This window comes from Pagrus major, chromosome 1 (genome assembly GCF_040436345.1).
Source record: "Pagrus major chromosome 1, Pma_NU_1.0".
Taxonomy (NCBI): Eukaryota; Metazoa; Chordata; class Actinopteri; order Spariformes; family Sparidae; genus Pagrus; species Pagrus major.
Window position 1 is genome coordinate 11,264,900 of NC_133215.1, and position 61,059 is coordinate 11,325,958.

General features: G+C 40.1%; 6 protein-coding genes across 8 annotated transcripts; 2 read left to right on the plus strand and 4 right to left on the minus strand.

The window, feature by feature from the left end:
* The first annotated feature begins 3,369 nt into the window (after nt 1–3,369).
* Nucleotides 3,370–7,430, plus strand: fgg (fibrinogen gamma chain). The gene is made up of 9 exons (XM_073464800.1): nt 3,370–3,730; nt 3,813–3,866; nt 3,958–4,144; nt 4,309–4,393; nt 5,495–5,625; nt 5,933–6,066; nt 6,224–6,408; nt 6,575–6,852; nt 7,038–7,430. The coding sequence occupies exons 1-9, from the start codon at nt 3,668–3,670 to the stop codon at nt 7,217–7,219; spliced, it is 1,299 nt and encodes a 432-aa protein (XP_073320901.1). The 5' UTR covers nt 3,370–3,667; the 3' UTR covers nt 7,220–7,430.
* Nucleotides 7,431–14,539: 7,109 nt separating this feature from the next.
* klhl2 (kelch-like family member 2) lies at nt 14,540–28,917 on the minus strand. 3 transcript variants are annotated; one of them, XM_073476859.1, is made up of 15 exons: nt 28,485–28,917; nt 23,902–24,021; nt 23,697–23,803; nt 23,471–23,592; nt 22,198–22,360; nt 21,919–22,028; nt 21,697–21,813; nt 19,800–19,949; nt 19,573–19,690; nt 18,046–18,243; nt 17,810–17,911; nt 17,490–17,618; nt 17,234–17,374; nt 16,989–17,132; nt 14,540–16,076 (listed from the first exon to the last, which is right to left on the minus strand). In XM_073476859.1, exons 1-15 carry the CDS (start codon nt 28,550–28,552, stop codon nt 16,048–16,050), a joined length of 1,818 nt encoding a protein of 605 aa, XP_073332960.1. In that variant the 5' UTR covers nt 28,553–28,917; the 3' UTR covers nt 14,540–16,047. The 3 variants fall into 3 exon arrangements, with proteins under 3 accessions (XP_073332960.1, XP_073332951.1, XP_073332967.1); XM_073476850.1 differs by having other exon boundaries at nt 15,948–16,076; nt 23,471–23,619; nt 28,485–28,646; XM_073476866.1 differs by lacking the exon at nt 28,485–28,917 and adding an exon at nt 28,272–28,332 and having other exon boundaries at nt 15,948–16,076; nt 23,471–23,619.
* A 2,151-nt stretch (nt 28,918–31,068) lies between these two features.
* med28 (mediator complex subunit 28) lies at nt 31,069–34,567 on the minus strand. The gene is made up of 4 exons (XM_073467330.1): nt 34,399–34,567; nt 32,071–32,137; nt 31,878–31,990; nt 31,069–31,587 (listed from the first exon to the last, which is right to left on the minus strand). The coding sequence occupies exons 1-4, from the start codon at nt 34,555–34,557 to the stop codon at nt 31,384–31,386; spliced, it is 543 nt and encodes a 180-aa protein (XP_073323431.1). The 5' UTR covers nt 34,558–34,567; the 3' UTR covers nt 31,069–31,383.
* A 1,028-nt stretch (nt 34,568–35,595) lies between these two features.
* On the minus strand, nt 35,596–40,472 carry lap3 (leucine aminopeptidase 3). Its single transcript, XM_073477370.1, has 13 exons — nt 40,275–40,472; nt 39,889–40,004; nt 39,470–39,524; nt 39,281–39,386; nt 39,033–39,192; nt 38,778–38,942; nt 38,468–38,626; nt 38,226–38,350; nt 38,030–38,118; nt 37,826–37,928; nt 36,671–36,750; nt 36,434–36,546; nt 35,596–36,116 (listed from the first exon to the last, which is right to left on the minus strand). The coding sequence occupies exons 1-13, from the start codon at nt 40,431–40,433 to the stop codon at nt 35,930–35,932; spliced, it is 1,617 nt and encodes a 538-aa protein (XP_073333471.1). The 5' UTR covers nt 40,434–40,472; the 3' UTR covers nt 35,596–35,929.
* A 1,294-nt stretch (nt 40,473–41,766) lies between these two features.
* On the minus strand, nt 41,767–43,903 carry clrn2 (clarin 2). The gene is made up of 3 exons (XM_073470560.1): nt 43,651–43,903; nt 42,419–42,598; nt 41,767–42,278 (listed from the first exon to the last, which is right to left on the minus strand). Exons 1-3 carry the CDS (start codon nt 43,901–43,903, stop codon nt 42,010–42,012), a joined length of 702 nt encoding a protein of 233 aa, XP_073326661.1. The 3' UTR covers nt 41,767–42,009.
* A 2,168-nt stretch (nt 43,904–46,071) lies between these two features.
* tapt1b (transmembrane anterior posterior transformation 1b) lies at nt 46,072–57,134 on the plus strand. Its single transcript, XM_073464836.1, has 14 exons — nt 46,072–46,285; nt 48,974–49,104; nt 49,202–49,320; nt 50,546–50,708; nt 50,810–50,945; nt 51,827–51,924; nt 52,017–52,086; nt 52,268–52,348; nt 52,447–52,556; nt 54,442–54,501; nt 54,855–54,923; nt 55,032–55,108; nt 55,224–55,396; nt 56,373–57,134. The coding sequence occupies exons 1-14, from the start codon at nt 46,108–46,110 to the stop codon at nt 56,621–56,623; spliced, it is 1,716 nt and encodes a 571-aa protein (XP_073320937.1). The 5' UTR covers nt 46,072–46,107; the 3' UTR covers nt 56,624–57,134.
* Nucleotides 57,135–61,059: the final 3,925 nt, after the last annotated feature.

Genomic DNA, 61,059 nt, shown 5'->3' on the forward strand with positions numbered 1-61,059 from the left:
CTTATTATTCTGCCATTTGGGGATGAAATCTTTTGACTGCGTGACCTTGAATCATCGATCATTAAAGCCAGGTGATGGAGCATCCACTCAAACAGATCGCCAGAATACATTCTGGCAATGTATGTTTCTGCAAACCACAGATATGTTGAAACCTTTCTTTATGTTTAATTTTCGATTTCCATGCTGTGACATCGCTGTGCTGATGGTTAGGATAAGGAAAACATCATCCTTTGGTTTACCTGACTGCTCTCACCCTCTTCAACAGAAGTTTCTATCCCTTCCTTCTGACACCCGCCTCAGATTCCCCTCGGTGAAGACAAACATATATTCATCCCCATTACCCTCCTCAATGCAGGGGAAAAGAGCTACCTTGCCCATGACAAGCATTTTGGCCTCCCTGTGGGATGATTGATGCTGATATTCATTATGTTGTTGCTGCTGGAAAAGTTTTCTTGATGTACTTTGGTTGTAAAGCTGCCGGTCATACTTTGTGCTTGTTTGTCCTTTTTATGTTCATACTGATTGTGATGAATTGCTGCTGTTGGACGGTTTAGTTGATGCATTTGAATGTTTTAATGTTGCACTTTATGCTGTAAAACCAACTGCCCTAAAGTTGAAGTTGAACTTACCTGGTTCTGTTGCCACAAACACAGCTGGAAATTGTTCTGAGGTCTCATCAAAAATATCAGGGGTTTGGGCTGCAAGTTGTCCCTAGTAAGAAATACTGAATGCTTCAGGTGTTTATTTATTAGTGTTATAATAATGATAACAATAACAATAACAACAACAAATATCTTGAGTTTGGTTTGGTTTGTTTTTTTAGGTTTCTTGAAATCACTCAAAAACAGGTAACTGCCTCAGTTTCCTGACAAGGTGATTGCTGTGTTTAGTTTTTTGTCAATACTCTTTTTTTTTTTTTTTTTGGACAATATTGTTTTTCAAGAAAAGAAAACTCTACTCGAAAGCGCTCAGCCTTCATGCAGATTAGCAATGATTAGCATTCCTAATAAGATTATCCCGAATAGATTACTTTAATTTTCTTCACATCATCGAAAAATGCTCAGGGTTTGACAAAGAAGGTTATAATTATTGGTTTATTGTCAGACATGATTGATGAGTCTTCAACAGTTGCACCGAGGAGATTTCTGTCCCTCTGCTCTCGTATATTGATCCAGTTTGTTTCAGGGTTCAAGCTCCAGTTCAGTCAACAGTAGCTCAGCTGCACATGTGCTTATTACAAATTAAAGCCTGTGAAAAACACACTTTGTTTTCATGCTGCAGCAGATTTTCCTGCAGAAGGAAAATGATTTAAACGCTTGTTTTTTGAAATATAAAATGTAAACTTTCATGAATAATAATTTTATAGAGCTGTGATATCTATTAGTTATCTACAGATAGCTCCGCCAGAGATTCACTTGTCTTCCTTATGCGCTTCAAATGACACATCTGCTGGGGTTAAATGTATCATTAATGCAGTGTACCAATTATGTATTAGTGTAGTTGTCAATCACAGTTAGCTTTTCGCACAGATCTCATAAAATCTCATTACAAACAGTTATATTTATCTTGATTCTTTGTGTCTTCTCTAAGCCAACATTTCTGTGCTCTGAATGCTTGTAAAGTCTTCAATTTGAAGTTGTGCTCACTGACTGTAAGGTGTGTTTGTTTGGTTTAATGTGGGTCCACTCCCCCTAGTGGTTCGACCCACCACTGCAACCAAGTTTCAGATAAGAGGTCAGCACCATCCACCAAACTACAGCATGAATAAGTGAAGTTTGAAAAAAAAAATGTATTTCATTCCTAGCTAAACTTTCACAAATTGTCCTGATTAATCCTGGTGCCAGAACTCATAATCATTTAGTTTCTTTCACTGAATAAACACCTTTGATGTTCGCATTATATTTTTGTGTGGAAGTTCATTTCTGCCTAGAAGAAGAAAACAAGAATGACTACTTAGGAATGATGATGGAAACAAAACAAAAAAACCTCACAATTGTGTGATGATAAGTCAGTTATGAGTCCATTTAAAGACTACACAGCCAACGGTCGCGTCAGTGATGTCGTCTCATTGAAAGGTCCCTTACACATAGTTGGTCCCATATATTAGCCTTATATATCACCTTTGTTAATACCTTTTCTGTGAAGAATTGGCACCCGTGATGGTGTTGTAGATGGGTGCAGAACTAGACCTTCTGGAGGAATAAACACCCAGAGGAAAGCTCAGAGATTACTTTTAGACTTTCACCTTTTTAAAAGTGGATATATCTTCACTCCCATTTATCAGCTCGGCGGATGCTGGAGGGGAAATGTACTTTGCTTTATGAACGTGACATTACAGAGAGAAGAGACATTACAGAGAGAAGAGGAGGAAAAAGAAGGGAGGGAATCACAGTCTCTGGTGAGTGCTGAGTTTAGTGATTGACCTGAATTAAAACAAACAGACACACACACCCTCTTTGCGTGCCGTTATGCTGCTTTGTAGCGCACTGATACCTTAAGTAAACTTGTTGATTTCTCTGGGTCTGAACACTGTTGGAAACATTTGGGATAATGTACGTACATGGCTCAAAAATATACGACAAAGGTCTAATCGTTTTTAGATATTTTAATGCAGAATTCTTAATATAATAAATCTTTAAATCGATTGTGTTCATGGTTAAAAAACATCAACGTTGACCGTTGGTCTCCTGCTTCCAGGTCTGACATCTTGTTCTGCAGAGTTTCACGCATGCAATTCTAATTTTGTATCGCGAAAAATATTTTGGAAACATTTAAAATCTCTGCACACCTGACGTGCAACAGGTGGAAGGTACAACTTGAAACAATGAGAAGAACTCACACACACTGTCTCGCTTGTGTTTTGGTCTCTCCAGCCTTAATCAGGTATGTGGCTCTAAATTATGAGTTATAAATGTGACTTTGTTGTGATTTTGATTCATCGCAAGTGTTTTCATCTCTACATTTTCTCAATTTTGTTTGTTTTCTTAGCGAAATGGTCTTCCGTATGTTCAAGATGCCATATTCAGATATTCTAACCGACACCTGCTCGCCAGTTCAGAGTGAGTGCTTTCTGCGGTTTCACAAACAATTTCTTCATCCAGACTTTGTTGGCACGGCTTTATTGACAACACACTCACGTTAATGTTTGACAGGGACGTTATAATGGCAGTGTGTTTTTTAAGGAATGACTCATGCTGTGATTTGTCTTTGATTTTTATCTTATGATGATTAAGAATTGTAAATAAACTGTGTTCCAGTCTTAGTTCTTCTTACTGGAAGAAGTTCAGGTGAAGGACAGTCCAAGTGCAGCTGAAAAAAATACGCCATGACGTGTTTGATAGAAAATGCAATACACAAAGCTGAATCATCACTCTTTTTAACTTGCTTTGTCATCATTACCCACACTGGGTCATACCCAATATACTCTTTATTTTAATGTCACATCTGGCTGTGTTCTGATAGCTTCCATAGAGCAGTTTCAGAGCCAGTCATATCTGAGAAATGACTGCTGTTGGACATCTGAGTCACAGCTTTGTCCTAACGCAGTGAGTGGGATGTTTGCATATGACCCTCTTATCAAACAGTGAACCGAGGACCTTGTTCAGATAAATATCCCGCAGAGTCGAGCAGCTCTTCATTCTCCGAGAAGACAAGTGGTCAACGCAACATGGCTCCATCACTTCTTGCCACCGCAGGGGGACTTCTCTTACTTTTCTCCGTCTCATCAGCAGTAAGTCACCGACTTTACATTTTTCCGTTCTTTCCTTGAGCGCAAAAGTCTAAAACCATTTTGTCTTTTTTTGTGTGTGTAGCAAATCAGAGGAGACAACCTTGGATTGGCATCGTGCAACCCAAATGACGGCTTTGTAAGTATACAAATAATAAGCTTTAATTGTAAATGTATATATCTGTGAGCGCACTTTGATCAATGCTTTTCTCTGTCCTGTGTGTGTTCAGGGAAAGTACTGTCCTACCACATGTGGAGTGGCTGATTACATGCTGAGGTATTTGCCACATGTGAACAGGGATTTGGACAATATGCTACATGACCTCGAAACAATCGCCAATTTGACCCAGGGGGCCGAAGACACTGTCGTCTACATGAAAGATTCTGTTACTTCAGCTCAAAAGAGCACCGGACCAGGTCAGTTCAGTGTCATCGAATGTTGTCCCAAGACCCGTCATTACGTAACCATGTTTGACTCCCCTGATTGTACTCTAGATACAAGATAATTGGGTCGCTTAAGGTTAATTAACAATGTCCCTCGATGAATTCCCCTGAATTTCTGATCATTTTTTTTATTTCAGACACATACTTCAAAAAGTCATCAAGTATCCTGGATGATGTTCTCCGATTTGAAAAGACCATCATCACTCAGGAGCAGCAAATATTGTAGGTGAAGCTCTGAAATCATAGTTTGTCTTAAAAATTGGTTTGAAAACATCAACAAGTGGAGGCAAACTTACTTAAGTACTGCATGTCAATACAATTTTTAGTTACCTAAGTATTTCTGTTATATGTTACTTTATACCTTTTTATAATCCAGTACAGCGTTTGTTACTAATTATATTTTCTAATCACAACATATGAATATCTTACAAATAATGATGCATCGTTAAAGATAGAACACAAAATGTGAAATATATCAAATTTGCTCCGTTTCTACAAGTTTTAACATTAAAGTCTTCATAACTATTAAAGCATAAGTGATAATAATCCAGTGATGGAATGTAACTAAGTACATTTACTCAAGTACATTGTTTACTATTTTACTTCATACTTCCGCTCCACTACATTTTGGAAATATTGTACTTTTTACTCGACTACATTTATTTTTTACTCGAGTACTATTTATATGAGGGATTTTCACTTTTAACCAACATAATATTTTAACAGGTTATATTTAGTTTTATAATTTTTAATATGACATATTAAACATAACTGAAATAAACCCTCTGCGACCTTTACTCATGATACTTTTTTTATACCAGTGCCAGTATTGCTTACACTGTAAAATCTAAATATTGACTTTACTTTTTTTTTAAAAAGTCAGGAAACCATAAAGTAGACTATAACGTGTTGTTGCACAAGCTTAAAAGTTTTAACAACTTCAAATTATTAGTCTGCTGAACTTGGTAAAGTAAAGTCACTTGGTCAGATTTTACAGTGTACCATCCGCCCACACCTTCAGGTCAATGCACACCAAGCCTCCTCACCCACACAGTCGGACAGACCACAGATCAAAGGGGCGTTTTGCCATCCACTCCTCTTTCCCTGTAAACACTGAAACCCAGACTCACTCCAGACATATACAAAAAACACTCAAATGTAATTATATGTCATATCTTTGGTTAATATTGTGTTTGTTTTCCGTTGTTTTATATCGTCTACCTATTTTGCAAAATGTTTGGGCCTCATTGATTTGTGGTTTTCTCTGTGTAACGAAAACCATTTTGCTCAGAACGCTGCTCATATTTGTTTCGATCGTTCCAGTGAACTCCAGAATGTAATCACATCCAACGAGAGGAGAATGGCCGAGCTGAAACAACTCTCCCTTCAGCTGCAGCAGAAATGCAGCGAGCCCTGCAAGGACTCAGTTGAGATCCAGCCCACCACAGGCACAGGTACACACAAAAAAAAATTCAATTCACTGACCTTCGGGCCATTCCCATTTCACAAGAAGTTTCTCAATCATGCCTCATCTGAACAACATTTGTCCTTGTTCAGTGTTTAGTTACAGACTAAAATCAATACAGTGCAGAGTAAACAATTTGTTGTGACCTCGTTATTTCTAAACTTTACGATTAAAAGAAATGTGGACATAACTACTTAAAACATACATTATTGTTGTCTTATTTATAACAAACAGACTTTAACATTTTAAGTTTTGTTGATTAATAATGTTAAACTTTTCTTCCCTTTTTTCATCAGACTGTCAGGACATTTCAAACAAAGGTGCCACCACCAGCGGTCTTTACTATGTTAAGCCAGCGACAGCCACAGAGCAATTCTTGGTCTATTGTGAGATCGACAACTTTGGACGCGGCTTCACAGTAATTCAGAGGGTATGCTTTGTTTTTATTGCTTCACAGTTAAGGATCATGGCTCCTTCGTGTCCTCATCTTGGGCTGATTTCAATACACAGAAAAAACAGCTTGTGGTTTACACAAAAACAAGGGAAGGTTTACATGAATAAAGTAAAATGAATCTTTATGTCCACAGAGACGCGATGGCAGCGTGGACTTCAACAAGGACTGGATCCAGTACAAGAATGGCTTCGGTTACCTCTCACCAGACGACACCACAGAGTTCTGGCTCGGCAACGAGAAGATGCATCAGCTGACTGCCACTGCGACCATCCCGACTATCCTCAGGATAGAGCTCGTCGACTGGGACGGCAACAAGAAGTACGTACACACACATGATAACAGATTATGTAAGAGGAGAGCAAAGGGAGCTCACGGACAAGGCAAACATGACCCCGATGATGACAGTTCCCTTTGAAGAAGAAAAAAAAATGACAGAGGTTACAAAAGACCAACATTAATTCTCTCTGTGGCCTCGTTTCTCCAGGTACGCCGACTACAACATGTTCAGAATCGGATCAGAGGCCGACATGTACCGACTGACGTACGGCTACTTCTTTGGCGGTGATGCTGGAGATGCTTTCGATGGCTTCGACTTTGGTGATGATCCCAGCGACAAGTTCTACACGTCTCACAACGGCATGCAGTTCAGTACCAGGGACAAGGACAACGACAAGTATGATGGCAACTGTGCTATGCAGGACGGCTCCGGCTGGTGGATGAACAGATGTCATGCTGCACATTTGAACGGCAAATACTACCAGGGTAAGAGCATGTGGTTAGAACTAGTGCCAAACCATCTAATTGGTGTTCACTTGCATGATTGGAGTGAAGGTCCAATAAGTATGTTTTTATTAACAAGTCAACAACAAGCAGCCAAAGACAAAACTGTTATCCTAGCAGGTATTATTTGATGTCCTTTCTAAACTGTCCTTGGTCTCTTCATTTAGGTGGCAGGTACACAGAAAAGGATGCAGGTGAATACGGCTACGACAACGGCATTATTTGGGTCACATGGCACAACCGCTGGTACTCCCTGAAAGAGACCACCATGAAGATCATTCCCCTCAGTCGCATCACAGCAGGCGGACAGCAATCTGGGACAAAGTTTGGTGGACTTGGCGATTCTTAAAGAGTAGACTACTATGCTTGTGGTCTGTTTGTGCTGCAGTAGAAGTGTTCATAATGTCCCACTTTGGAAAATTTTTGACTTTATGATGTGTCCTGGGTGTGTTGTGTGCATTTTTTGGCTGATCTGACCTCCCAGGACACTGATGTTCACATTTTCCTTGTCTTCTTCAGTGTGGTTTTGAGCACTAAATAAATGTATTTTCTTAACCAAGTATGGTTTGTGATCATTTCATTGGACAGTCTTAGTTTGGACCTTTAGTCAATGTGTTTTGTAAAATGATGTAGAAATGGGACAAAAGCACCTTGTAAAAGGAAATACCCTATGTGTCTTAAGTTGAAGTGATAAGACATACAGACCTGTGTGTAATGCAATGCAGCAGCTTTGAAATAATTCATCTTAAATATTTGTTGCTCTGCTTCAGCTACAGTGGCAATGACACTTAAAAACTTCCATCTTTCTGTTCACTCAACGTAATTTTCAGGGGGCCTCCTCACAGAAACTTCCAAAATCTGAAATCCTGTCCTATCTCAGTTACTACAGAAACATGTTTTCTAACTGCATTTAAGAAAAAAGCCTATCATAACTTAGGATAGAAACTCAGTTTTTGCAGAACCATCCTATTCCAAACTGAAAAATTTCCCTAAATTTGTTATCCTTATTTAGGGAGACCGACCCTGTCCTGACTTCAAAATGACTGACTGTTGGTAGGCCTTTTTGACAATGAAAACTGTGACAATGAGACAATTGGAGAACCTAACACTGATGTTAGCCTTTTGGAGAAACTAATGCCTGTTGGAGAAGCTAACACTAACATTAGCCTGTTGGAGAAATTGGGTTTTGGGTTTTAATGTTCTGGCTGATCGGAGTATATATAATAGTCTCTTAGCTTTAATTTTCCCTGACTGACACGATGAACGCCTGCAACTCATCAAAGCCAAATTTGAACGCCGGCCTTTTCTTGTCCATTATTGCAAGCTCGCTAGTCAATGAAACAGGTCCTGGTTCAGATTTCTTAAGATAAGATACAAGGTCTGAGATAGGACACAGTCATGAATTTAGGAATTGCTCCTGTAATAGGATTTTTCCTGAAACTTAGGACAAAAAAAAGGATTGTTTTCTGAAAGGAGGCCCTTGCCTGTCACGCCAGGTCACAGCCTGTCCTTAGAGACAAATACACACACTCAAGCACAAAGTCACAGGAAAATAACAATATATTTTCTTTAAATGAGATTAACTGTTCTTTGATTGAGTGATCCAGATGGTTTATCTACTAGTACATTGTGTATTAGTAGGCTAGTACTTGTCCCCATCCAACATCAGACTCGATAACTAGGCCAGTCCAAATTCCATCTGGCTCATTGGAGATGGTTGTGCCGAACGACAAAAATGCCTTTGTATCGCCTAATATTTAGGATAATTGTGCAAAGGGCTGATATTGCCCCCCTTGCTCTCTTAAGTTCCTAAAGTCAGTAAATGTTTTTGAGATTGCTCGCACAGTAAAACACAGTTAAACTTGCGAGGAGAATTTTGGTCCTATACCAGATTGTTTGCAGTTCTACCACATGGCAACCCACACAAGGTACATTTGTTTGGCACTGAAGGTTTGGATAACCTTTAATCAATGTACTCTGGCCTGCTACACAAGACAGGAACACCAAACGCCTACGCTCACCTCAAGTTACATTCATGTCAATGAAATTCATTGTAGCAATATTTTGAGAATAATTGTTTGCAGTGGTGGAATAAGTATTGAGACCCTTTACTTAAAAGTATCAATATATTAATGTAAACATACTCCGTAAGGCTATGAGCCAAGATGTAGTGTCACAATGAAACTGTTGATGCTCCATAATGTCTGCTGTATGGAGGAGGAAAATGTCTAAAAAATAAATGTTTCCTCATTTTGGTCATGTTTGTTTTGGCCACAAAAATGTTGTAGACAATGACCATTGTACGTCTGATCTAAATTATTTTCTCTCTCGTTTTTTATGACTTGAGAACAGGTGAAAAGAAAAGGTTATGCCAGAAAAATCTACCTGAAAAAAATATACATTGAAACATGAAAGAAACATTAAGGAAAAGTTCCTGAAACCTCCTGAAAAACTGTTTTTACTTCTTTTCACACATGAAAAAATTCTCCTAAAAAAACTGTTTTCACTTTTTTTCGCATATAAAAAAAATCTCCTAAAAAACCTTTTCACTCCGTTTCTCACACAAAAAAAAAAGAATTCTCCTAAAAGACTTTTTCACTTGGTTTCACACACGAAGAAAATTTCTCCTAAAAAAACTTTTTTCACTCGGTTTCACACACAAAAAATTCTGCTAAAAAACTTTTTCACTCGGTTTCTCACACGCAAAAAATTTCTCCTAAAAAAACTTTTTCACCCGGTTTCACACAAAAAAATTCTGCTAAAATCTTTTTTCACTCTTTTTTTCGCATATCAAAAAAAATTATCCTAAAAAACTTTTTTCACTTGGTTTCATGGTAAAAAAAATTCAGCTAAAATCTTTTTTCACTCTTTTTTTCGCATATCTCCTAAAAAAAAACTTTTTTCACTTGGTTTCACACAAAAAAATTCTACTAAAAAACTTTTTTCACTCTTTTTTTCGCATATCAAAAAAAATTATCCTAAAAAACTTTTTTCACTTGGTTTCATAGTAAAAAAAATTCAGCTAAAATCTTTTTTCACTCTTTTTTTCGCATATCTCCTAAAAAAAACTTTTTTCACTTGGTTTCACACAAAAAAATTCTACTAAAAAACTTTTTTCACTTGGTTTCACACGAAAAAATTCTGCTAAAAAACTTTTTCACTTGGTTTCACACATGAAAAAATTCTGCTAAATAACTTTTTTACTTGGTTTCACACAAAAAAATTCTACTAAAAAACTTTTTCACTTGGTTTCACACGAAAAAATTCTGCTAAAAAACTTTTTCACTTGGTTTCACACATGAAAAAATTCTGCTAAATAACTTTTTTACTTGGTTTCACACAAAAAATTCTACTAAAAAACTTTTTCACTTGGTTTCACACAAAAAATTCTACTAAAAAACTTTTTCACTTGGTTTCACATGAAAAAATTCTGCTAAATAACTTTTTTACTTGGTTTCACACATGAAAAAATTCTGCTAAATAACTTTTTTACTTGGTTTCACACAAAAAATTCTACTAAAAAACTTTTTCACTTGGTTTCACACGAAAAAATTCTGCTAAAAAACTTTTTCACTTGGTTTCACACATGAAAAAAATTCTCCTAAAAAACGTTTTTCACTCGGTTTCACACATGAAAAAAATCTGCTAAAAAACGTTTTTCACTCGGTTTCACACATGAAAAAAATCTGCTAAAAAACTTTTTTCACTTGGTTTCACACATGAAAAAATTTCTCCTAAAAAACGTTTTTCACTCGGTTTCACACATGAAAAAAATCTGCTAAAAAACGTTTTTCACTTGGTTTCACACATGAAAAAATTTCTCCTAAAAAACGTTTTTCACTCGGTTTCACACATGAAAAAAATCTGCTAAAAAACGTTTTTCACTTGGTTTCACACAAAAAAATTCTACTAAAAAACGTTTTTCACTCGGTTTCACACATGAAAAAATTCTGCTAAATAACTTTTTTACTTGGTTTCACACAAAAAATTCTACTAAAAAACTTTTTCACTTGGTTTCACACGAAAAAATTCTGCTAAAAAACTTTTTCACTTGGTTTCACACATGAAAAAAATTCTCCTGAAAAACGTTTTTCACTCGGTTTCACACATGAAAAAAATCTGCTAAAAAACGTTTTTCACTCGGTTTCACACATGAAAAAAATCTGCTAAAAAACTTTTTTCACTTGGTTTCACACATGAAAAAATTTCTCCTAAAAAACGTTTTTCACTCGGTTTCACACATGAAAAAAATCTGCTAAAAAACGTTTTTCACTTGGTTTCACACAAAAAAATTCTACTAAAAAACGTTTTTCACTTGGTTTCACACATGAAAACATTTCTCCTAAAAAACTTTTTTCACTTGGTTTCACACATGAAAAAAAATCTGCTAAAAAACTTTTTTCACTTGGTTTCACACATGAAAAAATTCTACTAAAAAACTTTTTTCACTTGGTTTCACACATGAAAAAATTCTGCTAAAAAACTTTTTTACTTGGTTTCACACAAAAAAATTCTACTAAAAAACTTTTTTCACTTGGTTTCACACATGAAAAAATTCTGCTAAAAAACTTTTTTACTTGGTTTCACACACAAAAAAAATTCTCCTAAAAACTTTTTTCACTTGGTTTCACACATGAAAAAAAAATCAGCTAAAATCTTTTTTCACTCTTTTTTTCGCATATCAAAAAAAAAGCTCCTAAAAAAACTTTTTTCACTCAGTTTTACACAAGAAAAAAAAAATCCTAAAAAACTTTTTTCTACAGAGCCCCTAAAGGGACATGGGGGGAAAAAAATTAAAAAATAAAAAAATTAATAAACTTATGATTAGGACTCAAAATGAGGATATGGAATGTAACGATTCTGTGAGAGCTGTCACTGACTTTATTTACAGGCTTTCATAAATCATACAATCCATATTCGCAGGTGGTGAGGATGATCCAGATGAGCTGACTGGAGAAGGCAGAGTGTGTGTGCAGAGACTGCACTGTCTCCAGTGCACTCTGCTCATTGTTTTTTTCCCATGTCCTTTTAGGGGCTCCATATGAAAAACATTTTTTGCTGAAAAAACAAAACAAATCACTTGGTTTTACAGGTGAAAAAATATTCTGAAATCACTTTTTTCACTCGGGTTCACACGTGAAAAAAAAATTCTCCCAAAAAAACTTTTTTCATTGGTTTCACACACGGAAAAACATTTTTTTGCTGAAAAAATAAATCACTTGGTTTCACACGTGAAAAAATATTTTCCAAAAAAAAACTTTTTTGTACTTGTTTTCACACATGAAAAAAATATCCTAAAAGAAAATCACTTGGTTTCACATGTGAAAAAATATTCTGAAATTACTTTTTACAGTCGGGTTCACACGTGAAAAAAAATCTGAAAATGCTTTTTTTACTGGGTTTCTCACATGAAAAAAAAATTCTGCAGAAAAAACGTTTTTTACGGAAGCCCTAAAGGGCCATGCATTCATACATTTTATTTCCTCCGTTTTCCCGTGATAACGAGTTAATTTCATTTGTTTTCTCGAGATCTCGAGTTATTATCTCGAAATAACAACTGCCGTTTTCCTGAGATAACAAGATAATTTTCTCGAGATCTCGAGATAACGAAACTTTGTTTTCCCGAGATAACGATATAATTAATTTGAGATCTCGAGATAATGACTGTGATATGATTGGCCTGAGATTATGGAGACACCCGGGACCTCGTAGCTGGTCAGCTATGTAGTTAATGACGGCGCCGCCGATATAGCTGAAGCCTTGCTAACCGTCTTTTTAGATTACGCACACTAATGTGTATATTATCTGTAATAGCAAGGCATAATGCTATTTCAGCCTGTGTCAGGCCTTGATTGAAAACATATGTGACATGGTGATCGATATGCTCCTGCTCCTCTGACATTGCTACACTGAATGATGTTTCCTGCAATGATTTAATATACAACACTATCGTTTCATTATCTCAAGATCTCGAGAAAATTATCTCGTTATCTCGGGAAAACGGCAGTTGTTATTTCGAGATAATAACTTGAGATCTCGAGAAAACAAATGAAATTATCTTGTTATCACGGGAAAATGGAGGAAATAAAATGTATGAATGCATGGCCCTTTAGGGCTTCCGTAGTTTTTCTCTCAGTTTCTCATATGAAAAAAAAATTCTCTTGAAAAATAGAAAAAAACTTTTTTCTATATATATTTTACATTTTTGTGTGAAACCGAGTGAAATTTTTTTTATATTTGGGGAAAAAAAGCAAAATGCATTAATTTCTATGGAAGCTGCTCAGTGGCGCATGAGGCCAAGATGGCTCGACTTCCCAGCGATAAAAATACTTTGATCTCCTGTGTTGTGTGCACTAGAAACTTCTGCCAACAGAGCCGGCTAACTTCCAGCTTATCGCCCAGCTAACTTGAATGGGGATAAGATAATTTACTTGTGCATCTCTTCTTTAATTTTCCAAATTTTATCAGACTGAATGGCTCAAATTCAGACAGTGAAACGAGTCTTTTGGGGGGTTTTGAGGTTCAAGCATTTAACAGCCGCTTCTTTCACCGTGTAAGCTTATGGGGAAAAATCTTATGAATATTATTACAAATATTAAATTTGACCTAAATCTTACACTGGACCTTTAATGTCCATGTCAGTACACATATTTTCTTCATCTGTAGAAGAGACATCTGACTTTCCACCCACCAAACTCTGTTGACAAGTTAAAAAACAAACAACATAAATGATCAATATTTTATTTATTCAGCTACAGTGAAATTTGCTCATCAACTGATCCTTTTATCAGGCATCAGAGCACCGATTATTAGTTTAACTTGCTGCAGCTGTGTGGAGATGTGTTCCCTTCAGTCACTGAGCACATGCAGAAAATATTTGGGGGGCATTGAGATACTCTGGGACTATCTACAGATCCAGGAGCAGTTTAAAACACTGCTATCACTGAGGTGATGTAGTTCTACTATATGTCCACTAGATGGTCATCACTGACAAAACAGTCTGTTGACCAGTCGGTCTCTGAATCTAGTGAGAAAGAATCAGTGTGTACATCTAAAATGTGTATGTTTACACAAAGTGGCAGAAAATATGGAGGACTAAACCTGCCAAATCAGAAATAAATAAAGAAATGTATTAATGGCTCAATAAATAAATGAATATGACAATAAATGTACCAAAAATAAATTTGAAAATGAATATAGGCATAATTTAATTTACAAAAAGGTGACATTAATGGATAATTCTGTGTTAATTTGCCTCCACTTATTTACCTTTTTCAACAATTAATTTACTTTCCCATGTGATTTTTTATTAAATTCATTCATTTTTAATTAATTTCTTTTATTTCTGACTTATTTACAATTTGCATTTTGGGCGGAACCATCCCCATTTTATAAATGAATTAATAACTACTTTTATTTCATGCATGGAATGGCCTATTAATTTATTAATTGAGCCATTTATATATTTATTTCTGATTTTGGCAGGTTCAGTCCTCCATAGCAAGACTAATTTATGATGAGTATGTAACTGGGAAGGCAAATGATGCCAGCTTCTGCTACTTTTACTGATCAGTGCCAAAATGTATTCATTTTCAATACTCAACACTAATAGTGATGTGTAAAAATGTAATAAATGAATCGATGTTATTAAAATATCACACACAGCATATTCCATTTCAATGTTTTACTGATTTGGCAAAGTTTTAAAAACAGATTATATCATTTCACAGCTTTAAATACAAGAAGCATATTTATTAATGAGAATATAAAACAAGTAATGAAACATTTTCAAAGTCATTAGCCTACATGACATTCCTCAATACACTGACAAGAAACAGCGATACCAGTTACTATTATAGCAATTTTTTTCAATATAGGAGGAGAGGGAAGAGAAAGAGACTGAAGAAAATCAAGACTAGGTTTGGTCACTTTCCAGAAAGAGAAGAGAACAGATTAGTAAAGTAGTAAAGAGAGACAGAAATAAAGAGACATATTAAAATTGGCACATTCATAGTACGTCAGGGTGCGCAGTAGTTAATAGGGTTGCTACACCAAGGGAGAGGAGGGTACTGCTGAAGGAGAGTCGGGGACCATGCAGTGAGTTCAGACTGTTGTCGTCATTAGTGGTTACAACCACAGCAAAGATGGCTGCCAGGAGACAGTAAAGCACTGATACATCCAACTGTTTTCATCTCAAACAGCTTCTCCCTCTGTCTGTCACTGTTTTTGGCAACGTGAATTAGGCTTCTCCCTCACCAGAAGAGTTCCAGTGAAAGTCTGTTTTTTTTTTGTTGTTTTTATTTAGTAGAAATGTACATTTCCTGCGACTCCCTCTCCCTCGGCTGTTCTGAACTCATGCAGGCTAACGCGGCATCATCGATCTGAAATCAAACTCTTCATCTCCCAGAACAGAGGTGCAGAGTCCAGCTGAGCTCTGTCCAGTAACGGTACTCAAGACATGAGAAGAGGAGAAGAGGAGGGACGCAGGGGGGCGTAGTTTGACATTCAGGCACTCTTGTACAGCCACATGGCAACACTGTAAAAGGTCAGAGGTCAGACAGAGTGCGCTCATGCGGCGTCGGACCAGGCGTCACCACACAGATGCACATGCTCACATGTGCAAGCAAAGGAGCACCTTTAAATGCAAGCGCGCACACACACTCAGACAGACAGACACACACACACACACACACACACAAACACACTTTTCAGGAGGATAAAAACGAAGGAGAAACAAAGATTTCAGTCCCAAATGGTCCTTCTCTGCCTCCCTCTCCCATAGATTAGATCAGTGGTCTCTCTCAGAGCCGGTTCACGTTAACATTACTAATGTTAAAGTAACTTTGCAGTTAAAGTAGCTTCATGTCAGTAGCGTTCAATGACACTGCAACGGTGCTTCAAACTGGTTTTTGTCCAGTCGCTGTGGCAGTCCTCCCAGGAGGGGATCAAGACGCGGGTTCAATCCCCCCCGTTCAGGTTACAGCTCCCCCCGTTCAGGTTAAGTGCAAAAATCTTCATCTTCATCCTCAACAACAACAATCTTGTCATTTTCTTCATCTTCGTCAGTGCCTGTGCTAATGCTGCCCAACATCGACGCATTGGCATCATAGACAGATCCAAGATCGGTATTCAGCAGAGTACACTCTGCTCGGAATCAATGGCAGGAGTCAAGAGCAGTCATAAGGGCTTGTCGATCACAGTCACACCTGTGGCATAAAAAGAAAAATATCATTATCATGTGCTTATTATCATACTGATGTTGGAAAAATGTAACACAGTGATTCTCAAAGTGTGGGCCGAGGTGGGCTGTGACAGTACTGCAGGTGGGCCACAAGAGGTCATACTCAATAAATAAAGTACGTTTTTTAATTTTTAATTTTACAATTGAGTTTGAAATTACCATAAAATATGTTACTATCATTAAATATTAGCATTTAAAAAAGTAATCATAACTGATAAAACAAGGGAGTTAAATAACAGGTTATTCTTTATTTATCTAACCTTTTTATTTTATCTTTTGTTATCACATCGGTCAGAGAGGGGAGGTATGTAGTTTTGGAGAAGAAATTCAAACTCAAGGATTTAAATATAGAGGAAAATAAGGTTCCCAGAACACTGTTTGGAGCTAGGAAGGTGGCAGGGTCCGCCACATATAACCAAGTAAAAACAGCATTGTGTTGTCCTTTAAGGTCAGTTTGTTTATTCAGTCATGAAAACATAATCAGTTTGTTTATTTTGTTTGTTTAGGGTATAAAAAAAATCAGTCAATGAAGATCTTTCTCTTCTGATTTAAATATCTTCCCCAAAACTACGTAGTGCTCCTTTAATCACATCAGTACTGCATGTGTTGAAAGTTGCACAGGTTTACAACGTGTGTGTGCAGATGGATTACTAATTTGCACTGCATTGCCTCAAGGCCATATTTACATAGAAATATTTTGTTTATGAAAGAAAAAACATAACAAAACAACTTCCATTTGCTCATAAAGATCCGACACGATAAAACATTCTACTAAACTACTGCCCAAGCCTTTTTCAAAAGTTACCTCTTGCTTCAGTTTGGATGCAAAATGTTAAGTCAAGTTTTCAGCCCGTGTGTTCACCTGTCGCCTACACACCTGCATAACTTCGTCCTGTGCTCATGCAGGTCGGCAGTAGCGTCCACTTGTCCGAGTTTGGATTGTAGAACTCCACAGAGGCCAAATTGCAGCTGCCATCGTCTCCTCCCACCACGTACAGCAAGTTGTTTACGGCACACACACCTGAAAACACAAACACACACACAGAACAAAGATCAATGCACGTCTAACGGAGAAACATCTCGACCGTGAGGATGTCTGGTGGACGGACGGGTCTGCGTTACCTGCGTTACGCCGACACATGTTCATGTCAGCTACCTGCCGCCAGCTGTTAGAGGCCGGATCGTAAACTTCACAACTCTTCCTCACTAGTGGGCCATCATGACCTCCCACAGCATACAGTAAACCTTTTAACACACCTACACCTGAGGAAGACAGAAAAAAACTTTTACAAATTTTACATTTTGTCAAAGGAGCAAAATAATTAAATCCGCCATTGAGTGTGTTGTTTTGTTGGATTAACAGAATAAATGAATAAACCTGCTCCGCTGCGTCTCGTGCCCATCTCGGCGATGTAGCTCCACGTGTTGCTTTTAGGATTGTAAGCTTCTACTGTACTCAGACATTGTCTCGTTGCACCATCATAACCTCCAACTGCATACAGGATCCCTAAAAAACACAAGAAATGATGCATAATTCAGAAAGCCAAGCCAGTTTCTGTCTCTACAAACTGGATTCAATTCCTCTAAAAATTACAAAAATGTATTAATTGCAGTACTATTGTATATGGGTTTCTGTTATTTTGTCCAACCTCTGATCTATTTCTAAACGCAGGCTGTAAAACTGGGAACTGTATTCACCATTGACAACACCCACTCCTACGCTGCTCCGTCGGGTGCTCATGGGTAACACATGGAACCACTCGTCTGTCTTGGCATTGTACGCCTCGATTGTCGACAGACCTGCGAACACACAGGACATGGATCAGAAACATCGTGAGAATGTTCATAGCTTATCACTTCCTGTCGTTACACAAAAATAAAAGCCTGAAGAGACTCAGCGTCTTGACCCCACTGACACACCGTCACAACTGTACCTGTGCTGCCGTCGAAGCCCCCCACAGCGTACAGGAGTCCGTTGAGCACAGCAGCTCCGAGCGTTGATCGACGGTCCTGCATGCTGCTCACGCTCGTCCAGCGGTCCATCATCGGGTCGTAACAGTCGACCGTCCGTACACGTAAAGATCCGTTGAAACCGCCTACAGCATACACGCACCCACTCACGTACACCACACCTAAAGGAAACAACACAAGAGTTACTCACAAACCTGTCGAGTGAGGGTGATTACTGAAGAAAGCTCAGAGAGAGGAGAGGAGTGTCATCTCTGGTGACCTTTATTTGTGGAGGATTGAGGATCAATTGAGTCTCATCATTTCTCCAAAACACAAGTATGAGTCACAATATCTCTTCTATTACATTTTCAATTGAACGACCTATTTGTACGATAAGTTGTTTTTTGAGTCTCATTCCCAATTCGTCGTGATTGTAGGATGGGCCGGCTGCCATCCCAAAGCCTCAGTTTTTGATGAATTGGGAGTGAGACTAAAAACATATTTTTTTTACAAAAAGGACCTTTAATACTTAATAAAAATACACATAATTATATACAAATATCAAACGCTGAGGACAGAGCGGTGCAGACGGCAGCTTTGGCAGCTCTGTCTATGGGTGTGTGATGAAAGATGTTTAGAAACCCGCCACCAGGGGGCAGCTCAGTAAAAAGGATGTGCTGTTTGCAACAACACCCAGATCATATTTAAATATGCACAGTCCCAAAAGCCAAACAGCGATGCATCAGAACATGCCAAGATAACCAAGACCTGAGCCGAGAGCATACGCAGCTGACTGTCCAGATGTTACCACGGTCTGGAGCCGTGTCTGTGCTTCTGAATCAAATCTCAACGGTCATGCTCCTGTCCTGTTTGATGACTTTGACCATCAGGACTCCAGTAGAGTCAACACACGGGCCTCAAAGCCTCTCAATAGCAACAGTCACATTGTAATGGGCAAAATGATAATGTTCTCACAACTAATACACCTGCACAGACATTACTGAAACTTCATAGTACTGTATTTTTATACCTGTATTGTAATTTTATTCTCCCTTTCGTGTCTATGCCGTTATGTCTATGTCAAATAAATCAGCTAAACTTAACTGAATATATTATGACAGGTCGACAAAGCCTGTTCCTTTTTCATACTCTGTCGGGGAAACACAGCCTCCCTTTGCTTGAATTTGGAGGACATAGCCAGCAAATTCTTTGCAGCCCTCAGAATCCTCCATCCCACTGTGCCCTACTGTATTTTGTAAAATAGTGCTGAGGAGGAAATATCACCTCACGGCTTCCAAACACCAGATTTAATGACGTTATACAGACAGAGTTTATTAAATATTAACCATATTAATATTTGCCATATATATAACACCGGTAATTTACACTACATTGGCTGTTTGAGGGCATGTTCCTGCTGATAAACCTCTATTAACTAATTATTAATAAGTCAGCGTTCCACAGAGGATCCAGCCCATTCATTGTGATTAGTATAAATGAGGGTTTCCCACCTGCTCTGCACCTCCTGGTCGGCAGCTCGGCCACCTGGTACCATCGCTGCTCCTCAAAATCATAACACTCAACACTGCGGATGGCCTTGGGAGCCTGGCCTCCGACCACAACCATCACCTAAAAAGCAGGAGGGAATCAATTATGCAGTTATGTGAAGAGTTATAGATCAACTCTTTTTCCTTTCTAAGAGTGAGTTCTCTTAACTCAGTAGAGAGTGTGTGGATACCTTAGGACAGCAGGCTGGCGTCCTCATCCGTGTGCGTGCAGTTTTCATCAGAGCCCTCTGGTCAGCTGGCAGCAGGTGGTACTTCATGGCCTCGATCAGGTAGTCTTTACACGCGCTGCTGTTCTTTATCAGAGACTCCTCCTCCACCCGCTAACACGACCAAACAGCGAGAGAGGAACCAGTTAGCGAGAGTTTGAATTAACGCTTGCACCGACGTCCATCCAATGCCGTTTTTTATTTGACACGAGCCTTTAAAGTAGTATTAAAGAAGTAGTAGCAGTGGATTTCTCTTCTCCATCACAAATAAAATCACCTTTCATGAAAAGTGAAGCAGTGCTCACATTCAGTCCACCACAGACAGACAGACAATAGAAACACTTGGCAAGAAACTGCTTCTGTGGTAGTTCCCGCCACAATAGGTGTCTCATGACCACAAAACACACCCATCTCACCTGTAAAGTTTCCTGAGGCAAAATCAAATCTGTCCACAGACAGACAGACAAGGTGAAGACAGTACCAGCTGCACTACGGTGGAGGGGAATGACTGAATGATCGAAGAACTAGCTGCATCGAAGGCCGACTGTTGCGTCGCCTCGCGTCTCCTGCGTCTCGGCCAGAAAGTTGCACTTTAACACACTGCAAAGTCTACAGCCGCCGGCCGACAAGCTTGTACGTTCTGCAGATGCCTCTCTACTGAAATACAAACCATTGTTAGGATCCAGCAGCATTTTTTGACACCGCTCTGGCTAATACAGCCACTGCCGATCGATAATATGTCTGATAAAAAGTTGCAAATGGCACTGGCGAAGAGGTAGAGGAGAAAAAGAAGGAGAAACTGTGCTCAATGGATGAAATCAGGGATACTCCAGCAACAGGCTCTTCTCTGTTTCTTTTTTCATGCACTGATCTGCTTACCTGAGCAGCCAATCAGAGTGATTTCTTTCACCAATGAGGAGCTGCCTGAAACGGCCAACAAGCCTCCAACAAGAGCTGTCCAGTGTCAACTGTGCGGGACACATGGCACCAACTACAGCCCCTCGACAGCCCTGACAATGCCCGAAGGCCGTCGGCTTTTATTATGATCTCAACTACACAACTGTAAAGTTTTGTGACTGTATCTCGCTGACAAAAATCTATCCACAGACACACCTGGCAAAATCCTCAAAATCATTTCTGTGTTAGTTCCCACCATGATAGACACACAAACACAGGCACAGACCCACAAACTGAAAACATTAGCAGCCAGTGCTGTCAAGGCCGGTATAAAAAACTAGTTGGACAACGTCTCCTGTAAACTGGATATGTAAGCAACATGTTGCCTGGCTGTGTGCTAGCAAACACAGACAAAGAGTATTTGTCCTGCCGGAGTGTTGAAACAAGACTGACACTGAAGGATAAAGCAGTTCTTAAGCAGCAGTGGTGGTTGTACTGTGGTGTAATTATTGTCGGTAAATAGCCGACAATATAAATGCCTCATTATCTGGCCAATAAATTATAAATGTAAATTATGTATCCCGACAACCAGGTACTGTAAGATAAAGGTAAGATAAAAATGTATATCCACCATATTATTAATACTGCAGTAGATTGAAAAGAAATGAGGGCAAATGTGCTGCGATACAATGTAGATTTGTGTGAGAATCAAGGGTGAGAAGCTCAATAATCATGCACACTTCATCACTCATTATGTAATCACATTCACTCATTTTGGTTAATGGCACAACAATGTGGGAATATGAGCAACAATGGAAATGCCAGTTTAGCACGCAGCTGCTTTTCAAACCCCTGTGAGTCCCAGTTTAGCTGGTCCTGTTCCAAACCGCAGCGACACTAGTCAGACGCTAAAGTGACACAACAACAGCTCAACTCAAAAACATCCAGATGCAGACGCTCATACCTGAACCAGGTATTCTCTGGAGAGAAGCGGCAGGCGAACGTGTTCCATCAGGTGAGCCAAGTGTTCCTGCCGGACGTCTTTGTCGTGGTTCACCCAAGCTATCACAGCCTCAAAAACCTACAGAATAAAGTACACAGACACACTTTAATCACATCAGGTACAATCAGTTGTTCATGATGCCCTACCTGATATATCAAGCAGGGTGTGTGTGTGTGTGTATACCTTCTCCTCTGTGGGGATGGTGAGCTTGTCGCTGGCAATCAGGCTGGATACTTGCTCCATGCCCAAATTGAGGAACTCTTCACTCCCGACCACCTCAGTGAAATGTTGCTCTGTCATGAAAAAACGACTTTGTGACTCAACATTTTCATTAATTAAACCTGCTCTCATTCTGTCTCGTCCACTGTCCCACATCCTCACAAACCCATTTCAGTGAAGCAGTAGACGCCGTTCACACACACGCATACAGACATGGAGACTTGCAACCACACACACACAAACCTGCGTAGCTGTTGGCCTGTGTGAGGAGCTGAGAGCAGGCGTGTAGGTCAGCGAAGGCTCGTATTCCCAGACAGTTGGATGGATGAAGCTGAGAGCTCAGGAACTCGCAACAAGCTTTCTTCACCTCGTTCAGCTGGAGCAGACCTGCTGCGGGCAGCAACGCCTGGCAAACACACACACACACAGTATCCTGCATGAAGTGACAGATTTGGTCCTACAGTATATAATGCAAATACATTAAAATTGCAGGGTAGCAAGGTGTGTAGAGGCACCATCTTTATCCCAGTTGACCACAGGCTCAATCACTTAAAATGACTTGCTTGTTACTGCTACAGTTTCCTGAGTGAGAAACGAATCTGCTCCACTCGAGACTTCTCTGATAAAATGCAAGTGTGTGGATTGAAGTACAAGATATTTCCATACTAAACTTTAAATAACAGTCCCTTTTACTTTTGTTTTAATCTCTTACACTTCCCAAACTCTTGAATATGACCCAAGAAAAAGTCACAAAAACTGGATTGGCAGTATATTGCCTGTTAAAGGTGTAATTTGGAAGAAACGGCCAGAATTCAAAAGTAGCTCGAAAAACTATAGGGGGCGGCATTACAGCTAACCGCTGCTCGGTAGACATTTTGCTGTAGCTATTTTTGGCTGTAGCGACTAGTAATTGGCCCTGTACGTCTGCCCGCACGGCAACCTGAGATGATGGGGGGAGTCACTGCAGTGAGACCTACAGAAGCCAGTTTGAAGACTGAGGATACAGTAAGGAGGTGATTTACAGCGGCTCTGACCAGGACTATGACTCCGGGGACGAGAAGACTCAAAGATATTTAATAATTTTCACTAATTGTATCTAATTTTATAAGTGGAATTAAAGTATTAAACTTGAATTTAACAGTTTAATCAGTTAAATTAGATGTTGTGAGTTATGATACATTTATTAAGTGATTTATGTGGGAAAAGTCATTTTTTCTGTTAAAAAAAAAGGATATTTTATGGTTATCCACAGTCACAGATTTTTCATTTGAATTAGAAATGTAAATTCACAGTCTATATTTGTAATATTAGTGATAAATGTGTATATTTGTAAAAATACAGGACTTCTGAATTGGGGAAAAAAAAAAAAACAGGAAAAATTCTGCGAATTTACACTTTTTAGTGTAAATTCACAGTAAAGTAAAATTTAAGTAAAATCAGAAGTGTCTCTGTTTCCACTGACCGGTGTCAAATTTAGTGAGAGATAACTTCAGACGATGCATTTGCATAAGTTTACCTGCACGTTCTCCTCTGTGACCTGGATCTCTGCCGTGTAAATGTAGTCCACCAGCAGGCCCAGAGTCCAACCATCCATCTCCTTTATCCTCACCCGTTTCGCTCTGCTCTCTGCCATCTCACCTGTTTGCACACACGTGTTAGACATCCCTAACCACATAAAACAAAAAAAAAATCAGACACTGAAACAAAAGGTGCAAAGACGCTGGGTGGAAGAGAGTCCTGACCTGTAAACATAGCGTGGAAGTAGGGGCTCCCCGCAGCCAGAACCACCCTATGAGCAGCGATCTCTACATCCTCCGCCACTATGGTCACGTCGCACAACAAGCTCTGGCTGTATGGGCGTTAAAGAGATCAAGAGACGAGACGTTAAAGTTTAACGGTGGCACCCAGAGGATTTGGGGACAATGACACAACAAAGAAATGAGTCACCTGCGCAGCTCGTTCATGACTTTGAACGCCTTCCTCATGTGCCGAGGGTTGAGAGTGACAGGACCTTGCCTCTCGACTCCGTCTTCTTTGTCCAGAGCGTGTGGACAAAGTCTAGTGCACCTGAGAGGGACAGCACAGATATATAAACATGAAGCAAACACACGAACATGTACACACATTAACAGAGAATAACTAAGTAACGATGAATGTCTGGATTATTATGCTGCACATGACGGAGGGCAGATATATATGGCAGGTTTTCTATGACAGGACATGTCAAAGTGCATTATCTTTTATACACTTAAAACAAGCAAAATGAGAAGCTGTGCTCAAATCGTCATCTCGGTTCCTTCAGGTTAATATACCTTGAGCACCTTGACCAACAGTTTCTGAACTTTTTTAAAAATACAAAAATGTGACAGCTTTATTAATATCAATACAAACACTGCCTCAACTAACGGTTATCACAACAGCAGCATCTGTCAGGTATAACGTGGTCAATCTGCAGGTGCACTAGTACAGAACTTTTTTTTCTTTAAGGGAAGCATACCCAACAATCATCACAATAAACACCAAGCACAGACACCAAGCTACATGTAGAAGAGGAAACAGAGGGAACATTATGAGTCAGCACTGTAGCAGTGTACAACTCTGACCTAATGACTTTACAACTTACAAATTATACAGCGCTTTTCTAGTCTCACAGACCGGTCACATCTCCTTACAACATAAGTCGGCATTCACCTATTCACACCCACATTCATACACCGGTGGGAGAGGCTACCATGCAAGGCACCACCTGCCCATCGGAAGCAATATGCAAGAGCCACCAGATGCAATATGGAGTTCAGTGTCTTGCCTAAGGACGCTTTGACATGTAGACAGCAGAGGCCAGGGATCGAACCGACAACCCTCCTCTTAGTGGACGACCGTTAATCGATTATCTCATTGCAATCTGATGTTCTGCTGGGAAACCTGGGGACATGGTATTCATGTGGAAGCCACTTGACATGCACAACCCATCAAGACCAAGACCAATTATACTCTCTCTTGGCACATCCCCCCCCCCCCCCAAGCGGGACAATACCCAATACCCCCATCATGAACTGAACCTGGCTCTGACCCATTAAGGCATGAAAACAAGAGGGATACTGTGGTGTCTGGCACGAATCCTTTGAGTCCTGTGGGTTGCGAGGTGGGGCCTACATGGATCAGACTGACACATCCCTCGGATGCTCGATAGGATTTGGATCTTGGAGAATTTGGAGACTGGGTTGAGCTCTTTTTCATGTTCACTGGGCTGTTTGTGAGCATTTCTTACAGTGTAAAGAGGTCAGATCTCCAGCAACACTTGTAGTATATAGAACAACTTTATTATTAGACCAACCAGTTTCGGCTTGTGGCCTTAATCAGAGTGGAGTACCTACAAAGATTATGCGGTCACGTGGCTTCACCCAAATCTGGAGAAGAGCAACTAAGAGGTTGGTGTAACAATCAAAACGTTCTATACACTACAAGTGTCGCTGCAGTTTTGACCTCTTTAGACTTTTCCCTTCTCCTTGCACCCTGGAAGTGGGGGAAGTAAATAAAGTTGTGCCGGAAACCCTGACTCTGCTTCTACAGCTTTGGCAGTGTGTCCGGTAGGATGCATTGTCCTGCTGGGAGGGCAACTGCCATCACCATGAGGGGAATACTTGGCCTGCGATGATGTTTTGGTGGGCGATTTGTGTCAGGTGACATCCACATGAAAGCCAGGACACAAGGTTTCCCAACAGCACATTGCATTGCACATTGGGGGTGATCATTCTTTGCATCACAATTAAAATCATGAAGATGTGACATTTGTTGGGGTCTGTACCAAATAAACACGTTTTCTTACATCTGGAGAATAACACTTGTCCATACTGCTTTTGTGATAATATTTCAATTAATTGTGCAGCCTTAAATGTAACAAAATGATCAATCAATCACTGTTCACTGCTCTTGTCAGCGTTTCGATGTTGCTGCTGATTGGTGTATATTTTTGGGCATTTACCTCTAGAGACTTCCAGCCATGTGGTGCTGGCTTTATCTTCTGAGGTTTTTCAGATGCTGCTTTGCTTCCGCCACAACACAATACTTCCAATTACAGACAAAGTCCCCGTGAAAAACTGTTCGCAGCGTGTGATGTGGATTACTCAGGGGAGTTTGGTCATTGTGAGGAGAGATTGTTGCTGTTTTGCGCTTTAAAAATGTCATTTTAATATGTTGTGAGCACCACATATTAAATTCCATTCACCTCCATTGTGTTGAGGTGTGAAACTGGGTAGAATATTAGAATATAACAAATATGAACCACCTTTCAATATTACGTAATTCAACAGCGCACAAACTAAACCCCGACACTCACCTCCCACCCTCTGAGCAGGACGTTAATTTGTACACTTTTGCTTCAACATTTCATTAACAGTTTTTCCTACATCAACAGCTCAATTTCTCAAAACCCTAAACACAAAACTGAGAAGGGTTAATCGTTTCCTTCACAAATCACAAAGTTGCATGGATTTCATTAGAGATATTGGATTGCCTTCCTCTTCCTCCTCCTCTCTCAGTCCATTTTTTCCCCACCTGAGGCCTCTAATGTACTCTGATCGTTGATTAAAGTGTTTTGCCAGTTAAGTTTGAACAGGTGAGAGTGAGACCAATTGGTAAATAGGGTGAAGGCCTTTTTTTCCAGGGTTGAACAAAAAAATGTGCTAAATGACGAGACTTGTGCTTAAAGTTTTGCACAAATGTGAGTGTAGCAGTCTGGACTTTTGTTTTAGATCCATGAGGTTTGAGTTTTCAGGCTGAGGTGTGTATAGTTCCAGTTCTTGTGTACATAAAATGGATAAAAATTGTAAGTAAAGATAAACCCAACCAGTACTGCACAGGGTCACATGGTAAATCTATGGGGTTGTAAAATGATTAATAAGAGGAAATATTTAAAAAAGGACACATTTATACTGAATTTTGTCTAATCTAAGCAGTATTTTGTAAAACATTGGGGTCACAAGGTAAAAAAAGTTGTACAATAATGATGGTGTTGTCTTCTATAAGCTTACGTTTGTATGTAAAGTTGTAAAAACCAGAAACAAGCGAGTGGAGTGAAAAGTGGTAGGGATGCACGATATGGATTTTTTCAGCCCATACTGATTACCCATAATTCCCTGCTTCTTATGGTCGATACGCATCATATAACCGATAATTTCACATTGTTGTATTTTAAAAATAAGTCTCTAACCTGCAGTTTATGCACACCTGAAGGTAAGAAAGGCTCAGAGAGTGAGCGCAGAGGGACGACGGCTCTCCTTAGATTTGTTGTGTTTTAACTTGTCGACTTTTCCCTCCTTTCTAATTGCTTGCAGAACTTGTATTGCAAATTGTAATCCTGTTGTCTTCCTTTGAAAGTGTAAAACGTCCACAGCGGTGATGACACGTTTGGCTCACTAAGAACTTGGTATTTCACCTGGATGGGCGTGGTTTTGCAGGACGTGCTCTGAGCGCACGCTGTTTTCAATAATGTGTTTATTTGACCTCAGACTTTTTTTGCATTTGTGTGTCTTGCGAGGAAAGCCTTCGGGAAGACGGACCAACAGATCACTCTTATAAGTCTTGCTGGATGAACAGATCTTTTAATTGTCATTTTGCTTTTAGACTTTTTTTGTTTTTAAGTATTTGAAATAATATTTAAAAGGTTTTATTTGTAAGAAAAGTTGATTTTTGAGTCTCATTCCCAAGCTTTGGGATTGTAGGACGGGTCGGCCGCCATCCCAAAAATCTATTTTCCTTACAAATAAACGTAATAGTTTTCAGTCGCAGTTTGATTACGCTTAGGCAACAGAACAGGTTAGGTTTAGGAAAAGATCGTCGGGTCAATTTGGGTTTCAATTTCTTGTTGTTTATTAGCACCAACAGTCACCTGATGTATCAGAGTTTGTACATGCTGCTCCAGCTTGGCCTCACATCACCTGCCCTATTTATCGGCCACCAATACATAACCGATAACATACATTTCCCAACATCAGTCCGATAGTTTATCAGTACGATATCTATCGTTCATCCCTGAAATGTAGTTTTAAAGAGCAGAAAATGAAATACAACACACACACACACACACACACACACACACACACACACACACACACACACACAAGCAGCCTCACCCTTTCATAATAAAACATCTCACATATGTATGCTGTTCATGGCACAAAAAAAAAATCACGTGGCCCTTGTTTTCTGTCACAAACACACCCACACACACATGGCTAATATAACACATACACCCCCCCTTTTGCCATTAAACACAGCACCTCAACACACCGTGACATGGTAACACAACAAACACACACCCTCCACTGTGCTGCTGCTGCTGCTGCTGCTGCTGCTGCTGCTGCGGACAGGCTCGGTGCGAGTCCCCGGGTGTCAGTGAGCGATCCCCCCGGTCAGCGAGCAGCCACACCGGCTGGCCGCTGTCTCTGTCAATGCGGCACCATCAGTCAAGCAGCCACTGGGAGACGTCAACACACACATTCACACAGACACACACACACACACACACTTACAGCGGATGACTGTCCATGATTCCGGTGTTTTTCAGAGGCTGAAAACTTGGCCCAGCGGCATGCACCATTCCATATCCACGATGTCGTCTTTAGTGGGTCTAAATCAAGCGGCGATCATGTGTCCTAGAGGCGGGGGAGACGGGCTGTTGACCCAGCCTGTTTCATGGAGACACACAGCCCCGACTGCGGTGACACTCAACACAAAACACGTTGCGATTCAACCCGGCTGTTGTACCCCTGTGGACCGCTTCTCCTGTCGGCCCCCTCCTCCTGAAAAACGCGCAATAAAAATAAATAAATAGGGGGGGGGCAGCCAGACGCAGCGTCAAAGGCGGCTTGTTCGGGCTCGGTTCGGTCCCCGCTTCGTTCCTGGGTGTATCTGGGTGCGAGAGGCGGACGGACAGGGCTACCTGTTATTTTCCAATCGCTGATTAAAAACGCACAAACAAGGACATGTCGGCAAAGACGGTCCTCCGAGCGGCGAAGGCGTCCCACAAGAAAGCACTGTCTCCCTCTAGCTGTGGGAGACTGACGGGGGAGACGTGGAGATGACCACAGCAGTCAGTCAGTCAGTCAGGGGGATGAATGAAGCCCCCTCAGGTGGATCAACAGCGCAGGGTTCAGTAAATACACAGAGTAATACCAAGGGATGGCACAGTTTTATACATCAACTAGCCCTCATACATTTTATGTTTTATAACTTTCATTTTTGGATCATTGTTGCTGTATTAATGTATATTTTTATACATGTTGTCACTTTTTTCTCTTTTAAAATTCAACCTCAGCTCATATAATGTTTATAACAAACTGGGTATATTACAGACAGACAGCTGAAACCATTAATACTGTTGTTTTTATCCTCATCCCACTGTCATTAAAGCATAAAATCATGTATCCCATGTTATCATGCTTTTTCACTAGATAGGGCAATTTACCTGTATCCCCCTTGTGTCCTATAGGGGGCTTTGTCTCATAATAAAACTTAACCCTCATGCATCTGTTGATACATTTTATGTTTTTTAAACTTTCATTGTTAGATCATTTTGGCTGTATTAATGCATATTTCATACATTTTGGCAAAGGTGTTGGTTTCTTGTCTTCTGAATTTCAACCTCAGCTCATATAATATGTCTATAACACACTGTGTATATTACAGACAGACAGCTAAAACTGTTCAAATATTATGTATCATTAAAACTTATTTTCATCCCACTGTCATCACAGCATAGAATCATGCATCCCATGTTATCAGGCTTTCATTCTGTGGTCCTGGATGAGTTTTTCACTACATAAGGCAAATTTACTCGATTAGGCCGAATACATACTATTTCCCTTGAGTCCTATGAGGGGCTTTGCCTCATAATAAAACTAAACCCTCATGCAACTGAGAAAAGACCACACTTAGTACACAAAAATGTTTCTATGTCAAAAACTGCCATAAGAATACTATATATTCAGTATATGGAAAATAACAGTTTTTGTTTTTTCATTAAAATTAAATTAATTTCAGTTAGGAAATGTGTAAATGGAACAAAAGGGAAGCCCATTTTGAGTTCTGCAAATAATCTTGTCAATCCATGGTTCCCTGTTTTTCCTCATGCCAAGTCCACAGACCCGTTTTGCAAAAAGCTTTGTCCCCGGAGCCCATCTGTGAAGATTTTTGTCTGGCTGTACTGTCAGTGGACAGGCGATAGCTGTGAAACTGGGGAGAACAAGTCTGTTATGGTGTGAAGACACTGAATACATTAAAGGCTGTCAGGAGGCTCAGTCATGGCTTCTCTGAAGTCATTTCTATCATGATTTCATACAAAAGTGAGGAGGAGTTAAAGCTATAATGTATTTTAACCATGCATCATAATTTGTAAGTGCTGCTTTTGTATTTCTATTCTTATTATTAACTATTCTCTCCCATATGGGGAAGCTTACTCAGTGATTTAGTCTTGAATTAACATAAAGTTTGGGCACTTGTGAGAGATTTAAAGGATACGTTTCAAATCAATTTTGGATCTCGGAGCTTCTGGAGACTTGGATTACGCTGGAAGAGCTTTAGAGAGCGATTTTGTTTGTTTGTTTGTTTGTTTGTTTGTGTTTGGTCCCCATCTGCTTCAGTTGTTTAGAAGAATGCTGCAAGGCAATTTTGCTGTGAAGCTCCAGAAATGTTTTGACTACAAAACTTCGACCGACTCTATTGACTCCCCCAACCCATGCCGATGACAAAATCATGACTTAATTTTCATTTTTGGGTGATCTTTTCCTTTATTTTTACACTCAAGTTTCAAGAATGCAACTTGATAGTCTCTTTGTTAAATCCTCTGCTCGTTCTTTGAACCCCATGATCCCATTTTGCATCACAGCCCTCTTTTTTTCAAGACTTAAAGCATTTCCAGAGTCACAAAATACATTATACAACCGTCTTACCTGCTGAGCACTGCTCTTTAAGACTGGTAAACTAATCTTCATGTGTGAAATTGGTGGAACGCCCCTTTAAATTCTACTGTAAATGCTTGAACCTGTTTTCAATCAGAAACATGTGAAAGTGTATGCACTGTGCAACGACAACAGATAATAAAGACTTCAGTCAAGATTCAAAATTCTCACAAAATTTATTTTTACAGTAAAAAAGTCAGCAACAGAAATATTTACATAAATCAAAATACTGAAAAAAGTTGAAATAAAACTAAGTCAGGATTTACTTGTTCAGGTGCAGCCACACTAAACTTCCATCTCCCAGTTACTCAACTCCACACTGTGTGATTGATCAATGCAGGGATCAATTTCTTGTTTCAGTGTGATGTCCAGCTGGTTGTAGCTACCTTGCAGGTCAGAGTTCAACATCACATCCTGAGCGTGGGGGAAATTTCATTTAACCGAGGACTAACGTGACCGTACCTTTAGTGTGTTAGTTTGGTTTTAAAGGGGCGGGGGGCAGACTCGCGGAGGCCTGCTCCAGAAAGGCCAGTGGTCCGGGAGGGGGGAGGTCTGAGGGTTTGCGGTGCTGAACGCTCACGTCCTCCAGCACTTGTTGCCAGTGGTGCAGTTTGGACAAGTGTTTCTGAACCAGCAACTCTTTCCTCTGCAGCTCATTGCGTAACTCTGAAACATCCTGAAGTGAGAAGAAAAAATGTAAGTGAGGAGAGAAGGCAAATTAAAATTGAACAAACGGTGATGAATAAATAATATGTAAACACTGACGGCATGTCACAGAGTCTACGAAAGGCACTGCCAGTGAACCTTGAATACAGCACAGATAACAGCTCGGGTTCTCCAGGAGTTCATTTTGTGCTTACACAGATAATTTGGGGATCATGAGTAGTGTAAAGTGGATGGGAGATGGAGAGGGCCGCTTCAGAAGATTCAAGGTAAATGAGAGTGCAAGTCAGTATGAGAATTTACCTCTTTCACCACCTGCTCTGGTTTCTGCACAGATAACTGAAGCCTCTTCTGTAAGAAGAAGCACTCCGTCTGTCGAGCCACATCCAGGAACTTTTGTATGCACTGGTCAACACCTGACATCAAAAGAGAAAGACATCAATATACAGATTCTTATATGAGCAATATGAACAAAAAAGCTTGAGGCTTCACTCACCAGTTCGAATCTCCTCCTGGTCAGTTCCATTAACGTAGTCTTGGCTCACCAGAGATGCAAAACATGCCTGAAGAATAAACGCAGAGAACAACATCAGTAACTCTTTCTTAAGGAATGGTCCAAAATGTGGCTTGTTAGGGCTTCAGTACAGGTGGTCTTGTAGCCGCCTAGTCCCTGATTGGATGAATAAGTATTAGCTGTGTCAGAAAAGAAACAGTTTCCCCTTGAATGATACTAGTTTTCTAGCCTAAGTCATTTTGAAAAGAGTTAGGGTCAATTCAAGTTTTTACACCAAACTGGGGAAATGATTTCTTTCCAGATGCACAGGGATAAAGCAGAAGCCTGACAATGGTGGGATCTAAATCTCCAGGAAATCCCAGCAGCCAAAAATGCTGCATTCAAGCACAACTTTCAGCTTCATGGTGCCACTATGTAAAAATCATTTGGGACGGGTCTACAAGACAACCAACTATTAAATTATTCTGCAACTATTGTGATAAATGATTAATTAATTTCATTATATTTTTATCATGATATGAGACTATAGATCATCTTAGATTTTGGATATCGTTACATTGTGATTTGGCATTTTGAATGCAGGACTTTTACTTGTAGTTATTTCTGCACTATGGTAATGGCACTTTCCTGTTTCCATCACGAACACAAACAAATGTATGAGAATATATACAAATATACAGTATATGAACACATGGGTAGGAAAGGCAATATGCTCCAGTGTTATCTCATATGTGGGAACACGTGACAGATCAGATTGGTACAGTCGGTGCCGCTACATACGACAAGCAGATGGAGGCCAGTTAAGCATGTAGATGCTGACACTGCTGACACACAAACACACACACTGAACCCCTATGCGCCTGTTCTGCCTTCTGCTTGCACACCTGCTGACCCTCATGTGAGGTAAGACAACACATGTAAATGAAATGTACAGAGACTAGATTTGTTTTCTAAATGAGATTAATTAAAGCTATTACCGTCTACTAGGGCTGGGCATTCTATCGCTACTGTAGTAATATTGTGATATGTGATATTGTGATATAAGTACTGTAATAGATTTTGATGTCATTATATTGTAATATGGTGTAAGTGTTGTCTTTTCCTGTTTTTTAAAGGCTGCATTACAGTAAAGTGATGTAATTTTCCATACTGTTCCAGCTGTTCTCATACTTGCCTTTACCCTCTTAGTCATTATATCCACATTACTCATGATTATTTATGAAAAGTCTCATTTTGTTGATATTTTGGGAAAAGGTAACAATAGTCATCCCTTCAATATGGAAACTGATATTTGGGACTAATATTAATTTGTAGTAAAAAAAAATGAAACGTGCTGTTCCTAAGTACAATTTTGAGGTACTTTATTTGAGTATTTCCATTTTCTACTACTTTATACTTCCTCTCCACTACACGTATTTGATAAACTTGATGTGGGAGGGACATTGTGTGAGAGGATGCTGCATCAGAGCCAAAGTATGAGTTTGTTTTATCGGTAATCTGACAGAAAAATCACTGATACCAATTATCAGAAAATGCTGAATATCTGCCCCGATAATCGTCTAGGGCCAATAACCAGTCTACCAATAATTACAAAATCACACACCTCTTATAACACTTCCTAATAAGAGGAAACCAAAAATGTCTGCTGTGAAAACTCCTGTTGTTTTATTGCTTATTAGACTAATCGTCCTTGTAAAACAGTTCTGATACTACAGAGTGGATGATCCTGATGGAATAAAGTAAAGTGCCTCCTGTTGCCATAAAGTTGAAGGAACACTACTGTCTATTTTAATTAATTGCTACTAAGAGCCAAGCCCAAACCATGACAAACAGTCCCAGAACAGAAGTAGTGTATGACCTCAGAAGTGACTAATTAAGCTAATAATTAAGAGTTGTAGTCTTGGCTATGGCATATACAGGAAGTCGAGATACATTTGTACATTGTGCAGATTATGATGTTATATGGTTGCTTACGTTCTAGGCTGGGATTAAGAAAAATGTTTGAACAGAGGAAGGACTCTGAGGATTTTAGTGTTTGAAAAGGAGACAGGAGTGCAGCTGGAGCCTGGGACGTGATGCTAATGAGCCAGTCTGGAAGTAGCATTAGCTAATATACTTTGGCGTCTACAAAACAAAGTTACCTACACAATATTTATTCTCTAAATACGTGGTTAACATGATGAGCTTTCCGTAGCCAAAAAGAAAAAGCAAAGCAAACGTTAGCTAGCTGCGAAACTCACCTAGCTAGCTATATGTGCTAATAACACTTAGTACATACTGCTAACGGAAGCTAGCACATTAGCCTCCTACCTCGAAGGAAGCCTCCAGTTCATCCACCAGCGTGTTGCTTCCCGGGGCTCTGGGAGCGGTACCGGGGAAGCCCGGCTGGCCCGGTCCACCGGGACCCCCGACGGGATGCGCACCAGACGGCTGCTGGCCAGAAAACATCCCACTCATGGACGATGCCATCTTGATCCGACGGCTTTCTGTCTCCCCCGGTCCGCACATGCGCAGAAGCAGTTTCCTGTGCACACTCTCTGGCCAAAAGTATGTGGACAACCCTGTGTACATTTATGTTGATTTTGGGTTGTTTTTAGTGGATTAATGTTGATGCTACAACACAAAACTATATTTTAGGCTGGTGTTTATAACATATAACAGAAATTATTATTGTTTTTTAAGATCCTCCATGTATTCTTTCAACAAGTCATTCACATGTGGTTATAAAAGAAGGAAAAACAGTGATTGAACTCATGACAAGTCCGACTGATACATCAGTTAGCTGATATAAGCGGCCAATATTGGCATATCACAAATATAACTGTATTGGCGTATATGTTTTTCAATGTAAAACCTTACTTTTAAAGATAATAATTCTGGAGAAGATGCTTGGGATAATTATAATTATTAAATTCCCAGTGAAGTTAGTTTTTTTAGGCAGTAAAGTTTATTGTAAAACTATATAATATCCTGCCTCAGTTATATATCTTCACACTCAAGTGTGTGATAACCATAGTTGAGGGATCATTGCAAAAAAATTGTTTTTTTGGTGATATATCTAATCACAAGTCATGCAGGGAGTCAGGGACTGAAGCAGGCGTTGATTTAAGAGGCCACGAGGCAAAAAGGTTTTTAAACTTGATTGCAAATAATCGTGTGCTTCAAACTTTGTGGCAACAGATTGGGGAGGTGCCCAACCTTGTTTTCCATATGACAATTCCCTCTTGCGCAGTGAAAGGTGGATAAAGAAAATGTTTTCAGCATTTTGGTGTGGATGCATGCGAGTTGTGAGCCAGGACATATCACCCAACATCAGTGACTTCCCCAATGCTCTTGTGGCTGAATGCAAGCGAGTCCCTGCAGCCAGGTTCTGAGATCTGCTGGTTGGCTTTCTCAGAGGAGTAGATACTGTAGTGTGCTTGGGTGTCCACATACTTTTGGTCAATTAGTGTAGATCCATGTTGTGTCAACATTAGAGCCATACAGAAACAACTGTCACACACATCATTAAAATCTTAGAGTTTATTTATACAACATATAAATTATGTGAACTATGTAATTACTACAGAGCTTCAGGTTTTGTCAGCTGAAATCACAACAGTGTGGTGGGACACTGAACCTTTATTACACTGTGTTCAGACAAAAACTCCACAGTCAGATGTGTTTAGAAAATACAGCTAAGGATCACTGCCAACATTTTCATGATACTGTTTTAGTACAAGGACTTCTAAACTTGGCCATCAGCTCGGTCTGTCTATGTGGAGATATCACTGTCGAATCCCGCCAGAGAAGAGGCTCACAGTCCGACAGTCTTGTTGAGTCCGATCTGATATCCAGTCGCTCAGCTATCGTGCGCCAGTCCAGCAGCAAACTCCACCAGCGTACGTGTTGGTCTTCCAGACATGCCTTTCCTCAGGTAGGGAACTTCATCTTTGTTGCTCATCACGCCAGCGATGTCCAGATGGGCCCAATGAGGAGCTGTAACAAACTCTCTGAGGAATGCAGCTGCTGTGCATGCACCGCCAGAACTGGAGAGACCATCAACAGACACAACAGTCAGATTCAGGTAAATAAAGCCGTGAGTGATAACACTCCTGGGCACTGTCCTTTAAATGTGGCTCGGCCATTTCAGGCTAACGTGCCGTTATCAGGCTAGAATAAACACATTTCCATCTGTCTTGGCTCTGATCAAGCCAACTGTCGACAAGCTGCATTTCTATGGGTCTGGACTGAAGGACCTGCTGCTCTGACAGCTCCAGATAAATAAACCATCTTGTGTCACTGTATTACTCTCATGACTGAGGTAGGAGCTGCAGGCGCTCACTCAGTGTAGCGAGATACGTACCGGCTGTATTTGCCAATGTTGTTGAGGTCGGCCAGCTGGCTGTCAGTCACCTGTCTGGTGTAGTGCTGGAACAGAGGCATCCGCCACACTCTGTCACCCGTCACAACACTAGCCTACACACACACACACACACACACACACACACACACACACACACACACACACACACACACACACCATTAGTCAACACAGGAGCTAAGACGCTGAGATGCTGTGAGTGTGCTTGTTGTGCAGTACCTTGTGCAGCTGCTCCCAGAGCCAGTCAGAGTTTGTAAACACTCCAGTCGCTGCTGAGCCAAGAGCGACATCCATCGCACCTTGGAGACGGAAGAAGCCACATTTTAATATTTACTGATTAAATTTGCATATCTTTCACGCCGAAGGTGGATTTAACACCTGGTGCTCAGTTCAGTTGGTCTGTGACAACTCGTGTCTTAATTTTAGTCTGTTTTGTGTTCACACTGACTTATTACCGACAAATGAATAGATATAAATATGAACCAGTATTTACAGACAGCTCATTTAAGTACACTGTCTTGGTGGCCATCATCCCGCATCATTAATTCTAGATGGAACCACACGGGAAAATCAAACCCACTGACAGCAAGTGTTGTCTTCTCTGGTGTCACAATAAAAGAAAAAATGATTATCACCACTACAGACACGTTGAAATAGGCTTCTTGTACCGTTAATACAGGGGTTGAAGATACAACAGATCGCTACAGTTTTCTGTAAAATCACACATATACACAACCACACACGTCATTTTAGGATTAGTTGTTGAGCTTTTTTGCATTTATGGTGAAGATATAGACAGCAGGTAGGGAAAGAGAGTAAGGTCTAACATGCGCCAAATGTAACTGGTGAGAGGGACGTTGCAGCCACTGACACGTACACGTGTTACCATGGTTACTTATCATGGATTTTTGCAAAATTATGGAGCAGCAACAATTACTCGATCACAGTGAAATTAATTGCCAGCGGTTTTGTTAACTCGATTAAAGGTTTCAGTCGTTTTTTTAAGCAAAAATGTCAAACATTTGCTGTTTTTCTTTGTCTTTTATCTTTGACTCTTTGAGTTTTGGATGGCTGATTAGTCAAAAGAAGCTATTTGAAGATTTCAGTTTGGCTTCTGGGAAATTGTGATAAGCATTTTCCACAATATTTGACATGTTACTGACTCAACAATTAATACAATAGTTAAATAAAACAACTGGCAGATTCATCGATAAAGGTCTCAGTCCGATTAGCTGGTTTGCAACCAAATGAGCAAATGCATGTTTGTTTGAATCAATAAATTAAAGTCATAACCAGTCTCATGATGTAAACATGATTTAAAAATACAGTTGTTTTTGGTCACCACTGCAACTGTGTAAATTAATACAATCCCACCTGTTAGCGTAGCAACATTGACGATGGCTCTGGGGTTGAAGGTGTGTCCGTAACAAAGAGCATCAGCGAGAACCAGTCGGCCCTCTGCATCTGTATTATCAACCTGCACACAACAATAACAGTAAAAACCTGTTCATCTGTGGCCGCAAATATCACACTCAGGTAACTGTATGAAACTTTCAGATTTCATTTGGGTCCACCCACCTGGATTGTTTTTCCGTTCTTGGCTCTGACAACATCACCTGGTTTAGTAGCTTTTCCACTGGGCATGTTCTCACACAAGGGAGCCAGACCTGATTTAGTGTTAAAAAAAATGTGTATATGCACAGAGATTCAATGTCAGGAACAGTTTTAAAAAGTCAACTTGGGTTTTTATGGACTCATACTGTCAAAAGCTCACCGATAATGTTGACGGGCAGCTTGAGAGCTGCTGCTGTGACGATGGACGCACACACGGTGGCAGCTCCACCCATATCAGCTCTCATCGCATCCATAGAGGGCGACGGCTTCAGAGAAATACCACCACTACCGACAAACAGAGAGACGGAACAAGTGGTGAAACAAGCTGTGAGCATTATATGTGTTCAGCGGTTGATAATCTTTTCATAGTAATGACACAGATTGTATATAATTACGGTTTACCTGTCAAAGGTGATGCCCTTGCCCACTAGGAGCAGCGGGGCCTGTTTGCTGTCAGGAGAGCCGTTGTAATGGAGCTCCAGGAAGACAGGGGGCTCCTCTGAACCTCTAGACACGCTGAGAAACGCCCCCATCTGTTGCTCCTCAATCCAAGACTGAGATCTACAAAAACATATGGATTATCAGACAAAAACTCTCGATAATGCAACAGATACTGTGCTTCACATGTCTTTGCCACTCATGATGGATACATTATAAAAGGTTGCGCTGTAAAAACACCCACAGTCATTCTGATGATGAATAAAGCACAAACCTTTTATTTATTGTGACTCGTTCAGCATGTGGCCCTAGTTTCTCTTCAATGGTGTTGGCAAAAGCGGTAGGAGTGATGTGATTGGCTGGAGCCTCCATGAGTAGGCGTGCCAGGTTTTGGCCTTCTCCATACACGACTCCTTTCTCCCAACTGGCTGAGTCAGCACTGCGAACGAAAACACACATATTTAAATGAGAACGATGCTGCATACGTCTGTTAACTCAGGGGGAATGTAAAATTCAGCTGTTAGTCTACCTTCCATGAAGCTGCGTGGTCACTTTGGTCTTCTTCTTTGTTTTGAGCTGGTCGTACTGAAACAAACCCAGAGCTGCACCTTCTGCCGCTGACTGGGCGTCACCGCAGGCGTCCACCTCCACGTGGCTCACCTCCAGGTCCTGAAGCGACCTGCAGCCGGCTGAACACACAAAACACACAGGTATCAGCCCAGTACTAACTCCAGCATAACCTCCATATAAGCAGCACTAAGACGAGCCGTGTCTTACCTGACACTGCCTGTCTGATGTTCTCCTTGCTGGTGTCCCAGTTCTCTGTCCCACACACACCTGCATTGTTCTTACCCAGCCCGACGACCGCTACACATGGGAAGTCCTGAAGAACAAACACGGAAGATTTGACAACTTTGATGTTGTCGAGAGAGACTGTTCACTTCTTCTAATATCACACTTCGTTACCTTGTGGATTCCATAAAATATTCTGCTTTTGCCTTGTTTGAGAGCCGGTCCAGAGCTGGAAAGTAAAAACACAAAACCAGTTAGTCAGACACACAGCTTTAGGGTGGTATCCATTAGGAATGCTGTATGTTTCTCACTTTAAAACAGCATTTAGGATGAACTAATCACATTTTTTTCTCTCCTGAGATGAATTGGCCAAAATTTACTCCAAGATGAGTTTTGTATACCTTCTGATCCAAAGACGGAAACAATGTTCAGTGGGTATGTACTGCGTATGTAATGCCTGTTTATATGTGATCTATGATCAGTCTGTTCAATAAAACTGAAAAAAAGATTTATTGCAGCACTCTTGTATAAGAATGACCAGTAGCATAAACTGGTGACTGAGTGTTTATTGCTCACAGATGATACAGACTCACATTTTCAGCAGTTCAGAGAGTTTCCCAGACAGAGTTTGATCAAAACCTGCAGCAGCTTCTGTCAGATGAAGGCTGTCCTCCTCTCCCTCCTTCTCAAACACTCCCAGCACCAGACCCTGCACATACACATCAACAGACAGGGTTAACAACAGACACCCATGAACTATTACTATCCAATTCGGTATTGATTTGGAGTCACTGGGTCACATAACATGGAAGCTATTGGAAAAAACAAAGCCATTGAAATCAGTTTAGTATTAGTTTTTATCATCATAATAATATATTTATATTTATACAACTTCACCTCGGTGCGAAATTCTGCGTGAGAGTCACTGATGTAACTGTCAGCTAATGTTGACAGAGACATGCTAACGTTAGCTTCTCACCTTTCTGTCGCTCAGGTGAGTCTGTGAAGCACAAAACGACCTGCGGTGGCTCGTCCGCACCGCCGTCTGCGCAGCTCTCCTCAGAAGAAGCATTGTCATCTGTTCTGCATATACATAAATCCCAAACAAACTACTAACTCGGAGTTTTAGAGGTCGCATGCATGTGCAAAAGGAAGCAGAACGTCGCGTTTTTCATACGTCACCGACGAGCGACCAAGATGGAGCCTTGTCGCCACCTGGCGGCAGCAGTGTGAAGCTGCAGGAGGCTTTGAACCAGCAGCATGAGCCATCAGTTACCCAGTGGTGGGAAGTAATTAAGTACATTTACTCAAGTGCTGTAGTTAAGTATAATTTTGAGTCTTTATTTTCTGCTACTTTATGGTTCTACTCCACTATTATTAATAATCAATACAAGCCACATATCAATTATGAGGTATTTTTATAGCTTCATATAAGATTCACTGATCCTCTGTCTATACTGTCAAATGTGTGATTTACACATTAATGCAACAATAATTGTATTACAGATCCATCATTTTCTGGCACTTAAAGAATATTTTGATGCTAATTCTTCTGTAAAATTATGTATGTATTAAGTATTGCTACTTTTACTCAAGTAAAAAAATATCTGATTAGTCTTCCACCACTGCATTTGAAGTTACCAATGAGCGTACATTTCCAAAATAACTGTCTAATAATAATAATAATCTACTCTGAACAGCAAATTTAATTCATGTGTGGTTTATACAACCATGTTAAGCCCACTGAAAGTTCAGAAAAAGAAAATCCACATATGCATTTGTTCTGTCAAATTCAGATTAAGAATCCAGTTTCCAGATTAAGTTTCACAAAATCTTATCTATTTAAAAAAATCCTCACTTGGATGAGACCTCATATTTACAGCTCAAGTTTATTAGGACAGGAAGCATCTTAAACAAGACAATAACGTGAAAAGAGGAAAAACATTCTTCTGAAGTCATGCAGACAACTCAACAGAGGAGAACCAGTTTTACATACTACAAAAGCCCTTTAATAATTGCCAAAGTCAGTTTACAAAATGATTATTATTTGGAATTTTATGACAGCTTACTTCTTCAGATGATGAACGTTTTATGACCAACTTGAAAAAAAAAAGAATAATTTATTAGTCTCTTTCTGTTTATGGGAGATCATATAGTCATATATTTATTACATGAGCCCACAACTCCCCCTTAAATAAACAAGTATCCATGCAGAGTTTTACACTTTCTGTCAGGGATCAAAGAACATTGCTGTTCAGGGACAGGGGGACAGGGACTCACACACTGAAATACGAAGGCTTTACTCAGCAAACCATAAAGAGACAAACAGATCCGTTGATGACATTCTTTACGTATAATGAAATAATTATGTATTTACATGTTGCAGCTATAGACATAATATTTACAGCACAGGACGTCCAGAATGCAAAGGTCAAAGGTCACGATGCAGGATGTGAAGATCTTTACACTCATGTATCAAGAACAAGGTTGAGGTTACTTTTTTCAATCAACAAGCAAACCAGCTTCTAGTCAACACTTGAATCCTTTATATAATTATCACAGACAAACAAACATTAAATAACACTGGAAAATAATTTGTCAAGTGAGGATTTACATAAAAATTCATCATGAGGCTGTAAGGAGCCTAAAAGTCTCAGAATGGAAAGGGGCTCTGGCACAGTGCTGCGAAACAACAACACTCCTTGTTTGGTCCTTCAGTAGAGCAGGTCCAGAGAAGAGATGGTGGGTTCTTCAGGTTTCTTGATCTCCGGTTTGGGCAGTTTGATCCGGCTCATGGCGACAACGCCACAGACGGCAAAGTGAGTCGCAATGCTGCCAACACCCAGCCAGAAAGACCAGTCCAGGCTGTCATCCAGGACGGCGAGCACAAAGAGGTTCTCGCGATAGTTGGCCACCCGCTCGCTCAGGCTGTGGTGCCTCACGGCTGCCAGGAAGCACAGCAGGGCCAGGGCACCGAAAAGAGCTGGACACAGAGGGGGAACAAGTCAGGGAAGGAGACTAGAGAGGTAAAGTGATGCTAGGAAGTGTCAGGAAGGGAAATAAAGAAATAAACACTCAAAAATCCACATTTGAGGGAGATTTTGAGGGGAAGAGTTGCCTCACCAGCGATGAAGTTCCACAGGTAGAGTCCTTTGTGCCCTTTGATGCTCTGGTACGGGACCTTGCGTGCGTTGTAAATGCAGAAAGAAAGACTGACCAACGCGAAGCCCACAGCCACCAGCAGGAAGAGGATCACCATCATGTGAAGGCCGCCGTTCAAGGTCCGCACAAGCTTCGGGAAAACTGGACAGACAGACAGACGGAGAAACACAGATAAAAAGACGCTTCATCAGCCTTGTTTGTAATGAGTCAAGATGAGATTCTATATGTATGGTGATATTAATGTCAGTAAACTAACTCAAGCATGTCCGTATGTTGGCAGTAGTGGTAGTAGTAATGTTTCTTGTGATACATGTTTCTTTGAATATTAAAAGAGTGCAGAATACATATCTTTAAAGGGGCACTATGTCGTTTTGGAGAAGAAATTCTAATAGAAAGAGACATGAGAAATATTTAGCTTTTCTGTAACTGAATAAACAAGCTGTTCTCAGAGGAAAATAAGGTCCCCAGAACACAGTTTGAAGCTAGAAAGGTGGCAGGGTCCGCCAAATGTAAACAAAGTAAAACAGTATGACAATTGTGTTGTCCTTTTTGTTTGTTTATTCAGTTTATTCGGTCACGAAAACGATTATATTTGTTTAGATCTCGCTCTTCTGATTAAAATGTCCTCCCCAAAACTCAAAGTGCACCTCTAAGTCTTACTTTAAGGGCTTTTATGGTGTTTACATCGAGCAAAATTGTCCAGAAAAGTATGTAAAAGACAGGCGATAGAAATATATAACGGACAGAGAAGAAGTACTCCGAGTAACAGGTGTGCATTTGTACTACTCGGCAGATAACCCCATAAAACACAGTTTTCTCTGAAGCAGCTTAATTAAAGGTAATATTAATAAAAACACTGTCTTACAACATCACAAGTTGTATATTTTCATTAATTAAATACTCTGTTTGATCAAATGGACATTTTCTAGATGACTCCTTGACACATTCCCCAAAATTCAGCCTGATATATGGTATTTATGGAAACTTTGTGTTGTCCTTTAAAGATATTATCTGGAAGGTGTGAGCCTCTGATTGGCTTTACTGGGGACCAGAGGTGATGATAACAGCCATGTTGAGCTGCCTCCATGTGGATGTTGACAAATACATCCATGTGGACCACAGGGAGTGTGCGTAAACTATCTAACATGACTGACCACAGAGCTGCAGAGCTCACAGGCTGTATGTGACCTTACTGTATATCTTGGAGCGCCTCTTCCCCAGCCCGCACTTCTTGGTCTTCCCTCCCTGGAACAAGCCGTAGTAAATGTCCCCGATGAACTGCTCCAGCTCCGGGTGGGACGCGTTCACTATCTCCGCCCCGGTTTTGCACAGGATCCTCCCGGTGACCCACCGCTCCGTGGACAGGGCCACGACCAGGAGCACCACGGAGCCGATACAGAGCACCGAGGCCACCGAGAACGTTATCCGTTTCCACAGGGAAGGCATGTTACGCGCCCATGACGCCCCGAGGAAGGTAACACGACGCCGGGCAGCGACCGCGAAGAGCCCTCGGCGGTCACCATGAGTTCATCTTATAGTTTGAGAAAGAAAAAAATAAGCATTATCGTGAAGAAACGGGCGATTTCTCTTCGGTGTGGATCTGTGAGTCAGAGAGGAGGAGAAACCCGAATCTATGGCGGTCAAAGAGATCTCTTACCGGGGGGAAACTCTATCCCTGCCCCGTCCTCCTGGTCCCTGCTGCCTCCCTCTCTCTCCCTCTCTCCCCTTTATTCAGGGAGGTGAATTAACCTTTGCAGCTTGGCCTTTTCAGCAGGAAATGTGTCATGACTGGTGACCTTAGAGGTGGCTGCAGCTGTAAAATCATATAAGCGCAGTTTAATGGTGTGAGACTGACAGCTGTGGGCCACTGTAACACGCACCATAAAGGTCAGGAGGGAGCCTTAACAGCAGGAGGACCAATGAGTGTAGGATGTGAGGTGTTACAGTCCTGCATCTCTCATCTGGTTTTCTTGCACGCTCCATTAATTCATTAAAGTAAATCATTCAGATTCAAATGCAGACAACACAGCCTTGCACACACACTCAAACACACAGTAGAAACATGTAGACACAAAGATAGATGAGTAATAAATAAAATGAGAATAAGATATGACAAGGAGTTCAGTGGAATAAAGGAATCTATAATAAACTGAAATAAAGATTAAAATAAAGAAACGGTAAAGTAAAAAAAAGTTTACAGAGAATTTAAAAGACGAATCAGGTAAGCAGGTAAAACTTACCTGCGCCCTGACGGTAACAGAAAAAAAAATCAAAAAACAGGTCGTGAAGAAGCTTAAATAGGCTACTTGTCACTTTCTGGAGGATTTGTTGATTGCTTTTGGCCTATGCTGAAAAAATAAGCCACAAAGGTGCCCTCTTACATGCCCCTGTGGTAGATAAAAGGTGGTACAGTTCCCTTCCAGTGGAGAAAACAATGTGTTGCTATGTGTAAGGCCCCTGCATAGGTATGCAGTAGGTGATTCAAGGGGGTAAGGGGGTATTAGGAGGGATGCCATCCCCTCTAAATGCAGCTGGTTCCCATTTAGATTTTTGTGCCAGTTACCACATCTGGATCACCAAATGCTCTACAATCCCCGTGTGTGTCTTATTAGTTACTGAATTAATTGCACAATGATCAGAGTGGGGTGTAACAGAGTGGTAAAGAGGGGCCCAGCTGTGCATTTTTGCCCCCAGCCCTCCAAGCAGGTTACTCCAGCCATGCATTAGGGAGCCGCGGGGCAAAAATGAGCTGTGGGCTGAAACCCCACCATCTGCACATCATGTACAGTATGTACTGTTCCTTAGTGCACACCTATTACATGGCAGACTACATGGAACTTTTCACAAGTAGTCCTGCTGCTGTGGCTTCACACCTTTTCGGGTGGTTTTCTGTGTGCAAGTTAGTTTGTTGTAATTTGATTAAACACATTTAATTAAAAGAACACGACCATGAAACAATTTTAGATATAAACTAAAGTTATTTAGCATACTTTAATTGACACGCCCATCTGCAATGCAGGCTCACGAGATAAAAGAAAAAATACAGGATCCATGTTAAATCTTTGCATTTTTATTGTGATTAAGAAGTGCATATTACCAAAAACTAATTGTGGCAGAGCGAAAGGAATAATAAGAGGTACGGAAACACTTATTGCATGAAGTTTTAAAAAGATCAAGAGAAATATTTAATTTACTGCATACAGGAAGAAAAACATTGTCGCCAACTTCCATTATAGACCTAATCTTCATACACTGAGAGATATGATTAAATTCATTACATTATTAGACAAATTACACATGCATAATCAGTAATAATAAACAAGTACAAATATGAACATTATGAAAAAGAAATAAAAACTCCAAAGATATTAACGAAATTGCACATTGACGAAAATATTTACACCATTATTTTTAAAGCTTATTCTGACATGTAATTTGTCTGTTTACTGTACATTGTTTTTGTCAGTAAAAATGTTCGAGGGTTAAAAAAGAAATCAATCAGTCATTAATAATTGAATCAATCAATTTTGCTCACTGGGCTTTTTGGCGACATCTCTCGGTGATTCGTTGGAACTACAGTGCGTGATGACGTCAGATCATGTGACGCAGATGTCAGTCTCCCAGGCAGCAGATGAGACCGTTTGGCGAAGATGGCGGAGTCGCTGTCGTCAGGTCTGGGAGAGGAGAAAGAGAAGGAGAAGGAGGACAGCGAGAGAGACAAGAAGGGTGTCCAAACGGAGAAGAACAAGGGGAAAGACGGACTCACCGAGGCGTTGAGGTTTAACGACAAAAATGGCGGCAGTAAAGGCAAGAAACGCAACCTGTCAGGTGAGAGCTAGCAGCCACAGAGCCAGGTTTGACAGCGCTTGCTAGCTAGCTGCTGCTGAAGTGATTGTTTTTAATTTACGTGCCACGGTGTGTTTTTTTCTGTTGTATAACTGCGTCACTGCATTTTATGTGTGGTTACCTATGGAAGTAACGCTGCTTGAGCACGCAGTTGGCAATTTCAATCAGCTTTGGGCGCCGCTATCAGTTTGTATGTCACGTTAACCAGCTAGAGTCAACACACAGCCGCTGGTGGTGTAACACTGAGCTGAATTAAAGTAACGGGAGGTGGATGATTTATGTTACAGGCATCCACGTTATAACTGGTGTTATAGCAATCCCAAGACTGCACAGCTGCATGCAAACCATGCAGGAGTCTAAACAGGCCGGTGTGGTTTTTCTGTCAAAGTAAGACGTCCCTTGTCTTTGCACAGGCGCGTTCAGGGTTTCGGAGTGGGTACATACTGTCCGTCCAAAAAGTATATGAATGTCCACATTTTTGTGCTACTTGTCTGTTTTGTCATGATGTAGACTAGGCTTCTTAGCTGCGATTATAGGAAACGCCAATTATTTAGCATTGCACTTTAAAGAAGACTGATCACAATATGCGATATTCACAGACATAACAGACGTTTTTGTCGCGTTTTTGTAGGAAAAGCACAGGTGTTGCTAATAACATTAACAATGGCTCTATTATATTCAGGTGTCCAAGTAAGCCATGCCAGTGAGCCAGCATGCACAATACCAGGAGCCTGCGACTGAAGCAGCTGAAATTCAGTGATAATTAGTTCAATATTTACACTGGTGCTTATCTGGATTTGACCCTTTTCAAGTTTAAAAAGCCTTTCCTTGTACATTTCTTGCCTGGTACACATCTTTCAATCTCCACAGCTCTTTTTGTAATACTGTGGTCCCCAAATATTTTCTTCAGGGCCCCCCTTTTCTAGATAACAATATTTTCAAGCCACCTCATCCACGCACACAGACACGCACGTCTTTTGCTTGCAAACTCTCATAGAATTCATTTGTCATCTTTTTGTTCATCTTGTCTGTAATTATTACAGAACTGTCACTTCACTGTGACATCTTGCTGAAAAACTGATACATGGAGACATCACCTTAACAGTGGAAGCATTAAAAGTGCAGCATGCTTCATCTCTACATTTTACTGTATAAAAGCATCCATTGCTTTCAACAGATTTTCTCAAAATTGCCTCCCTGCACAAAAAATGGGAACCCCGTGGGAGCAAACAGAAACAGAAACCTGAATGTTTTCTCTGCAAGAAATACACCTCTTGTCCTCTTGTGTGGGCTTGTTTTGTGCTGCAGATTTTTTCAAATCACAGATGCACATGTGAGACTGCCACTAGTAGCTCAGTTTCAGTGTACACTTTGGTCTCTGTCTTGATTTAGGCTTCATCAGAACAACCTATCTCACATAGGTAGGATCTATCTTAGACATTGTCTGTGATCAGTACAGAGTTGCAACTTCAGTGTCATCTTACTGAAGAACACTAAATATGGAAGTCACCTCTATAGTGGAAGTAATAAAAGTGACACTGCGTCATGCGAGAGAAGCCTCATCATATATTCTTGTGCGTGCGCTGCAAGCTGTTCAAAACCATGCCTCATTCATTTAGCCTCGCCACGCGTTTGATGAAACTTCATGAAATTACATAAAAGCAGCAACACACGCATTTGAACCAATCAGGTCACAAAATTAAAAATGAAGTGAACTGCCACACAAGAAAGCGATCCATTTTCCCCGTTGTTATTGTCCTTCACACGGGTTGTAAATCACGGCCTTTGATGTATCACATTAAATCCCACCACTAGAAGATTGTGTGAACAGCAAAATACTGGGTTTCCATGAAAGAATTTTTAGGCTGTTGAATTTCCCTCTGTATTGGGAAATTAATGCGTACGAAGTACAGATGTATCAAATTTAAAATGCATTCACTGCTTGTTGCATAGTTGTGTATATACTGCAATAATAATGTATGGTTGTAACAAAATCCTACAGCACACCAGGACCAGTGTGCCTTGGCTGACCATTTGTAAATCACTGCCTTAGTCTAATAAATTGACTGTGGCATATAGAATGGGTGCAGTGCTTCTTTATGGGAAAGCTTAATGCTGCAGAATACAATCATATTTTAGATAAGTGTGCTTCCGACTTTGTGGCAACAGTTCGAGGAAGGTCCTTTCCTGTTTAAACCAAACACTGCCCCTGTGCACAAAGCAGAGTCCATAAAGAAATGGTTTTCCAAGTTTGATGTGGATGAACTTAAATGCCCTGCACATCTGACGCCTGGAATGAACTTCAACCTTATCTCTGTGCCAGGCCTTATCACCCAACGTCAGTTCTTGACCTCACTAGTTCACAGTAAGGGCTGTGATAGCAACAGGCAAATGGTTTTGGAGTGGGATGTTCAAAAATCACATTTTTAAAATGCATTGTCAATTATTAGCTAAGGACTCCCCTTTGTTTCCAGTGGAAAAGGCAGGCACCTACTGTGAATTAAGTCATCAAAGCTATCTAGGATTGTAGTTATTTTTATCACTAAGGTGTGTGTGTGTGTGTGTGTGTGTGTGTGTGTGTGTGTGTGTGTGTGTGTGTTTTAAGGCAAAAGGCTGTGATGTCTTTGTGTGTGTATTTAATGCTTTGTCACTGTCCTTTTTCGACTCTAGATCTGTCTCTGGTCAGATTTATAACTACTGAGCTCACCAGAGGCTACTTCCTGGAGCACAATGAGGCCAAATACACCGAGCGCAGAGAGAGGGTCTACACCTGCCTCCGCATCCCCAAGGAGCTCGAGAAGGTAAACACACAGACAAACAAACAATCACTGTAAGAAATGTTTTAAAAGTCACAAATGAATAAATAACCTCCCTCTCTGTGTCATTCTCTCTCTTCAGCTGATGACTTTCGGCTTCTTCCTTTGTCTGGATGCATTTCTCTATGTGTTCACCCTGCTGCCCCTCAGGGTGATTCTGGCCCTTTTACGGCTCATCACGTTGCCTTGCTGTGGCCTCAGGTATGGTATATGTTTCGGTTAATTGATCATTGGCCGTGTTGATTATAAATATTTGACTAACAATTAAAGGCTTAAAAGCCTATTTTATTTCAAAATTTTTATTAAGCCTCAAATTTGAATCAACACCGCTCTGATACAGTTGTAACAACAAAGAATGTTTGTTAAATTCATAGATTCATAGGTGATGAATTGCTTATTTTGTTTGACAAATAGTACAAAGATATTTAGTTAACCATAATGTAAGACGAGGAAAAGCAGTAAATCTTCACATGTAAGAAACCACAACCATCAAATGTTTGGCATTTTTGCTTCATAAATTTCTTAATGGGATAGTTTGGGTCTTTTGATGTGGGGTTGTATGAGGTACTTATCTCCAGTCAGTGTATAACCTGCAGTAGATGACCGTCAGCTCTCTCCCTGTGTGGAGAAGCAGCACGTAGCACTGACAGGGAAGCAGAGTATTGTACTGCTAAACGGGACAGACAGCAAGACATTTTTTAGCCACCTAAAAGAAGGCAGTATATCCGCTTAAGTGTTGCCACAGTGTTGAGTCAGACCTTCAGCGGCTGCCTGATGGCAATGTAAAGCACCAGCAATGTTCAAAATATAGCGTACACTTCAATGGATATTTTGCCTTCTTTTAGCTAGCTAAAATTCGTCTTGCTGTCAGTACCATATAGCAGTACAATGCTCTGCTCCTCTGTTGGTGCTACACACTGCTTCTCCACACAGGGAGAGAGCTGACAGTCATCTACTGCAGGTAATGCACTGACTGGGGATAAGTACATCATACAACCCTACGTCAAAAGACCCAAACTATCACTTTAAATGATTATCAAAAAAGTTGCAGATTAATTCTCTGTTGATTGAGTAATTATCTGAATGTTTTAGCTTGAAAGGAAAGTGTACCCTCTCTCACTGTTTTACATCTGTAAAACCTAGCGCTGACATTAATTGTTTGTTATAATAGAAAATCAATTGACAACAGTTTTGGTAATTGATTGAGTGGAGGTTGTTCGGCAGTTGTTACATAGAGATCTTGTTATACCTTCACATGGCTCTGCCAACATTTGTAAATAGAAACAAACAGTGCAACATTGTTGTGAGCCACTAGAGGGCAGCAGAGATCTGCCTGACTTTCATACTAAACACATTATAATAACCTGTCCTGCTCAGTTCCTTTTTGTCTTCTTCTGACCTGTGTCTATTCGTGTGTGTGTTTAAGTGGCTCCCGCCTGCTCCAGCCGGCCCAGGTGTGTGACGTGCTGAAAGGCTTCATTATGGTGCTGTGTTACTCAATGATGAGCTACGTGGATTACTCCATGATGTACCACCTGATCAGGGGACAGTCTGTCATCAAACTCTACATCATATACAACATGTTAGAGGTACGCTCAGATGACCAGATGACACCTCCTAATGTTTATTACTCTGATTGTACTGTAAAGGAAGTCGTCCAATCATTGCGCTTCTGCTGTTGTGTTGTCAGGTAGCAGACCGCCTCTTCTCATCATTTGGCCAGGACATCCTGGACGCTCTGTACTGGACAGCCACAGAACCAAAGGAGAAGAAGAGAGCACACATAGGCGTGATTCCTCACTTCCTCATGGCTGTGCTCTACGTCTGTATCCTCACTGAGAAGGATGTGATCTCTATAATCAGTCTGTTTATTTTGCTGCTTCTGTGCGCCTCTGTACTTGAGTTTAGAAGAAACAGAGGTCAGAAATCACCTTTAGAGCCGAGACAATTAGAGGGAAGAAAGTAATCAGCAACAATTTTGATGATGTAGTTATCATTTATTTAAGTTTTTTTTCTGAATTTTATTTGTAAGTAGTGGCTTGCGGAGCTTTATTATCAGAAGATTTAAAAATGAAAATATAAAAGTAAAAAGAAAGGAGAATAACAGAAAGAAACAAAATACACACTTTAAAAAGGGATTTAGTTGAATTTAAAAAATAGAAATGAAAGTCACAGTTATCTAGAACAATTTATATTATATCTAGACTTTTTTTAAGTGTATTACCTAATGTACATATATGTAGTTTTATAAAGAAAACTAAAAACCCAGAATGTGGCATCAAATCTCATCAATCAGGAAATGTTAATTTTTTCTGTGTATGGTTCTTAAAACTTGCAGATGATCTTCTTAGTGAAGATGAAGAAATAGAAAACAATGACTGGGGTTTGTAATTGTTTATTTAAGCATCTATTAAGCATAAAAGTCTGAAGTTTCCGCTTCTCACATGTTAGTTTTTACTGGTCTTCTGTGATGGTAAACTAAATATCTTTGGGTTTTGGACTGTTAGTCAGACCAAAAAAGGCTATTTGAAGATGTCAACTTAGGTTTTTGGAAATTGCGAGAGGTATTTTCCACTATTTTTTTTTAATTGAAATTTTATTTTATTTTTCTACATTTTATAGAAAAGGACAAGGATATTAGGGGGTGTACATGGTAATTGACACACAGCAGTCCCTAGTATTTTTTCCTCAGCATGTTTGTCTCCAGTCCTCCATGCCATCCTCATCATGGTTCAGGCCACCACTCTTAACGTAGCCTTCAACTCCCACAACAAGTCCCTGCTCACCATCATGATGTCCAACAACGTGAGTATAAAGCACACATACACACTTAACTCAATTAAAAGAGCATGCAGCAGGATTTCAGCTGTGATATTTTGTTTTGGTTTTTTTTGCAGTTTGTGGAGATCAAAGGAAGCGTGTTCAAGAAGTTTGAAAAGAACAACCTTTTCCAGATGTCAAACAGCGGTAAGTGGTGAACCTAAGCAGATAACCTAAATCAGCCAAATATGCGCTATATAAACAGCGGTCTTTGGATATCGACTTTTGAACTTGGTGATTTAGTGCAAGGTATATTTTATGGAACCGAGCTCGGCCGTCGCGAGTACAAAGTAGGTTAATCCAGGATTGATTTGTTTGTTTCCCACAGACATAAAAGAGAGGTTCACCAACTACATCCTCCTGCTCATCGTCTGTCTCCGAAACATGGAGCAGTTCTCATGGAACCCTGGTAACTGAACACAGCTGCACTGAACTGTCACTGACCTTTTATTAGTAATATTATACCGAACATTGACACTAATCAGTTTCTGATGTGTTTGATTTTAGACCATTTGTGGGTGCTGTTTCCTGATGTAGTCATGGTGATAGCCTCAGAGGTTGCAGTGGATGTCGTCAAGCATGCCTTCATCACCAAATTCAATGACATCAGTGCTGATGTGAGTCCTCTTTGCATACATTGCTTTCACAGTTTATTCATTAGGTGATGGTGCAGTAAGTTTCTGGACAAGTGTGACAAGAGCATGTTTAAATTTGACAAAATAATCCAACTCCCGGTCCACTTACTACACGCACATGTAAAAGCCCTCAATGACAGATGGAGATTGCTCAGTTAAAGGGCTTTTTTACTCCTTTTTTTATTTACATGCAATCCCCAGATATGCCATGTATTTTCATTTTTAAATATGTCAATGCCATTAGTTTGCGCACGGGTTGTGCTATACATGTTTGATTTATTTGTAGTAGTATCCGTATATGAATTAATAATGGAGAGTATCAGTGCACCAGAAATATAAAAACAGAGTGAAAGGACATCTTTTTATGTATATATTTTTTTTAAGATTTTTTTTTACTTTATTTGTGACAGACTCAATGCTGTAAAAATCAGTTCAATTCATGGCTCAAATGAATGTAAAAGGAAAACAAGAAACAAAATATATTGGTTGCTATAGCAGAATAACAACAAAGAAATATATAAGTAGAGAAAGACAAGTTACTAAATAACAATAAAAATCTAGAAAATGGGCAAGGAGCTGAGAGTAATTATATTTTGGCATAAATGTGTTGACAGCACACGGTAAGCAGTAATGTTGTCAAAGATATATTGACTGTACAACACTCAAAAAAGTTCATATTAATGGATTTTGTCAGTCTTACTCCTATTATTTGTCTAACTTATAATGCTCTGAGTTTTTGAAAGCACTGTTCCTGAAATGCTTTGTAAACAAACTACTTATGTTGCCTTGGAAAAAGCCAAATTGGCTGCTAACGGTTCATCTTTGCAGAGGTAATCGCGGGAATCCTGATAACTATCACTGGATTACTTTGATACTGAGGAAAACCCAAAAACATGATGATTCTCAGACAAGTTTTGGAGTTACAAGGAACATCTAATTTTATCATATGTAATCATATCTGTGTGTTCAGATTTGAAGGAGTCTTCTTTGGCAGGGACTGAATAGTTACTAGTGATTTCTAATAATGACACTGATCAGTTTTGAATGATTTCACTACACTGAGCTAACTCGATCCACTGATGATAGATGAACTTGAAAGCTCAGGAACAAAGCCAGCCAACCTTGAGTTGTTGGTGTTGTTATTGTTATTGTTATTGTTATTATTATTATTATTATTAGTAGTAGTAGTAGTAGTATCTTGTTCATCTACTTTTTCAAAGGTGAATGAATCTTTAAGCTCAACAGATTTGGTTGCCTTCCCTTTTTCTCTCTATTCTGTCTGACTCCACTGACTTAGACGTTTTTTGTTTTTTTTTGTTTTACACACTGGTGCTTCTTTGTCTCTTTCCCATTGTCTCACACTCACACCAGTTACACTGTAGTATCAGAGGGAAACTGTCAGTCAGCTAAGGCATTTTCTCTTGTTTCGTCATGGCTTTGTTGTCGTCCCACCTCCTTCCCTCATGTGTTCTCTTTCTCTTTGATTTTTCACTCAAGGAGTTGTAGCTTTGGTTATGTAACGGAAACCAACTCCACAGGAGGGGATTAACCCCTTTATCTCCAATCTGTCAAACCTAATCACACAAACCTCACTCACAGGTAGTTGGCGCTCAACACTTGTGTGTCCGTGCTCGGCTGATTGAATCCATGTGTGCACATTTTTGCTCCATCAAAATTAAACATCTGTCACTGCCTGTATTCTGTGCTTTTACTTTACATTAATACACGACAAATAAACAGATCAACTAATTATCAGCAGCTTTAATTCAGACGTCATCTGTTAATTTCATCTATGTCAGTGACTGTTTATTTGTTTGATATTTAGATTTTTTTTTCTTTGGCTGACTAATGTTGTGTTATTTTCCAGGTATACGGGGAATACAGAGCCAGCCTTGCATTTGACCTTGTCAGCAGTCGACAGAAAAATGTGAGTGACTTAAGTTCAAATATCAGCTCTGCACACCTGCTTAGAAACTTCCAGGCAAACGTCTAAAGTACAAAAATATATATAAACTAGACCAGAGTGTCTGAAACTGATACTCATAAACTGCAGGTTTTTCATTATGTTATCATGTAATCTCCAAATGCTGCAAATGCTAATCAGATTTGTTTATTTCTTGTTACAGACTGAATTTGAACCAGAGACTTATATTCTGCAATACTGAGGAAATAGCCTCTAATCTTTCCTGATTTGATTGAATATTATTATGGGATTGGGGAAGAAGATTAATGTTGGTGGTTGATGCTTCATGACAAAAAATGTCTCTAATGTGTCTCCAGGCTTACACAGACTACAGTGACTCCGTGTCCAGAAGAATGGGCTTCATCCCGCTTCCTTTAGCTCTGCTGGTCAGTCACTTTTTATGATTGTTATTGATGTTGTGTATGTTCTAATATTGACTCTGTATACACTTTATCTGATCACATCTGATGATGTGTTTGTGTTTCTTTTCTCAGTTGATCAGAGTGGTGACCAGCTCAGTGAAGATCCAGGGGTCACTCTCCTTTATGTGTGTGCTCCTGTTTTACCTGGGGTAAGTGTCAAGTTCTCTTTTCCAAGTTTTTGAACACTTATTTGCTGTATTTCTTGGTGTTTGTAGTTTTGAATGTTTGTTTTAATGTTTTCTGTGCATGTGTGTTTGTGAGCAGGATGATCACTCTGAAGGTGCTCAACAGTATCGTTCTGTTGGGAACGTCCTGTGTGTTCGTCAAAGAGGCCAACATGGAGGAGAAGCTCTTCGACCCTCCACCTTCTGCTGTCTCCAGTCGTGTCAACTCCAGAGCTCACCGCACCAAACACGTTCCCACTGCACCACAGCAAGGTATCCATCAGTTAATCCGTCCACTCCTAAATTTCTAAATAGTAGGCTGTAGTCAGCTAACTAATTAAGCTAACGTTAGCCCTACGAGTAAGCACTATCAGTTACAATGACCCATAACAGAAACAGAAATAGTTGTGGTTTTTGGTTGTACAAATGCTTTATTATAATTTTCACAAAATATTAAGTCCTGTGAGCAGCATGGTCGTGAAGTGGTTGGCACTGTTGACTCACAGCAAGAAGGTCTTGGGTTCTAGAGCTTTTTGTGTGGAGTTTGCGATACAAACTTAAAATATTACTATTATTACTTTTAATAACACTCATACTGTGGAATACAATACTGTAGATAAGCAAATGTACATGGTGTCATGACCATCTATTTTCATACCATGGTACACCTTTAAAAGCAGTATTCCACTGCAACCATAGATATAAGATAAGAGACAAAAAAGACTGTTGTTTACATAATCATGTTTGGCTGATTAGCGTACATGCTATTTGTAACAGTTTATTTAAAATTTTGACATCATCCGAGAAAAGGCTTTTATTATGAGGACTAAACAATCTGTTTATGTGTTTAACAAACACAAAGCAATTTCAAAAACACTGGTTGGTGTTGCTTAAACCTCCCCAAATGTAACTGGACAGAGCCGCTGAAGTTACCCAACCCTGAGTCAGTAACGTTCAGGGCCAACTTCAGAAATAATTCACAGTGGACGTGCCAGCCATGAATGGGGCTTTCTTTAACCTGTAATCTGTAACCCCACAAACTAATTTGATTAGGTAATGATGAGCCTCTTTACCTTGGAGTAATGCGCTGTTGCTACCCTCCTAACTATTTTCAGTCTGAGTATCACTCTTACCGCATGTAGAGAAATTCAAAACCTATTGAAGCTACAGGTGATTTTGCTGTCGGTTGTACTTTTTGTCTATGTTCTTCTGCTGCGTATAACAAACTCTACCACTCTCTTTCAAATAGAACCAACAACCGACAAAGGAGGAATCCCAGTGGCATCAGAAAATCCTCAGGTTGCCAACATGGCAGAGAGCTCCGCCCCCACACTCCCTAAGAGCGACTCAGACACATTCCTGACCACGCCAGACGAGGACGATGACAAAATAATAAATGCCAACACGGGACTGGAAGGGGACGGACTTGAACACAGAACGCCCAAGAAAGATTTGCTGGAAATAGACCGCTTCACCATTTGTGGCAACCGAATAGACTGAACGCCATGTAGAACAACGAGTCAGCGTCCTGGCAAGACAGCGAGATTCAGGGATCAGACACGGGTCATGGAGCGTGCTCAGACCAGACGTATTTTTGTGCACCTGACCCCTGGAGTATTTATTTATTTATTACTGATAAAACCAGCCAAGGCATAAAGCTGTTACTATAAGCATCGGAGGCCGCTCCAGATGTTTACATCTGGTCCAGTCGGTGCCGCGTGAACCAGCTAGACTGCTTGCTGATGTTGACGATGGGGGGAAAACTGGCACGCACAGCTGGAGCGGAGCAAGAAGAAAGAAACAAAATCTGCATATGTTAAAATTGTACAACGTGGGTCGCTGTGTGATCATAAAGGACATGACAGCTGGACTGTGCGAGTATGTGTTCAAAAGCACAATGTACAGCGCAGAGTTGTTTTTAGAAAGAACAAAACTTGTCAATTTTTTGTACATTTTTTAATTTGAAAAGAGTGAAAAATTCTAGTATTTGAAATGAAGTTTTTATGATGAATCTCGGATCTTTTTTCTAAAGTTCGGCCATATCCAACCGCAGGACAAATACTCACAATCACATGAACACATAGTTGAAATCTCAAAGTCACTCTGCAGACACACACACCAACACACATTTTAAAATCTTGTTTAAGTTGAGTTGATGAGCCCAGGCCTCCATGGCAGCAGTGACACTAACTTAACCTTTTAGACACAGATAAAAGTTTCAAGGTTTCAGTATCGTGCAGTTTGTGTTGTTATTGTTACTTTAAAGCACTGAGATAAGATGCTGCCTGTTTGTGAAGGCACAGGTATTTATTTTGAAGTGGAGCCGGACAAGTTGTTAAGATATTTCAGTGATTTTTCCTTTTCCAATAAGCTTCACATGTACCGTCATCATTCAAGCATGTAGCCTACAGATAATCATGTCTTGGTGTAACACCACTCTGTTGTAGGTCTCATTTTAAACTCGTGGTGTGTGACACTGGCATCAACTTAACATGTATTCCAACTCTTTAGCATTACAATGACATGAAAAATAATTCAGATTACATGATTGCAGGTAAAATGATCAAGGATACCTGAAGGCTGAGACACAGCTGTAAGGGTGAATTCCCCCGAAATAAGAAGAAGGCGGATCATATCAGCACTGTGATTACATGAAAGCAGTGAACCTAGCTATTTTTATTTGCCAGATCTTTGCTTTGATCCACAAAGCTTCCTGGCATAGTTTGGTGTGGTTGGCTGTGTTTTGATTATTGCAAGAAGCTCTTTCGAAATGCGTCTGTCTTTAAATGCTGTGAAAGCTGGAGGCACTGTTAGACATAACATAGTGGATCATATGGCCCCAGTCCCAAGGTATGCCTCTCATGCTAATACCGCATTTCATCACATTTGAGACAGTGTTAAACATTTTTTTTTAAATACCTGATGATCTTTGAAGAACCCAGAAGGTCTTTTAACATTAACATTTTAATCCATATTGCTGTTCAGAGGATATTTCCAGAATCATCAAAAACTCCTCTAACAATACGAGTGAGCTGCAACGATTAACTAATTAGTTGTCAACCATTGAATTGGTCTCCAGCTATTTTGATTATCGATTCATTAATTTGAATAGGAGGAAAAATGTCTTTCTGATTCAAGCTTCATAAATGTGAATATTTTCTGGTTTCCTTACTCCTCTATCACAGTAAACTGAATATCTTTGGGTTGTGGACACAGCAAGACATTTGAGGACGTCATCTTGAACTTTGGGACACACTGATGGATATTTTTCACCATTTAGTGATATTTTACAGACCAGACAACTAATCAACTAATTCAGAAAATAACTTGCAGGTTTATCGACAGTCAAAATAATCGTTAGTTGCAGCGCTATTTCCTGCACAAAGAGTTTAACTGCCTTTCCAAGTTGCAACTCTATTTTCTTGATTAAAAACAGCTTATTTTATATATGTATATTATTTTTAGATATACAGTATTTGCCTATGTTGATGCTTGTATTATATTGATTTTATATTTCTTGTGTCGTGCAAAACAAGTAACTATTAAGTTATTTCCAGCTAACTGGGAAGGATTTAGAGGTGCAACTTGGAAAAAAAGATAAGTCATCTCAGTGACAGTTGAGTAGGATCAGAAACTCTTTAACTCACCTAATTAACAACGTCTCGATCTTTACTTTTAGGTTAACGGATCTTCAGGTTTTTTTAATGGTTGTTGGTATTTATTGTTCAAAAGAAAAGATGCTAAACTGAGCTGTGTAATGCATGAGAGGAGGACAGTCAATACAGCAAAATAAGTAACTGCAGGAAGAATTAAGAGTGCGGATGCATCATGACGTGTGTGATGTAGAGGTGTCAAGATTCTCCGAATCCTTGATTTGATTTGACTTACGACTTTGACGTTTTGTTTTTCTTCCGACATGCACCTGACGAGCGCAATTAGGCAAGAGTGTAGTGGATACAAGATGCTGGGAGAATTGCTCATCCGGCTTCGATCAATTTTCTGATATAGAATTGAAATTGTGACACCCCCGTGTGTGTGTGTGTGTGTGTGTGTGTGTGTGTGTGTGTGTGTGTGTGTGTGTGTGTGTGTGTGTGTGTGTGTGTGTGTGTGTGTGTGTGAGAGAGAGAGAGAGAGAATTTGCAGTTCATGGATGGAGCGCACTACCAAAACACATACTATATGTATGAATCAGATATATTGTTTTTATTTTTCATGTACATCTCATCTATGTAGACGTCTCTGGAGAATAAAACAAGATTTTTGTTTTGTAACGCTTTCTGGTGTGATGTGACTGTCTTACAAAGTTTGTGTGTATGTGTGCGTGTGTGTGTGTGTTTGTGACAGCGTTTCACTGAAAGGAGTCACTGCAGGCTCTGTTCACAGGGCAAACACTGCACTCCACTGTTCCCCTTGAATGGGCATTTAGAGGGGGAGTCTGTCATCACACACACACACACACACACAGGAGGACCTCTTCTCAGAATCCAACTCTGATAAATTATCTCTGCTTCTGGATACATGACTTGTGTTTTCCTAATTACCTCAACATACTTCACATTTACATTTAAGCCATGTAGTGTCACGTATCGTGTAAAGTGACTGTGAGCCATGTGAGAGAGGATGAAAAAAAGCACTCGCATATCAAAGACTTCAAAGCTGTTTTCTAAGACTTGCACAACTTAACCAGGCTGTGACTGAACTTTGGGTTTTCCCCTTTTTTCAACTCGAACCGTGTGTGCTTGCCAAAATGTCACTAGCCTTGGACACCTATCTGATCAACCTCAGAGCTAAAGGTTAGCCGCTCAGTGACCACAGTGTCGAGTCAATGACCTTCCTCACATTCATGGACAGATCCACTGAGACCGTGTAGTTTGATTCTCTTGTAATCAGACACCATAACACTAGCTGACCTCTACTGCCCAGGTGAGGAGTAAAAGTAAGGTTGACTATTTATGAACTACAAATTAATGGTCAATGTGGAGGCCAGGAATCCATTCATTACTGATGATGGACACTGCAAAGGGCATTGTCCCGCCTTCACCATGGTCACTTGCCAAAGAAGATGTTTTTTAAAACAATCATTTATATTTTTATGTGTTTTGCGATCAAAATCTCAACTTTTTCCGGAGCAATAACTGTTTCCCTGGCAGCACCTGAGGGCTTGACTACTACCACAATCCCATAAGGTTTTTGTGCAATGGAAGTGTGTTCGGCCACTCCAGTAAATAGGATGAACATTTGTGGAAGCCCATTTCCACCAAGAAGATACCAAAATTATACATTTTATTTACAAAGCGCTTTTCACAGTACTCAAAGACACTTTACAGAGTCGCAATTATCAGACAGAAGGCTGGAATTATGAGATAAAACGTCGTAATTATAACATAAAAACAAAATTATTATTACATAAAAAGATTTAAGTATGAAATAAAACATGTCAATATTATGAGAAATGAGTCATAATTATGATTTTTTTAAAAATCTGAGATAAAAAGTCAGAATTGTAGGATACAAATGTCAAAATTATGAATAAGTCCATTATGGATGGACAGACAGACAGAGATAGAGAGAGAGACAGACAAAGAGATACACACAGACAGACAGACAGAGAGAGACATGCAGAGAAAGACAGAGAGAGAGAGAGAGACAGAGAGAGAGACAGAGAGAGACATGCAGAGAAAGAGAGAGACAGAGAGAGAGACAGAGAGAGACATGCAGAGAAAGAGAGAGACAGAGAGAGAGACAGAGAGAGACATGCAGAGAAAGAGAGAGACAGAGAGAGAGACAGAGAGAGAGAGAGAGAGAGACATGCAGAGAAAGAGAGAGATAGAGAGAGAGACAGACAAAGAGATACACACAGACAGACAGACAGAGAGAGACATGCAGAGAAAGAGAGAGAGACAGAGAGAGAGAGAGAGAGAGACATGCAGAGAAAG

Excerpts from the sequence above, each read along its gene's own strand:
- fgg (XM_073464800.1), top strand. The coding sequence starts at position 3,668 with ATGGCTCCATCACTTCTTGCCACCGCAGGGGGACTTCTCTTACTTTTC. Across the intron at positions 4,145-4,308 it reads TCAAAAGAGCACCGGACCAG|ACACATACTTCAAAAAGTCA; the intron begins GTCAGTTCAGTG and ends TTTTTATTTCAG. Across the intron at positions 4,394-5,494 it reads ACTCAGGAGCAGCAAATATT|TGAACTCCAGAATGTAATCA; the intron begins GTAGGTGAAGCT and ends CGATCGTTCCAG.
- klhl2 (XM_073476850.1), bottom strand. The coding sequence starts at position 28,552 with ATGGTGCATGCCGCTGGGCCAAGTTTTCAGCCTCTGAAAAACACCGGA. Across the intron at positions 23,804-23,901 it reads GTCATGAACGAGCTGCGCAG|CCAGAGCTTGTTGTGCGACG; the intron begins GTGACTCATTTC and ends ACGCCCATACAG. Across the intron at positions 19,950-21,696 it reads CCAGAGAATACCTGGTTCAG|CGGGTGGAGGAGGAGTCTCT; the intron begins GTATGAGCGTCT and ends TGGTCGTGTTAG.
- med28 (XM_073467330.1), bottom strand. The coding sequence starts at position 34,557 with ATGGCATCGTCCATGAGTGGGATGTTTTCTGGCCAGCAGCCGTCTGGT. Across the intron at positions 32,138-34,398 it reads AACTGGAGGCTTCCTTCGAG|GCATGTTTTGCATCTCTGGT; the intron begins GTAGGAGGCTAA and ends TTTATTCTTCAG. Across the intron at positions 31,588-31,877 it reads CAGAGCAGGTGGTGAAAGAG|GATGTTTCAGAGTTACGCAA; the intron begins GTAAATTCTCAT and ends TTCTCACTTCAG.
- lap3 (XM_073477370.1), bottom strand. The coding sequence starts at position 40,433 with ATGCGACCTCTAAAACTCCGAGTTAGTAGTTTGTTTGGGATTTATGTA. Across the intron at positions 36,547-36,670 it reads TCTGGGAGCAGCTGCACAAG|GCTAGTGTTGTGACGGGTGA; the intron begins GTACTGCACAAC and ends GTGTGTGTGTAG. Across the intron at positions 36,117-36,433 it reads AACATTGGCAAATACAGCCG|TTCTGGCGGTGCATGCACAG; the intron begins GTACGTATCTCG and ends TGGTCTCTCCAG.
- clrn2 (XM_073470560.1), bottom strand. The coding sequence starts at position 43,903 with ATGCCTTCCCTGTGGAAACGGATAACGTTCTCGGTGGCCTCGGTGCTC. Across the intron at positions 42,599-43,650 it reads GAGGCGCTCCAAGATATACA|TTTTCCCGAAGCTTGTGCGG; the intron begins GTAAGGTCACAT and ends CTGTCTGTCCAG. Across the intron at positions 42,279-42,418 it reads CCTGTGGAACTTCATCGCTG|CTCTTTTCGGTGCCCTGGCC; the intron begins GTGAGGCAACTC and ends CTCTGTGTCCAG.
- tapt1b (XM_073464836.1), top strand. The coding sequence starts at position 46,108 with ATGGCGGAGTCGCTGTCGTCAGGTCTGGGAGAGGAGAAAGAGAAGGAG. Across the intron at positions 50,946-51,826 it reads CATGGCTGTGCTCTACGTCT|TCCTCCATGCCATCCTCATC; the intron begins GTATCCTCACTG and ends GTTTGTCTCCAG. Across the intron at positions 54,924-55,031 it reads CGCTTCCTTTAGCTCTGCTG|TTGATCAGAGTGGTGACCAG; the intron begins GTCAGTCACTTT and ends TTCTTTTCTCAG.